This window comes from Corvus kubaryi, unplaced genomic scaffold (genome assembly GCF_017639235.1).
Source record: "Corvus kubaryi isolate FWS band 111438036 unplaced genomic scaffold, C.kubaryi_AGA036_p1.0 37322, whole genome shotgun sequence".
Taxonomy (NCBI): domain Eukaryota; kingdom Metazoa; phylum Chordata; class Aves; order Passeriformes; family Corvidae; genus Corvus; species Corvus kubaryi.
In genome coordinates, this window is record NW_024581101.1 from 1,026,465 (window position 1) to 1,090,605 (window position 64,141).

Genomic DNA, 64,141 nt, shown 5'->3' on the forward strand with positions numbered 1-64,141 from the left:
GATGGCAGGAGATTAGCACATGGTAGAAAAGCCTTTACTGTGGTTAAATTGAAGACAAGTATGTCAGCTCTGCCAGAGAGGATGATGAGGAGCCTCAAAGGCAAGCAGAGCCCCAGGCTGGTACTACTTCCCTCCTATATGTTTTACTCAGCTACTTGCAGCTATTTTGATCCCCCTTACTGATCTTACCTCCCAGTAATGAACACCAGGCCAGACAGCACTTTCACACAGAGCTGTCATAATTAAGGCAATCACTTCATGTCAGTGCTGGGCAGTCACTTTTAAATAGTCACTGACCTGGGATTTGCTGCAGCAGACTCCAGAATGGTCAGAAATAAACAAACACACACTTTAAGGATATCAATTTTTATTTGACATTGTGAGATCAATAAGAAAAAATAATTTGTACAGCTTTGTGATAGAACCGTTGCTGCTGCAGAGTGAGGCTACTCCTCATGAGAAGGGCCCTGTCACAGCCCCAGGGTGCTCCCAGCAGGACCTGGTCCGAGCAGGTGACATTCTCTACCTCCCTGTCCCACAGCAGCACCTCTCAGCTCAGACAGGTCCCTGTAGCCTTCCAGCAGCACAAATGGGGCTTCTCAGACGTTCCACGTGAGCAGCTCTGCTCTAAGACCCTCTGCAAAGGGCTCAGTGCAACCATGGCTGCAGGACCCATCTGCTACAGTAGTTACTGAGCTCCTGCTGTCCTCCCTCCCTCTGCTAATTCTGTCTCTCCTCTGTCCCAGAAGGTCACCTGGCCCATGTTCAGCCTCCCCTCTGTGCAGCAGCTGCCGCACAGCAGCCTTATTCCCCAAGGGAACAGCTCTGTCCCCAATGGAGAGATGACCCAATACTATTTCCAAGGCCTTTGGTGCTGGCAGGAGCCGATTTGTGACACCAGCAAGAGGGGAACCAGGACACTTTAGGAACTAATCCTGCAGCTCAGATGCTTTCAGTTAGCAGAGTAACCCTTTCTAATCAAACCCAGATGCTTAAGAGTGATTGTAGAGCAGCAGCCACGGATATTGCTCAAGCACTGGGGCACCCACTCCATAGGACGGGCAGAGCTAGAAAAAGAGGCTTCGGTTTACACAGTATTTTTGCCAAGCTTTTTGCCTTTGACAGTTCTTAATAGTTAAAAAAAAACCCAAACACAACTCCACAGATGCCAGGACAAAAGGCTGAGTTTCCACTGTGCCAGAAAAACATCCTCAAACCAGGCAAAATTCTTGCTGGCCCCACCAGTACCTCGACCTACCCTCCCTTTGCTGGGTCAGGGAGGTGAAATACCAGACCAAGAGAGATTTTAGCATTGATTCAGCCCCTGAGGGGAGATAAGAATTTAGACATAAGTAAGAATTAAGGACAGTATGATCAGTTCTAATACATGGAATCAAGACAGTAATCTTAAATCAATGAAGGGCTCAGCTGGAAAAAATCAAGGTGAAAGGCTCTGTTGGCAGAAAAGGGGTAGTTGTCCTGGATTAGTGCCAGCAAACAGAGCAAGCTGCTGGACCCTACCCCTGGATCACTGACAGAACGGACAGTTCTTACTGATACTTAAATATGAAGATGACTTGGAGGTTGTACCTGGTGCCAACACTACGTTTAGCACATTCACAACATTCAACATTCCCCAGTTCACAGCTGGAGAACATGGACCCAGGGGGTGAACATGGAGTGTGGCAGATTATCTACGTGAGCTGCCTCCCCCACATAAACACCAATGCACAGCCACAGCCCAGGCAACCTGGGGCAACTTACATGAAACAAAGGAGGGCAACGAGGAAAAAATGTGGTAATGAAAAACCAGGAAAAAAAAAAGAATAACCCTTCACACAACTGTTTTTCAGCACTGTAAAAAAATAAAAATGAAAGCAATCTTTTTGACTTCCCCTGCCACACTGTGCTGGTGTCCCACAGGCATTCCAGGATCAGGTGCTGCCCCTTTTCCTGCTGTTCAGTGATGCAGTGCACACAGCATTTCTGAGGGGGTCCATAGACTGTAGTGCAAGCAAACTGAGAAAATAAATACACTCAAACATTCCCTCCTGTCAAAGAACATTAATTCCAGGAAATACTAGCTTGCTTTTTGTTTTAACTGAAGTTAAGTCAGCTGCAACTCGTTTTAATATCTGAAACTTTGAAGATGTGTTTCACAGCATAACTGTAGAATTTACACTGCATTGCCAATCCACAATTTGGTCATTCTCATTAACAGTGTACAAAGAAGGTCATTAGTTTATATATATATATTTATATATATATATATATATACTTTATAAAGTCTGGAAGATCAATATAAATACTGCTCCAGAAATTAAAAAAGTGTTTACATCCCCGACTTGAATATTACATCTCAGTGTCCTGGGTTATCATCTGTAAAAGTCTTAGCGGCGCAGAGGTTCAAGTTTTCGAAATTTCAGTGCCGAGCTGGATGACAAAGCATCTTGGTTTGAAGAAGAATTCACTGTGTCTGGGGACTGGAACAATACTCTACCACGATGATTAAATACATAAAAAGATGGATGGTTCCTTAATGTGTCAAATGTCCTTCAAAATAAATGTAAAAAGCCAAGGTTAATTCTCTCAGAGCAAAAAGTTTAGAACAGTCAGTCTGGGGCATATTGACTTTAGAACACAGAAATACAAGTTTTCAATCCAAAACTCTTGCTTGCTTTTAAGTTTCCTAAACTGAAACACTGAGGAAATACACAGCCAGTTGTGAAAAAGACCACAAGATGTCCATGTCACAAACTTCCCCTTCCTTCCTTGAGCTCAGGGGCAGCCTGTGGATGCTGCCTGCAGACACACCATGTGCCAGCCTTAGTTCAGCTGTCACTTGTGTTAACACCTTGATGATGTTCAGCTTTCCAGCCCCCTGGGTGCCTCAAGCTAAAGGCTTTACGTGAACACTCTGAAATACAATTATGTCAACTTTTTCACTTTCCATACTCCCCTGTAGTTTTGGAAATGGCCAGAGAGGCAACATCTGCCCATCTGATTTCCTACTGGAATCACAGAATATTCTGATTTGGAAGGGACCCACAAGGATTATGGAGTCCAACTCTGAAGTGAACGGCTCATACAGGGGTTGAGCCTATGACCTTGGTGTGCTCTAAACAACTATCCTCTTCAAAATCTTGATCCAAAATCCCTTATTTTCTTCAGAGTCTTTCACATGTCCTGCCTTGAATATACTGTGTGAGATTCAAGTGACTCGGATTCTCATGAAGAAGCAAACACAAGCAGAGTGTGAGCCAAGCCCTGCAGTCTGAGATCATGTCACAACAACAGGTGGTGATTCCTGAGCTCTACTTCCTACGAGCACATTTCATTCCTCTAACCAACTCTGCACAGCAGGATTTCGGATGAGGAAAAGCAAGAAGTTTATTTAATTTCTGCCTGTTATCTAACTCTCCCTAAAACTCAAGACACTGTTGGCCTTCCCAAGTGTGGCTGTTCCCCTCAGGCCACTGCCTACAACATGCATTGAAGGACTGAGCTAAAGATGAGTGATTTCATGGCGCAGTTTGTACAGAGAAGCGGATACCGGTGCGTACAAAAAGAAGAAATAAAACATACTTATTTTTGAGTTCTGAAGTGGCATCCATGTCTTTAAACTCTCCTGCAATATGTGCTATCCCATAGCAGGTGACTGCGAAGGCCAGCAGAGTCTGCAGGACTATCTGCAACAGAAGGAGCACAGTGCAACACACACATCACTGAGCGTTCTGCATTTTTACCAGAAAATCTCAGCTTTCACACAGTGTCTCTTGTGTTTTTCATTCAATGACAGCAAATAGAGGTGGGCAATCCAGCAGTGGGGAAACTGAGGCACAGGAGAACTAAAAATCCCTCCTATTTGCACAGCAAAACTCTGGCAGAGCTCCAGCTGCCCCAGCACAACTCTGGGTTGCACCAACTGAATCGACAGCTCCTCAGCAAGAGCCTGAGACCAAACACTGTCTTCCTGTGCACTCCAGGATCCAAACTCCTGCCAGGAACACACCGTGGAGCCCCAGGCTAGGCGCCATGCCTGGCTCTTCTGGCACCTGATCTCCCCGCCCTTCTGATTAAGGAGAAAGGGAAACAAATAACTGAAGTGGAAATTTGAAAAGCAAGCAAATAATGTAAATAAAATCCCCCTCCCTGAAGCAAGTTGTGCTGGGATCAAACATTCACACAGTCACACTGGATAAACACATGTCTACCAACCAGAGCCAGAGGGTGCAGGATATTTATGCTGCAAAGGAGGTGATGGATGCAAAAGCTCTCTGAGCTATGTTCAGGGAATCCTGGACAAGATGCTCCAGAATAGTTCTAAAGAAGAGGGAGGTCTGGACCTGCGGTTTGATTTCACTGACAACTACAACATACTCAGGAAGTTGGGATGGAAAGTGTGGTCCTTTTTGACAGTGGGAACTCTGATGCAAGTGCAACTTAAAAACTACTTTACCCTTAATGCTTGCCTAGCACATTAAAAGGAAGCAATTGAGAGACTAAACTACCTCACAGTTACACCTTTCAAACACTGCAAAAACTTACATCTATGGGCAACGTTTCATCTTCCTTTTCTGTCAACCTCATGTAAGAACGATCTACAAAACAGAAACACATGCATGCATCAAACACTCCGTGTATGCAAATAAACAGCCTGGCAACACAGAACCCCCGGAGAAACGGCTGTAGCTCCGAGAAACGTGTCAGCTGGGCCGCCCCTGGTGCCGCTGTGAGGCTCCACCGCTCCGGAGCACGGCTGGCCCTACCCGAAGCAGCCGGGAGGTAGGCGAACCGTGGAGACGGGAGGCAGCGGGATGGCAGAAGCCAGGCTGAAGCCGCGACCTGGCGGGCGGCAGCTCCCCCTTCCCACCCTTCCTTTTTCCCTCCCTTCCCGGCTGCTACGGCGCCCGCACGGGGCGAGCCCCGCGCTCCTCCCGGAACCTCCGCTCTCCCCGCAGTCTGGCCCGCAAGGACAGGGCCGCCCCCGCCGCCGGGCTCGCGGCTGAGGACGATGATGATGCCGGCCCGGCCCGGCCCCCGCCCCGGGAGCTGCCCGGCGGCCGTGAGGGGGTGCCGGTGCCCCGGGGCGCCCTAGCCCGCAGCCCCGGCAGTGACTCACGCTGCGCCGCCGAAAAGGCCGCGTGTGCCAGGGCGAACAGGCCGAGCCCCACCAGCCCCTTCCACACCGACCCCGCCGCCATAGCCGCCAGCCGCCGCCAGGGCGCCCCAGCGCGCGATGATGATGTCACCGAGGGGGCGGGACCAGGCCGCGCCCGAGCAGTGCGGGTGTGCAAAGGAGGCGTGGCTTCAGCGACAGGGGGCGTGGCCACCCCGCCGCTTTCCCACGCGGGGCCATTGATAAAATGCGAGTGGACCCCGGGGATGGTCCTGGGGGGCGGCTGAGGGAGGAGGGGGCTGTCATCCCCCGAACCGGTCCCGTTCCTTCCACCGGGCCAGACCGGATCCCTTACAGCCGAAAACAGAGCGTAGGGCCAGTGGTGCCCGAGTTAATTCCCGCTTTCCACGTGTTTAACCTCAAAGCTTGAGAAACCAGTGCAAGAAAAAACGAGGTAAAGGGATGCACACAGCACGTGCAGGAGGGACGCCCCTGGCAGAGCCAGGCTTGGGGCAAAGCAAAGAAACACCAGGGTCCCACACAGCTAAGCGTCCTGGGTCTTCCATGACCCCAAGGCACAAAGGCAATTCTTTGAGGGCGTTTCCTACAAGTCACCTTGAAGTTGATCATTGGCATTTATTACAGCCCTTGCCCCACCGGCTCCACGCATCGCCCCTATTAACTGGTAAACAAGGTGGGAAGTTTACCCTGATCCCACTTCGGGGCTGACGGCAGCTCTTGGCACCATCCACATGCCTTGGCACGGTGTGAAGGCACGACCACCCTCCAGGTTCCCCTGGACCCCGTGTCCCCATGAGCCCGGGCCGGGGTGTGTCCTGCAGGACATCCCTCCAAAGCACCCCGCGCACAAACAACACCCGCTGCCGTGCGTGGCCGCGCTAAACTACCTTGCACCAAGTCTGTCTGGGGATTTCTTTTCCCTCTTGCAAACCCCCTTGAACTCTGATCACCTACCCCCTTCTTGCGCACTTCTTCGTCCCCCACATCCCGTTCCTTAGGACCCGTCCCAGCTTCCCCAGGGCTCATCGCAGCCCCCCTGGCAGTCCCAGGCACGCCCTTCCCTCACAAACCTCGCCTTACGAGCTCCCCAGGGCCACCCTTGTCCCCTGCCCCCGCTCCCCGTCCCCCTTTTCCCCGCTCCGTCGCTGCCAGCCCGCCCCCGCTCGCTGCCGGCCCGTCCCTATCCGGGCTCCCCGCTCTGTTCCCGCCCCCGGCGCCTGCGCCCAGAGCCGCTTCCTGGTGTCGGCGGGGCCGGGCCGGTGCCGGGGCGATGGCGGGGCCGGGGCCGGTGCTGGCGGCGGCTGCGGGGCTGTGGGCGCGGGGGGCGGCGGGCGCCGAGGTGGCAGCGGCGCATTCCGGGGCGCTGGAGGAGGAGATCGTCTCCGAGAAGGCGGCGGAGGAGAGTCACCGTCAGGACAGCGCCAACCTCCTCGTCTTCATCCTTCTGCTCACTCTCACCATCCTCACTATCTGGCTCTTCAAGCACCGCCGCGCTCGCTTCCTCCACGAGACCGGGCTGGCCATGATCTACGGTGAGCGGCGCCGCGCCCCACGCGTGCATCTGCCACCCCGCGCACCCGTTCCCTGGGAGACCCGTGCGGGAGCTGCCCCGAGCCCTGGGAGCCCCATTCCGACCAGTCCCGGCTGTGCGCTGGGCCAGCTGCGGGGCTGGGTGCTTGCCCGACCGGCCACTCCCATGGCAGCCCCAGTTGGGGACCAGTAGCGCGCCGTTCTTTCGGTCAGTGCCTGGTGGCCCCTGCCCGAGGGTCTGCTACAGGGCTTGTTTGGTGGACGAAGGGGTGCGGGGGGGCAGGACACATCCCCTCGTGGGTGCAGCTGGACACTGTTGTGTCACCGGGACAGCCCCGTCCTGGTGTGTCCTGTGCTGAGCCTTATCTGGGTGTTGCTGGAGGGAGGGTTGGTTGTTTTCCAAACCCTAGATATGGAGGGCTCTCGAGGGCAGAGTTACTCCCAAATCTCTGGCAGTGAGGAACTGGTTGGGTTTTTTCCAGATGGCCTCACAGGGTGAAGCTGGTGGGGTCATGGGTTACCACGTCACCGAGCACTGGCAAGTCCCACTTACCTGCTCCAGGGTCGAGAGTGGGACTTGGGGCAGCACATCCCAGGTTGGATGGTGCTCTGAGCAACCTGGTCTAGTGGAAGGTGTCCCTGCCCATGGCAGGGGGGTTGGAACTGGATGATCAACATGGTCCCCTTCCAATCCAAATAATTCTGTGATTCTGTGATCCCACATGCTGGGGCCAGAGGCTGTGTTTCCACCCTGTGTTTAGAGCATCCAGATTTCCAGAAGCTGTCCAAGAACAGTGGAGAGGCCATTTGGGGGATTCTCTCACCCTTTGCCACACTCAGGGACCTGCAGAGCCATCAGCCTTCCATGCTGCTGCCTGGGGACCTGTGTGCACAAGCTCCTACCTTTAGAGTTCTTCCTCCTAATGTGACAGGACCTCTTGGAGAGGAGCCCCATGTGTATTCCCACAGGAAGTGGAGCAAGGCTGTGGGTCAGTGGAATGAGGCTGTAGACATTTGGGTATTAGAGGTGGCCTGTGATTTACTGAGGTGACAAGGCCTCATGAAGTGGCCTGAACCACAGTATGGAGGGACCGTATATAGGTCTCCCTGGGTTATCTGGCATAACTTCAAATTCTACCGAAGTAGCACTGGGAGCTGTGCTGGAGAAGTGATTAACATGGCCTTGGATCCATATCTAGGGAAGATTTGTTGAATTTAGGATTGAGAAGGCATCTCCTGCTGTGCACTATAGTTAGTGTCTGTCCTCTGTGCGTCCCTTGCTGGCTGGTGGTGATGTGTGACCACACAGAGTCAGACATGGCCAAATCCCCCACCCAGCAGAAAGCTTTGATCTGAAGGCTGTGGCTTGACCTGTTTGGGCCACTGGCTTTCGTGATCCCAAGTTTCAGTTAATTGGAAGGATGCTCCTTCCAGTTAATGCTCCTTCTAAATGAAGGGGTGGAGACACTTGCGTCAGCCCAGAGGCACGAAATACTGGTCTGCTTTTTCAGGGGCACAAAATACTGCTCTGCATTTTCAGATTACTTCCAGCCACTGGTCAGGGGGGTTCAGACGTTTCTGGCCTCCTGTCCAGGGCAGGGATGGTCACCTCCTGGGACAGGATCTGTGCTGTGAGAGGACATGCTTCCAGCATGGAAGGTCTTCTCTCTCCTGCTGCCCCAGAGCTCCTGACATGCGACTTTCTGTTCTTTCCATGCTTTCACGCTTGCCTTTAACCTGGAGCTTTCTTCCTCTTGTTCCTCCTCTCTCCCTGACCTACCTGAGTGCTCGCTTTATTCTCAGAGCACAACCTGGGTCGTTTCAGTCTCCTGCCAATCCGTAAAATGCACCTTTTCTGTCTGCTCTTCTGCAGACTGTGCTTAGAGCATTGCTGGTGAAATCAGTAATGTCACTTGTCTGATCATACAGAAAATTCCAAGTTTTCCCTGGTATCAAGGCTTTTGGCATTTGCTTCTCAGGTAGTGGCAGCTGCCATAGGAAAAGGGGTGTGTAATTCCCAAGGACTGGTGAGATGCTGTTGTTTTACAGTGGCAACTTAAAATCTGCAGGGAAGAAAGCAGGTATCGCTGTCCCTGGCTCCTTGCAATGCTTTCAGTCCCAAGGAAGTTCACTGAAAACATGGAAGGGCTGCAAAACAGACTCTGAAATCTGAGCAAGAGAAGCAATTTGCGAAAGCTTGTATTTTTCTGTTCAAAAAACCCAACAACAACTAAGTCAAAACTTTTGCATATATCTCTTTTGGCAAAACACATCAGTTTCCTTGTTGTCTTTGTTTTTACTGGAAGTTACAAGCTCTTGCTCCGGGTGGGTTTCGTTTCTGTCTTGCAAATCACACTGTCAGCTCAGAGTTGATGTTCAAGAGCTGGACACTGGCTGGAGTAATTTCACAGTGATAGACAATAGTTGCTTAGTAGCCCTTAAGCTTCATTCCAGTGTTTAAAATGAGTTTCCCACATCTGAGGTACTCAGCATTTAGGATAATTAATTTAACAATTTTGTTTCAGTTCTTCTCAGAGTCTGATGTGCAGGAGCTTCTCTAGAAGTTTAGTTTCCTTGTGCTTGTTCCCACTTGGTCTCTGGATTGCATGTGTCTAAACTGCTTGTTGTCAGGATGTCTTCAGTTGCTACATTTTTCTTTCCTTTTGGTGTCCAGATTAATGCTTGCCTGGGGATCCTGTCTGCTCCTATTGTTGTTAAGTGCTGGGTTTGGTAATATATTAGTCTTCATTTAAAACATTACCTCGGAAATGTTCAACAGCACCTTAAAAAAAAGCCCATGGGCTTTTGTTCTTTTTAATGAAGTCAGGAGAAATGCAATGAAAATAATCTCTTGCACTTTGCATAAAAGAACTCAATTAATTTGCCGGCTTTGCCTTCAGCCTCTCAAGTCCTTGCAGCTTTTGGCTGGCAGCTTCTGTGGTGTTGGGTTCCCTCTGCTCAGCTCAGCTCCCTCCCAGGGCTCAGTTTTGTAAAACTTCTGGCTGCAAAAGCATGTTGATACTGGCTCACACGTTGCTGCTGGGGCAGCCCTGTGAGTGCCCAGAGAGTCTGAACCATTTCCTAAGAGCCTCTTGGAACCGGGAGCACCTACGCAGTCCCCTGGGCTTGGTCCAGGGAGCCTGAGCTCAGGACTGGACTTGGTGTCTGGAAAACCTTGTCAGGTTTGTCCCAAGTGCTTCCAGTGAGCTTTGTTGGGTGGGGAGGATCAGATCCACTGTGGAGCAGAGGGGCTGCTGGTGGGGCTGTTTAATGTTAGTGGAATAATTGGTTTCCAGCAGAGCAGCAGGATGCTTTCCCTGCAGGTAACTCTGACAGTGTCCCTGTGTTGGAAGCTGCTGGCAGGGTCACACTCAGTGCCCAGGAGCAATTTGTGCATTTGTGTATTTGCACATGGGTGTCTTTCCCCAACTGGTCTGGGGAGCTGTGGCAGCCTCCCAGGCAGCCTATTACTGAGCAATACAAAACGTCTGATTTTGGGACTTCCAAACAAGGGTCCTTGGCAGATATTGTAGGTTTATCTGTCCCTTTTCCCTTACCCCATTCCTGGCCAGAGTGGGAATTTGGCCCTGTCTGGAGCATGGCTGGCACCCAGTGCCAGGAGCAGCTGCCCAGATAAGGAGATGGCGGAGGAGCAGGGTGCTATCAGATGTAGCACTGCTTTGGGACAGGGATTAAGAGTGGAGAAGCAGGTGAGTCAGGATCCCTTTTGAATTCGCAGCAGTGACTCCTTGTGTCTGTCCCTCCTTCCTCCTGTCTCTCCTTATTTCCCAGTGCTGAGCCCGGGTGTTAAAGGGGTTGCTGAGTGGGTTTCCTTCCATCTGAGCAAGGGCAGGCAGCTGCTGGTTTCTGATTCCTGCATGAACCTCTGAAATCAATTTTGTTTTTAAGAAGAAACTTCTTAGAAGTCACCTCAGATAGTTCTGGAGGGCTGCAAAGTGTGGTGTAGCTTAATAGCCATAAGCAAATGTAAATAACCCTTTGAAACTCTTTTTATCCCAGTGAAGGATTTTGGTTGTTTCCCGTGGTGCCTCTGGGATTGTCATCTTCTGGGTGAAAGGAAACTGGGATGTTTTGTCCCACTGCTGTGGTGCCATGCAGCCACTGCCACATGCTCATGTAAATACATGCTGTGGCACCTTGATGTGCTTGACATACTTGCTTTCATTCTATAATTTTATTTCTGGACCACTGGAAGATCACAGGAACAGAGGCTGGCAGAAAAGTAAGCTGAAGAATTCCTTTTGGTGTCCCCTCTAAGTGATGGTGGTGTAAAAGCAGATCTCAGCTGCTCTGCAGGGTGTGACATGCCCTGAACTCTCTTTGCTGGAGCTGATTGTGCCTGGCTGTGCCCAGAGGGAACTGTTCTGTGACTGTTGGGGTGATTCAGGGCAGGATAAAGCCCAAAGTGGTGAACACCTGATTGATGGTGCATGGCTTGAAAGCACCAGTAGCCTTTTAGCTCACCCGTGCTACAAAGTGCTGTATTATACCGAGGTTTTGGGTCTGTCCAGTCCCTGAGCTATGGTGGGTCAGCAGCGGTGACTCTGTGTGCAGTTACCTCCTCTGCCTCTGCTCATGGCCTGGGTGTGTGTTCTGGTGGCCTTGCTGTGTGTAGCACTCCCTGGGGCAGGAGGTGGGGGCTTTTCTCCTGGCCATCGGGAAAAATAGTGAATCTTGTCCTGGAAAAACTGTGGCCAAGGGAGAGAAGTCAGAAAGTGGGTGGCAGATCAGGAACTGGCCGCAGGAGATGCTGCATGAGCTGGGGCCCCACAGTGTCCTGCCCGGGCTCTGCTCTGAGAGGTGGTGGCACAGGAAGAGTTGGCTGTTCCCTTCAGTCGGGGTTGTGCCCTGCCTGTAGGAAAGCACAGAGCAAGGTCTTAATTAAGGCAGCAGTAAGGAAGCAGGAGTGTCCTGGGAGGCAAATGGAGAAACTTTCAGAGTGTTGCGGTCTGTGTTTAGTTCCCACGTGTCTGAAAGCTTTTCATAAATATGTGGTTCAGAGATGGGGTTAAGATCCAGGATTTCTGTGGCGGCTCAGGGCCACCTTAATCAAGGAGTTTCCAAACTCTTTTGTGCTGAAGGCTACATGGAAAGGTGTCTTGTGGGACACCCCTCTTCCCCAGCCTGCAGATGTGAAAACACTCTGCCAGGAGAGCACTCAACACACTTGAATCTGGATTTGAGACCTCAGACAACAAAAGAAAAATGCCTTATAAATTGCTGACTTGCAAATTAACCCCAAAATGCCCCTACTTAGCAGCTGAGCTGGAGGCAGAGTTGCCTCACGGGGCTGCCCGGGGGCTGCTGCTTGTGGTGCGGGGCTGAAGTTTGCAGGGGCAAGGAGTAGATCTGGATGGTCAGCCTGGACTGGGAAACAGGTTTTTATGTTTATATGTTTATATTTTAAAATGTGGTTTTATAAAAATGGGGAGGCCTGGGAGGAGGCTGTATTGTGCTGCAGCACCTTAGGAAGGATGCTTGCCAGCCTCAGAGTGTTCAGGGTGGTTGCTGGATATCATCTTTAATCCCTGCCAAAATGAAGAGTTTAATGTATCAATGTCAGGTTTCAAGGTGCAAAGGGCACAGTTTGGGCATGTGTGAGCAGCACCTGGGCCAGCAGTGCGAAGTGCTCACCCTAAAAACCTAGCGTGCCCTCGATGTTGGCTGTTTGCTGCACTGGAGTGAGGGTCTGACTGATTGCTGGGTAGTTCAAATCCTTCAGAACTTGTCCATGTCTGTGTTAGAAACTCCCCATGAGCACAGAGTATTCGTCTGGCTCACAGGGGACAAAGGTGTTTCAATTCACACGGGCAATTACTGGGTTGGTGGTTGTGCTCAGCAGCTGAGCAGAGGGTCAGGATCCTGGTGCTGCATCTGTGCTCAGAGGGATCATTCTGGGAGTTTGCTGTGGTTTGTCTCACAGACCGTGTCCCTCCCCAGGTGTCCTGGTCGGTGTGGTCCTGCGCTACGGCATCCACGTCCCCAGCGATGTCAACAACGTGACCCTGAGCTGCCAAGTGCAGACCAGCCCTGCCACGCTGCTTGTGAACGTCAGTGGGAAGTACTATGAGTACACCCTGAAGGGAGAAATCAGTGCCCAGGAGCTCAACAACGTCCAGGATAATGAGATGCTGAGAAAGGTAAGGGAGGCAGTGATGGAGAGGTGAGCAGTCCTTCCCACTCCCTCCACGGGGATGGGTCCTGGATCTGCTGGATTAAGTGTTTTTGTTTTAGTTTCTTAACTTGTGATTGTGATGAGTAGTAATTTATATGTTGAACACAATGTAATGAAACTCTAGTTTTAGCTCATCTCAATTTAAGCTGTTAGACTCTGGGATTTGTCTCCAGAAGGTTCCAGACACATCCTCAGTGTTGCCCCAACAGAATTCATGTGGTGGGGGTACAGGGCTTTCTCCATATATTACTTTCTTATTTGTGTTTCATCTTGCAAAGTTTTAACAAATCATTTTACTGTTTTTTTTTTTTTCTTAACAGGTGACTTTTGATCCTGAAGTATTCTTCAACATTTTGCTTCCTCCCATTATATTTTATGCAGGCTACAGCTTGAAAAGGGTACGTGCCTTTACAGTGCCGATGTTTTTAGCTCCTCTGCCTCCAGAGAATTTTTAATACTTGCGAGTGCTTTAATGCTTGCTCAGCAGGCTGAGGCTGTGGGGGTGGGTATGGTTTTCCCCAGCAAATATGGGATTGTGGGAAGCAAAGGTGAGAGTGCCCCCGTCATTCTCGTCTGCCCCTCTGCCCTGGGAAGGGTCAGCGACTTCAACCGTTTCCAGCAGGGGTTTTTGAGGTCAGCCAGGCCATTTCAGCCATCCCAGCTTTCAAAGCACTTGGGAGTGTGGGAAGGTTTTAGAAAGCAGCAGCTCTCTGAAATGCTGACTTGGAAGGAGAGGAGAATGATGCACTTTAGCTTGCGGGAGAAGGAAGGAGGAATGCTGCTGGGTTAGGAAATCAGTTCCCAGGACTTGGAGTAGCACCTTATTAAATGCACAGGTATGAGAAAATGGTACATTCATGTTTATTAATGCTGCATTAACTGGTGGTCTGGCACTGTGCTGTGCTGGGCACCCTGTGTCTGTCCAGTTCATGGTGTCTGAGCTGGGTCCAGGTTGCTGTGGACACTGTGTGGGTGCCTGTGTGGGCTTGAAATAAATCGTTAGCAAAATATAATTCAGTTTCTGTTTTTTTTCTCCTGCTAGAGGCACTTCTTCAGAAACTTGGGATCCATCCTGGCATATGCTTTCCTTGGCACTGCCATTTCCTGCCTGGTGATTGGGTGAGTAGATGGAGCTGGTCTGGTTCTTCCACAGGGTTTTGAGCTGTGCATGGGAGAAGTGCCCTGAGCCTGGAGCTGAAGCTGCTAATCCCAGCTCTGAAAGGTCACCCAGGCTCTGCTACTGCTGCTCAGCAGCAGCAAATAATACTATTTACTGCCCAAACTTCTGCTGCATGGACAGGGTGGTTGCTGTCTAATTGCGAAGTGCTCTCAGCATCCCATGAGAATAGTTATTCATGGCAAGAAAAGATTCACACTTCTCTGAAGATTGTCTTGAAAAATCAGCAACTTCAAATTAGTGAAAGCATAAGCCCTCATAAACTTGAGACACAAGAGTAGAGGGCAGGATCATAAAGGCTAGTGAGCACAGATGTGTTTCAAATCATTTATCCCTCTGTGTAGAGGCAGTTGGATGATTCCCACTCTGGCTGGTAGCACACAGGCTGGCATAGGGTGTTTTCCAGTGGAGTCCAGTGGACTCAAGCAAACTCAGCATCTGCATTATCTGCTTCTCGCTGAAAGTTTTGGCCATTTCAGAGTCAGTTCAAGGTCACCTCACTGAACTATGTTAATGTGCAGCACTGCAAAGTGATTGTGTGACCCCATAAGCCTGACTGCTGCTTTCCTTTAGCCGTGTTGTGCTCCTGGAGGAGTTCTGCTCACAGTTCCCTGCTGGCACCATGTTTGTGTTCCAGTTCAGAGGGTGCTTTGATGTGTGTGGTTCAGTGCTCACCTCCAAGATCATGGCCCTGGGGTTTCACCAGGCTCGGCCCATCCCATGCAGTTCTTTGGTGTTCTGGCATTTGGATAGCTTTAATCTGGTAAATTCAGGGAAATCAAGCCCATATGAATGTTGTTTTGATGCATCGCAGAGATGTGTAACTGCCTTTTCTGATCCCCAGCTCTGTCGTGTACGGCTGCGTGGCGCTGATGAAAGTCACTGGGCAGCTTGGGGGAGATTTCTACTTCACTGACTGCCTCCTCTTTGGGGCCATTGTGTCAGCTACCGATCCAGGTATGTTACCCACTTTCCCTACATTTTGGCCTGGTTTGAGCTGTGGGGCAGAGGGGAAGAAAATCTGAAACCCCTGAGAGTTCCCTCCTTCTGAATTCTGGAGCTTAATTTATTTGTGACATTCTTAGAGGTCAGTTTTGTCTCTGTGCCTTTTAATTTTCTTCAGTTATGTGTAATACAGCTTCCAAACCTCTGCTTTCCTGAATCCTTGTTTGCAGTGAAGTCCTAGGCAGCCTCTCTCTTGACTTTGTTGGGGTTTGGCATTGTGTATCTGCTACCCTGTGCCAGCAGCTGTTGCAGAACAAGATGCATAATGTGGGGAGGGTTCAGTTGATAGTGTTAGTTAGTTTAGCTATTTTCTCCTGCTTCCAGTTTGGTTGGATTTTGGCAGGGACTAATCTAATTTAAATTGGATTAATGAGACACCTTAATGAGCAGTACTGAGGACAGTAGTGACATCTTGGTTTACTGATGCACTTTATAAATCAAAACTATGAAAAACATGCCATGTCCAACTAAATTGAATTTAGTTCATGATAGCTTGCATGTGGTAGCTGTTTACTTGCATACTCTCACTTCATGTGAAAACACAGGACCCAAAAAAACCTCTCTTTGCTCCTGCCCTTTGCTGAGTAGGGCTGGAAATCTTCTAATGCTTAGAAATGCTGCAGATGCGCTGTCGGTGTTACGTCCCTTCTTTGGGCTTGAAATAGGAACAAGAAGATTTTGCAGGTAGAAATGGAGTATTTCCCTGTGCATAAATGGGTTAAACCCCCTCAGTGTGCCCTGAGTGCTGTTCGAAAAGACTTTCACGGAAGTTGATTGGAATTGGCTCAGCCCTCAGCCTGAACTGTGCCCAATGCACCATGTGGTACATCTTGCTTGCCTTGGATATTGTGATGTTCCTGTGAGGCTGATATGCAAAACCTGCTGCTTTCCATTATCTTCTTGGAGCTGTTGGATCACAGAAGAGCTTGAGGGAACTCTGATTGCTGCCAAGTGGCTGTAAATCACAGAAACCCCCACATGGGGTTTGAGCCGATGCCTGGCTATTTCCAGTTAGGTCTGAAACGTTATGTGTCTGTGCTGGCACTTAGAATGTGTTGAATCCAGGGATTTCTCTCAGAGTATCAGGAATGGAAAGGAAAGACTAATCTCACCCTGGACAAGCCTGATCCTTCTGGCCTTCTGCAGGTAGAGGAGGCTCCCCCTGATGCTCCAAGCTGGGGGCATCCTAACAGCTGGGTGGCTCATGCCAGCCTGGTACTGTGGCCCAGCCCATGAGCTCAGACCCTGGGAAGCTCAGAGCAGAGTTTGTTTATGTCTGCCTGCAAAAGATTCAATAGGCCAGGATGTGTTTTAGTAAAAGGAGGAGGGAAATGATGAATCAAATTCAAATCTGAAAGAGCAGAAGGAAGAGTACCAAAGGGAGCACGAGGGGCAGCTGGCACCATCACAGCAGTGGCACAGATGTGCAGGAAGGCAGCTTTCTAAAAAGGACATTTTGTCTTTGATTACATTGAAACAGCAGCACCTTTTTGAATGTCTCTCTATTTTTCTATTTTTCAGTGACTGTCCTTGCCATATTCCATGAACTCCAGGTTGATGTTGAGCTGTATGCCCTTCTCTTTGGCGAAAGCGTCCTCAATGATGCTGTTGCCATAGTGCTGTCTTCGTAAGTGTCTTCTCTTTTTATTTAGAATTGTTATGTATGTTACATGTCAGGAGTTGGAGGGAGCCACTCGGCCTTGCCCCTGTAAAATAGGAGCATGGGTGTTTGCAAGAGCATCTTAAGTGTCCCAAAAAGCTGTAGTGACATTCTGATGCATGTCCTCATCGCTTACCACTGCTTGGGATTACGGATTGCCCTTACAACTTCCGCCTGCATGATGGATACTTTCGTTTTGCTTTTGTGGTCAGTTGACCCATCCATAGGGAAGATTTTATGTCCCTCTGAAATGGAAAAAGCACCACATCTGCTTTTCAGCCACAAGATCCCACTGAAACCCTTTGCTGATGGCTTTGCTCCTACCTGCATTGCTTCCCATTCATAAATACCTGCTTTTGTTTAGGTGGAAATAGCTGGTGAAGCAGCTGTTTCCTTTCTCTCCCCACATCAAGGAGTTAAATGTTCTTACAGCTGGAGTTAATGCCCTTGACTGAACACTTGGGAAACTTGCTGCCTTTCTAAAAAATGTTTTATATTCTTTAATATTTTATGTTGTCTGTATGCAGGACGTATTTTATCTGCATTTTCACTATGTTGTCGTCATGGGAATTTGTTTGGGAATATATAATACCTGCAGTGGTGACAGCTTAACATATAGCTAAGACTAATGGAGAAAATATTTCTGGAATACTTGCCACTCCAGCATGCTGGTTGTGTGGGTTTTACTGGAGGCAGCAAGTAACACATTGTGAGCTGTGTGTTGTATTTACTGAATTGGGTGCTTCTGTTGAGGTTTCTGGAATTCTTTGTATTGCTCACTCTGGCTTTTTTGCTGGATGTGTCACCGCTGGTGCGAGAGGAAACGCTGCACAACAAGATTGTGTTTCAGAAGTGATCATGAGTGAGGAGGGGATGGGGTCTTCCAGTCTGTGCTGGGAGATTCTGGGTGGGAGTGGGTGGATTCAGCTTCAGAGTAATGGAATTTGTGATGAACCTCGGCACGTGTGGGTGACGGCACCGCACGCAGTGATTTGCCTCTTGCTCTGCTTCAGAGCAGCTCTGTAGCTGTTGCTCTGATTTCCTGCTTTCCTCTCTCCACAAGCTGAGCTCAGTCCACCCCCTCCCTGAAACAGGATAATTTGTACCAAGGCAGCAGCTCCGAGTTCATGCAACAGTTATTTTATTTTGCCTCAGCACTGTAGGCAGGGGAGGATGAGGAGCTGGGCTCTTCGATGGCTTTTGCTGGGTCTCGGTGCCCCACAGCTCCTCTCCTGTCTGCTTTCAGCCCTGGACAAATGTCTGTTCCTGTGCTTAAGGAGCAGGATCTGTGCCTTTCCGTTCCTGTCTTGGCCTGGCGTGGCTTGGCAGCGGGAACTTGTTGCAGGATGAAGAGGAATTGAACCTAGAACCGAAAGCTGGTAGGCAGTGAGGTGCCAGGGCTGCAGTTTGGGAGCAGAGGGGGTAAATGCAGCTGCAGGGTCTCTACCTGCTTCTTCCAAAGGGAGGATTCACAGGGATTAAACACCATGGGGAGGCCCATGGGCAAGAACAGGGGAAATAAAGGGCAGCTGGTAATAATGTCTTATTGGCAATGCAAAAAACAAAACCAGGAGAACTGTAAGAGGTTAAAATGCAAAACCAACATCCAAAGAGTTGGTTACGGAGGGGAAATGAAACCAGTCTGGATTTAAAAAAAAAATGAAACCTGAAAACCCAGAATAAGAACATGTTGGTGAATGAGAAGTATAAGATGGGATTGATGAAAGGAATTAAATCATGGAGAAATCTGCAGCTTGCAGTGTAAAAGGCAATGCAGAAAAATGAGATGTATTAAAAGCAGGAAAGTTTAGCAAGGGAAATTACCTGTGATGTGTTGGAAAGGGGAGGTTTGTCATTTGTGTTGCAGAAAAATGTTGGTGTGTAGTTTGGGGAGAAAGCTGCAGGATGTGTGTGCAAGGCAGTAAGTGTCTGTTCTCAGCAGATTTAACAGCAAACGTTTAAAGTTCACATCCAGGAGTTTTAACAGAGTGAACCAAGGGATTGCTAACTAGGAAGTTAATGTTTGCGGTAAGTTTACATCAAGGAAAGTGATACAAGGAGTTGATAAATGGGGTTTAGGAGCTGGATAAGGGCCCCCCTGTATCTCAGCCTTTCCAGGTAGAACTGTGGAACGGCTGATGCAAGGCTCAGCTCATCAGGAGTTAGGAGGGAGCAGATTGGCAGATGGGATCAGCACTGCAGACCTGTTTGCCATCTCATCACAAAGGTCTGTTGAGGTCTGGTGGATGCAGAGAATGGTGTTGCTGTCGTGCATGGCACTGCCTGCCCTTGCTACCCTGTGGTGTTGCACTTTGGAACTCGGAGCAGTGCAAACTAAATGTAGTGCATGTTAACTGTGGCAGAATGGGAGAAGTTACAGCTCTCCAGGGGATGTTCACATCAGCCGCCTCAGTGGAGAAATGCAGGTTTCCCACTTGAATGCTTTGTGGCCCCACAGCACCTGGCATTACAGAGAGCTGGTGCCAAACCTCACAAATACCACCATAAATGACACATCACACGAGGCACAGGCTTTGGTCTGCTGCTCTCTAATGTCCAGGAGCAAATGCAGAGCCAGGCCTAGGTGGGGTAGCTGATCCCAAACTCCCCAGGACAGGGAGCATGTGCAGCCACTGCACACCGTGATCCCAGGGGATTGCAGTGTGCTGTGTCTCCCTGGTTCCTCAGGCTCGGTGTTTGCAGCAGTTGTAGCACTTTTAAAGGCTCATGTAGCACTGTGAGGTGCCTCTCCCTCCAGACTAAGCAGTTTTGTTCTTGTGCTTTCCCTCCTCTTCCAGCTCAATAGTTGCGTATCAGCCAGCGGGTGACAACAGCCACACATTTGATGTCACAGCGATGTTCAAGTCCATCGGGATCTTCCTGGGGATCTTCAGTGGATCTTTTGCAATGGGAACAGCTACTGGAGTTGTGACAGCTTTAATATCCTTTTCATGTTTGTTTCTTTTTCCAAGTGTTTGCATAACAGCTTCTTTTTTTTTTGCTGCACTGCATTTCACCCAGATGTTTAATTTTTTTTCCTAAATTAATGAAGGATGGTGCCATAGCCTTTTTAGGGACAGACTGTGTAGCTATGATACGCAATTGGATTTGATAGGTTGCTAGCCTGCAGTGTCTCTCCAAATTGTCCTTAACCATCTGCCACGTCACCAAGTTCACCAAACTTCGGGAGTTCCCATTGCTGGAGACCGGCTTGTTCTTCTTGATGTCCTGGAGCACATTCCTGCTGGCTGAAGCATGTGGCTTTACAGGCAAGCTCCAGCACAGCCCTGCCTCTGGGATGGAGATCTGCAGGGCTGATGGGGCCACTGAGTTTTGCTTCTCAGTATTGATGGCAGCCATGGCTCTCCCTCTGCTTGCAGATGTTTAATGATTCTGGGTTCTGGGGTTACTGCATTAAGTTCCCTACAGTCCTGGGGTGCAGCTCAGCTCCATTTTCCTGACCAGGAGTCTAATGTGATGCTCTGCTCCCCAGGTGTGGTGGCTGTGCTCTTCTGTGGGATCACACAGGCCCATTATACCTATAACAACTTATCTACAGAGTCCCAACACAGAACTAAGCAGGTGAGAACTCCTCAGACCCCTTCAGTCTCTCTGAATTTCAATATTTTTCCTTCCCTCTGGCCAGAATTACGTGCATCTGTCTTTTTACAGCTGCATTTCACTAGAGTTGCTTCTGCAGAAGTATTTATTGCATGACCGATGGGCTAACATGCTTTTCTTGTTAAATCTATATTATGTCTAACTCACTTTTGTTTTTCTCTTTCAGTTGTTTGAGCTTCTGAATTTCTTGGCAGAAAACTTCATCTTCTCCTACATGGGACTTGCACTGTTCACCTTCCAGAATCATGTCTTTAACCCTACCTTTGTGGTGGGGGCCTTCGTATCCTTTGGAGCCCAATTTGTAAGACAAAGAAAGAAAGGGAGAGGTGCCTCATTCCCAATTTGTGTTTTTCATTCAAATGAGTGGGTTTGTTTTTTTCAATCAGTCTGGCTTTATTTTTAAAAAGGGATTTCTGCCATGTAGTGGTGCCTTTGCTGGTTATTTTAAGAACACTGAGATTCTTTTTCCAGCTTTTCTGTTAATTTTTTTTTTCTTCCCCATCTTCTCTCCTCTCATGGGCATCCGAATCAGCTGCTGCAGGGACTTGTCATTCAATGTGACCATGATGCCAATGCCAGGCGTTGTCATGTGGCACCAGGAGGGGCTTTGCAAAGGGGGGGGGCTGCCTGGTTTAGCTGTTTATTTCCTCTTTTCTATGCTAGTGCACTTGGTTAACCCTGAAAAAAGCCTTTTTTTGGTCAAACAGCACAGTTACAGCTACAGTAGGTGCCTCTGAATGATGTCATGAGAAAGGATTTCCCGTTCTGCAGGCTGATGCTAACAGGAACAAGGGCCCTGGTATGTCTCAGAAAAACAAGAATTTTGAAGGAATTTTTTTCATGTCACAGGGAAGCCAGTTAAATGTGCAGAATTATTTTCACCCTTTGCCAGCACTGAAGCAAGTTTATACTGATAAACAAAACATTTTTGCCAATGCTGACCCATGGGTTTGCAGCAGGCTCAGGTGAATTTCTCTGATCAACTTTTGTGGGGTTGCAGTGGGGCAGAGGGTGTGGAGAGCAGAGAAATGCCATTTGGGCAGTTAAATTGGAATTTTGTGCTGTGCCTCTTCAGTGGGAACTGGCTAACTTGCTGATGAAATAGCTTATTCATGAGAGAGATCATGAAATATGTCTCTTATGCAAATTGTGATGTTCAGGAAAGAACATAAAATCTAGAAGCATTTTCCATATTATTCAAGGCTGTGCGGAATACTGGCTCCAAGATTATTTTTGCCATCTGGGTGCTGGTATTAAAAGACACAGCTTCAAAGATAAAAAGCAGTATGAAGGAGCTGGTGATTCTTGTATCTCACAGGCTATGAAAACAGAGAGAGTATTAAGATTTTTTTTTTCCTTCTCAACGGCTGCTGCTTTCATTTTGCTGAATAATCTTTGGGAATGGGACTTGGCTTAAAGCTTCAAACCCAGCTGTGAAGTGTGGCGTGCTGGGGAATGTCAGAGGGGTTGTCATAGCTGTGATAACTTGAGCTTCACAGAAGACAAATAATTCTTGGGGTGCCAAATGGACCTGGTAGCAGAGAGCGTACTGTGGTAAATGGTGGTTTTTCTCTCCTCTCACTTGTCTAACATGTCCTTTCATCATTTCCCTTGTTTATTTGTACTTGTCTCTGTATGATATTCCTGAATTGCAGTGTGTGCTGTGTTTCAGCGAGGCAGTAGCCTGCTCTTCCCACAGTGCTGTAGCACTCAGAGCTGGGTTATTATCTTTGCAGCCAGAGCACTGGTGTTTCTGCAGCTCTCAGTTTCTGTTGGGCAGTAGAAACTGGCTCTGTGTGCGGGTGGGATGTGATGGGAGACACAGGAAGAGCAATTTCCTTAACATGTACAAATACAGCTTGCTATCTTCCTAGGAAGAGCTGCCAATATTTACCCATTGTCATTTTTACTGAATTTGGGGAGAAGAAATAAGATTGGAACGAATTTGCAGCACATGATGATGTTTGCTGGTATGTTACTGCATCCTTCCTCTGACCGTGTGGCCCGCTGGCACTTCCTTGCCCCTGAGGACCTGGAAATATTCCTTATTCAACACTAAATCTCTTATGGGCAATGTCTGGAGGGGAGGCTGGGCAGGAAGGGGCTCAGTGGTTTGAGATGTAGGAATGAGCTCCTCCTGTCCTGCTTTGAATGCATGGCATAGGGCAGGAAGAGTGCTTGCCTTTCTGGGCTCGGAAAGAGGGGTGATAAAATCATCACTGTTCTCCCTTGGTGGTGGATGTCCCCAGCAGAGGGGCAGCAGGATGTAAACCCCAGATGGGAAGCTGGCCATGGGGGTGGCCTGTGCTTGGGCTGACACAGCTCCTCTGCTGTCCCTTCCCGCAGGGCTGCGAGGAGCCATGGCCTTCGCCCTGGCCATCCGTGACACGGCCACGTACGCCCGGCAGATGATGTTCAGCACGACCCTGCTCATCGTCTTCTTCACGGTGTGGGTGTTCGGTGGGGGCACCACGGCCATGCTGTCCTGCCTCAACATCCGGTGAGTGCAGGGCTCCCCTGACTCAGCACATCCTCCCCCTCGGCCTGCCCTCAGCTCAGGGTGCTCAGCTTTAAGAGACCAGAGGCTGATCTCATTGTTCCCCCTGGATCCCAACCTGCACTCCCTGGCACTGTGTGTGTGACACCTTTCTTGTTTTCTCCTCACAGGGTCGGTGTGGACGCGGATCAGGAGAACGTGGTGAGTGTACTCTGCTGGGCACCTCTGCAGAGGAATCTGCACTGCACCCTCAGGGCAGGGTTTACATCCTGACCCTGGGGATGCCTTTCTGTACTTTGCTTCCTTCCAGCTGTGGGAGTTTTTAGCTCCCCAAGTGAAAGAGTTTGCAGTCAGTGGGAGTCTCAGCTTTTCTGTGGTCTCTGGTTTTCATGAGCCTTGTTTTGACTCAGCTGGAAAGAAGGGCTCAGAAGTAATGCTGGACTGTTTAGTCAGTCCACGTTGCTGCTGCAATAGATTCAGTCTCTCCCTTGCTGGGTTTGAAATAAATCCCAAAGTGAGCATGACATGGAGGCTCTGCCTCATCCTGGCGTCCAGGGCAGCACAGAAACACCATTTACTGACTCATTTTGTGTAGCATCTTCTGCCCATCTTTTACCCATGGGTACCCTCAGCCCCTGCTTACGCCCTTTTCCTGTGGATAGTTACGTGGAAGCCTCAGAACCACTGACCACACTGAGACAAATGCTGGAGCCCCACAGCCTCGGGAGTTTTCCTGCCTGGTAATTCCAGCTGTCTCATTCATGTGTCTGCAGCCTGGTCATGCTGTGGCTGTGGCTCTCCTTGGTTTCAGTGTGGATTCTGCACCTTGGAGATTCATTTTATTCAGAGCCATTTATTGGGCTGTTCACGTCCTGGAGAGGAAGCATCAAATGTGACAGGCAGCCCAGGGCCATAAATCTGTAAGCCAGATTTCTATGAAATACGTAATTGTATTCATAGTCCCCTCCAAACAGTTTCATACTTTTTTTCTCTGACTAAAAGGAATCCTGGAGTTCCCATAATGCACAATTATTTGCATACAGCAATATCAGGCGAGATCTGATGGAGGTTGGACCTGTCAGTCACTGTTAAATATGACGTCTGGGTGCAGCTGGCTCTGAGGCACTTTAAACCTTGGGGCCAGACACCAGAAGGCTCTAGCAGCAAAATGGTCACTGTGCTTTGATACCACCTCCCTAAGATGGTTGAATGCTGCTCAATGCAGCCAGTTGTGAACATCCTTATACACACAGCAGCCCAAAGGCTTCTTCTGAAGAGGCGATGGGAAAGTCTGTGTCTCTTTGTGTCCCCTGGGGATAATCCAGTGTCCCATGGGGTCTCCTAGCCCTGATCCAGGTCATGGCTTGTTGTCCTGCCCTTCTTTAATGTTTTGCTCTCCCACAGGGTGTCCCAGAGAGTGAGAGGAGGAGCACGAAGGCTGAGAGCGCTTGGCTTTTCCGCATGTGGTACAACTTCGATCACAAGTATCCTTGAGCTCCAGTCGGCATGTGCCATGTCAGATCCCACTGCCCAGACACCTCTCACTTGGACCATGACTTGCTCTCTGCTTGGCAGAGGAGCCAGTGTTTGCTTTCCCATGACATTGCTGTGTTTTGGTTTGCACCTACTTGTGTCTGTGGCTGCAAGAAATGACCATTCCCACCTGCTGTCAGTGGGAATGCAGCAGGAGTTCCATTCAAAGCTGGGCTCTCCAAGGTTGCAATCATGGGGGTCCTCAATCTCAGGGGCAGGCGGGCAGGAAGGGATGGGGGTTTTCTTATTTGCAGTCCCTCTTGGTAGATCTGTGCTTCTCCTCCCTTCCAGATGCTGTGCTGTGAGTTAGTGGAGGAGTGACGTCAGGCTGAGGGGCACAGGGTGATGGGACAAGTGATGCTGCTGAGCATCTTACCAGGACTGTGGCCTGCTGTGTTTCATTGCATTCTTGTTGCACACCATTACAACTTCTGTGATTCTATGCATTTGTGTCTCTTTGCTTTCTGTGCTTTCCTTGCAGTGCCGAGTCCTTCAGTGCTGCCATCTCACTCCTTGACTCACTGGCATGGCTCCATTCCTCTTTTTTCCTTAACCCTCTCTGTAGCTATCTAAAGCCTCTCCTGACACACAGTGGTCCCCCGCTGACCACCACGCTCCCGGGGTGCTGTGGGCCTGTTGCTCGGTGCCTGACAAGCCCACAGGCGTATGAGGTAAGTCCTTTAGCGTCCTTTCTGTCACAGTGTTTTGGGTTTGACATGTTGATGTTTCTCTTTTGGATGCTGTGCTGCAGCATCAAGCTGGGAGCATGAGGGAAATGAGACCTTGGGGCTGATGGGTGAGCTAATTCCCATGAGCATTTTGCTTTTCCAGCTCACTGTTGGGTCATGAAGGGGTTTGTGGTGTATTCATGGTGGTTCCTCAGTGACTGGCTCAGTGAAGTTGTCACAGCTGTCCTTCCCCAGGCCCAGCTGGGAGGAGACACAATTCCCTATCCCCTGCTTGCTTCCAGCCTTGCAGCTGAGCCATTCCTGCAGCCCTTTCAGCTGCATCACTCGCAACCAGAAAGGTTGCCAGCATTGTCATGCCCAGGGGTCCCTCACAGTGGCAGCTGTCCATGCCAGGAGTCTTCTTGGCCTGTCTGCACAGTATCAGCATCAGGTTCCCTGACAAACCAGAAATGGCTGTGATGGGTCAGCAGTGCAGGTCCTGTGCTCATGAGTGTTTGGTCCTGTCACAGCCACTCAATACTGCATTCCCCGTGTACCTGGCTATGGCACCAGAAAGAAGAGAGCTGGGAGGGCCCTTTTAGGCAGTCTGCAGAGAAGTTCTGCGTGGTGTGAGTTACCTGGGCTCTGAGATGTGTGTGTGCCATGTCCGGTTCTGGTCATGGTCATGGCAGGAGAGTCTGTGACTCGGTGCCTGTGTCTCTGCTCAGTCACCATCACCATGCGATTGTAAATAGCTATTCCGGAAGAGTTTAACAGCACTTTCCTCCTGTTTGTTCCCCAGAATCAAGAGCAGCTGAAGGACGATGACTCCGACCTCATTCTGAACGACGGGGACATCAGCCTGACATATGGAGACTCCACGGTGAACACCGACTCGGTGGTGCCCGGCGGCGCATCCCGGCGGTTCGTGGGGAACAGCTCAGAGGATGCCCTAGACCGGGAGCTGGCTTTTGGGGACCATGAACTCGTAATCCGGGGAACACGCCTGGTCCTGCCCATGGATGATTCGGAACCCCCGTCAAACGTCCTGGATAACGCAAGACACGGTCCAGCATAAGGTTGCTCGGTTTAATTCACAGTAATATTTGCATATATGATAAAGAAGTATGTACTACCTAAAGTCTAATGCATGTCTCAAAATGTCTAAGCTGTATAAATATTATTTATATGGTGTCAGAAGAATATAAATATTCTCTGCCAAGCACTTGCAAAGAACAAGCTGCAAATTTAAGTTAAAAACTGTGTTGACTGCACTATGTAGGGTGGAACTGTTTTAGCGTAAGAGTCTTTTGCACACAGTGAGCTTCGTTAGTGTGTGATTTAATGAAGGGTTTAGTTCCCAGCGGGTAAGTAAAGGAGCTGTGACTCCCTGTTCATCCTCTGAACCTGGGAGAAGAGGGTGGGGAGTTGCTGGTGAGCAGTGGAAATTGCTTTCTAGTCAAATGAGGATTGTTGAGTTTCTTTTGGTCTCTGATCTTTGGATAGTCACGTTTGAAATATCAGCAAAAAATCTGCCCACAGACCCTCTTGCCAGGCAGTGGATGGTGATAAACTTGTTTCACTGTGGGAACCTGGAGACCTTCTGCTTTTTAGTGACCCTCTGCCCAAGCCCTGCTTTAGTGGGCTCATGGCAGACTCCAGCCAAAGCTGACAGCAGGTGGTGTCCAGCTGCTCAGATGGGAGAAGGAGAGAGGGATGGTTGGTGTCTGTAGTTGTGTTCAGGAGAAGGAGGCAATCCCACAGAAACTACACCAGGTGTGCACAGATTTTAGGTCTGAGTCCATCTTTCAGCTGTGGCTCAAGCAGCTTTCTAGAACCAGCCGTTAGATCCTCTTTTGGCAACTAAATTTCACATTTGGGAAGTAGCCATGTCTTTGCGCAGGCGAATCCCTGTCCTGCAGTCACAGTTGTAGCCAAGGTGTGCAGAGCTGCCACAGCTGCACTTGGGGCTGTGGAGCCCAGACAACCTCAAACTCGAGCTTTAGGGCTGCAGATCCACACGGTACCTCCAGAGCTCTCCAGAGGCATCCAGCTGGTACTGAAGGGGAGCCCTCCGTCCATCCTCCCACAGAGTCAAAAACCATTGCACTTTGTTTGATAACTCCTTAGCATGCTGTGTGTCTGCAGTCCCCACCCGACCTTTCTTGTCTCTTTATCATTTAATGAGAAATGTTTGCAAGTTGGTTTTTGGTTTTAATTTACGTTTTTATTTTCCAAGGAAGAGCACAGAACAATTTCCGATTTCATACTAGTGTTAAAGGATTTATTCTGTAGTTATGGGAATGGCTAAAGGTGCAGTGAAACTGTTAACCCTGACATCTTTTTTCTCCTGGAAAGGGGGAATCATGGAAATTTACTGTATGTAATTTTATTATCTATTTTATCTACAGTTTTTCTATACAAACCTTTCAGGGTTACTGGTGCACTACAGGCCCATTCTGGAGCTAACCCTCTCCAGAGGGCTTAAACAGAGGTATTTAAAATGAAAATACATGAAAGAGAGCCAGGTGAGTCTGAGCACTCACAGCTACTCATTAGCTGTCTTTGGAACAAACTCTGCATGTCTCAGGATGACCCTGAGACCTCAGAGCAGCGTCCCCACAGCTGTTTTCCCCAGCATCACCTGAGAATTGGAGGAGACAGGAAATCCTGACATTTCAAGTGTATATGTATAGTTGAGAAAATAAATCTATGCTTTTTTATTTTTTTTCATTTTCTCAGGTCTAAGTAACATTGCCTTAAATTTATGGATGTGAAACAATAATTATTTTGGCAGTTTATCCCCAAGAAAATGCTTTCTTTTTCCTTCTGAACAAAACGTGCAAGTGTTGCCATAGGACTTCCCTAGAAGCAGGGTAATGCTCTGTTTATATTTGGATATATTTGGGGCATCTTCCTTGCACCTGTAAATGGCATCCCGCTGTTAACAAAGTTGTTGGATTAGTGCTGGCCTTTGTTTCCTACTATGCAGGAATTCCATAAAGTGAGTGTGCATTTTATATGGTGTCTGTAACTTATCTTCGTGTGTTTAAAAAAAAAAAAACAAAAAAAGGAGAAAAAAAAAAAGTAGGAACCTGTTGATTTTAGGTTTACTGCATCACTTCTACATCCTGTTTTTCGTTTGTTCTGCCTTTTCGAAGAGGTATGATAAATAACTACCTCTTGTTTTTTCCTGTATAGCCTGACTATGAATTCAATTTACAGAGTTGGTGCAGCTGGAGGTGCAGGACAGTTCTGCTGCCCTGGGGCTCCCTCCCAGGCATTCCCAGCTGAGGTGCAAATTTGCTGCGAGGTGGCCTCAAGGTGATGTTTTCCCATGGCTGTGGTAGCATTCCTCTCTTTCTCTGACCCTTTGACTTCAGTAATTTGTTCACTCACTGTAAACTTGCCAAGGCATTACCCGTAAGTCTCAACTTTTTGCACCAATAACAGTTCAGTTAGTACATCAAAGGAAAAAAAAGTTAACCAATGATGATTTTATGGGTTACCTTATGATCCATATATAATATAATCAGGATGCTTTGAATAGCCTTAATCAATGAATGAAATTCAAGAGTGATTTCATAAATGAATGGGATTCATCCTCAGCTGATTGTTTTCTTTGCTGGGTTGCAGCAGAGCACACAGGAATGCCTGGTGTGTGGAGACAGAGCCCTGGTGCTTTGTGCTGCAGATGGAGTTAAGGGTACCTTGGAGAATCAGGCTGAGACGTTTTGCCAAATAGATAAAACAGCCCTGAGAAGGCAGTTTACAGCCCCCACAAAGATTTAGAGAAGGTGCCCTTCTTCTGCAAATTGAATTTTCATGGTTTTTGCACATGAAAAAGCATTGTAGGTAAAGTTATGATTTGTACTGGTACTGTCAATTTGTGTGGTAATGGCATTAACCCTGTAGCTATGATGTTTGTGCAGCTGATCTGTGATAGCTGATGATCACTATTGGACCTTCTGTTTACACTGACTAAATCCTTTACTGTTGCATTGTACTGTGAAAGAAGGATTATGGGCCTATAAAAGATTATTATTTTTTTTTTGGAATTGTGTGTACTGTTTCATTAATTCACACAGAAATAAATCTGTAGCAAAGTGACGATGTGCCACTTGACCTTCTGAGACCGGTTTGTTCATGGCCATGGCAGCAAGGACTGGAGGGCAGCTGGGCTGGGGCGCACACTCTGCCTTCACCCCAGCTCCTGGGACACACCTTCCTTGCAGGAACAGGTGCTGGGGAGCAGAGCCATGCTGGTTTCCAAAAGCTCCTCCAGGAGCAGCAAATCCAGCTGGGATAGCGCTGCTTAGTCCCAGCCCTGGAGCAGAGTGGACCTGCATAGAGGCATCACCATGGGGTGTTTGCAAAATCAGGGTTCCTGAGCTTTCCCAGGCTTTTATATCCCCTGTCTGTTGAATTTGCATTTGGGCTCCTGGCTGGTGATTCTGCCCACTGACTCCCGCCTGTACTATTTCTTTTGGTGCCCTGTGCTGAAAAGGCAAGATATTCAAATGCTTTACAATCCTTCAGTACAGAGGGCACCTCAGAAACTTTTCAGGAATCTCTTTCTGAGGCCTTTGGTTCACAAAGGACAACTTTCATCCCTTGAATGGTGTGAAACCACGTTTTTACAGCTCTGCCTCACTGCAGGAAGGTAGCCCTGACACCTATTTAAACACACTTATCTCCCACCCATAGCAGCAGGCAGCCAAGGGGCTGTCTGTGCTGTTTTCCAAAGGGACTGTGGTCTTTGTGTGGGGTGGTGAATCCTGAGCTGTCCTGCTGGGCTGTCCTAAAACTGAGATGGCAGCTCACAAAGTGAGTGAGAGGGACTTGCCCAGCATCACACTGGTTGTGGGTGGCCTGTGCTACTGGAAGTTACAGCAGTGGGACAGGAGACAAAGGTGTTATATTATTTTCTTGCTATGAAATGATGCTAATTCCATTGTACACTCACACCTCAAAATCCTGACAGTCGGAATAAACACCACTAATCCCACTGGATACGTGCCATCCAGCCCAGCTTGGGTTGGACTCGGGCATGTAACTAAAACAAGGACATCATTTAGCAATTGAACAAATGCCTTTTGGCAGCTCTTCACCTTCCCAAACCCTCAGAAGAAGTGTAGCAGACCCTTTCAAAAGGATTGTTTCCGTGAAACAAGGTATGATTCAGGCCCTGCACCATTGGTGAGGGGTATCCCCAGCACCCAAAATATAGCTGGTGTGTATCCACCTCTGGTGTGTATCCACCCTCCACAGCACAGGCAGCTGCAGGTGGGCACCCACTGGGATAAGCACACTGTGCCAGGAGCTGGCATGTTTTATCAGCCATGCAAACATATTTTGAATAGGTGCTGTTCAGAGGTGCAGCAAGCAGGGACAAGGCAGTTCCCTGCATGGTCTGGGGAAGGGGGGGCTTTCCCTGCAGGCAGGTGCACAGAGCTGCCATTTGCTGGTTAGTCCCTGTTTTATTAGCTCTGCTCAGTTTGGGCTGATGAGGGGCAGTTTTCAGTCAGTACCATCTGTCCACCCACCTTCATGTGGAGATCAGTAAAGCGCTGGGAAAGGGGCCAACACTGGGTATCTACAGCCTCAAAAAAATCACAGGGCTGCTTTTAGAGCAATCCTGTATTGCCATGCCCAAAGCCACAGACAGTTCCGCACACTTGGCTCTGCATCTCCACATCATGCTGGGGTAGCATTTATATGAGGAAAAATTTTTTAAAAAGCAAGGCTTTGATTCTTCTTCCTTATCTCATCATGGCCTGCAAGGAGCTCTGGTCCTCGCTGGGTCCTCTAGATGGCAATATTGGAAAGGACAGTAATTGTCCACCACCACGGTGTCCCTTCAGGTGCGGGCCATGCAGAGCCCACTGGCCCACCCCAGCTCCAGAGACCCTCCCCATCCCCTGCCATGTTCACCATACCTCATGCACCATCCAGCTGAGTCCTTATAGCACAAAGGAAAGGAGACCCTGTTGCAAGACCCACTGCTCTGACACCCTGAACCCCTTCACAGGAGCCACCACCTTCCAAACACCTGGGAGTCTGGAGGTGCTCACAGACATCTCCCCTGCACCTTGTTTTCCCCTTTAAGCCCAGCTGCTTGTTGGCCAATTTTTTCCCTATTAAGCTTTCAGAATGAGAAGTTTAAGGTCAGTGGCCACAAGCTCATTGCAGGATGAGTTTTGGTCAGAGATGAGCTGCAGTCCTTGCTGAACTGCTGATGCATCTCAGAGCTGGTCCAACCGTACCCCAGCACTGAGCCTGCAAGGGCACCTTCCCCCACGTGCTCCCATGCCTCACAGGTGCTTGTCTCACATCACCTGGGCACTGGGCCACTCCTAGGACTAGGCTTTGCTGACATCTGCAGCCAGTTTGTGGTCATCATGTCTGTTTGCACTGTTGCAAGAGGACTTTCTCTTGTCACAACTCCAAAACAGTGCTTCTCACCAGATGTGGGGAGTTTTGCGGAGGAAACTTCTTGGTGAGGTGAAGAGAGGAGGTGGGGGTGGAAGTGCCTCTCAGATGCCAGAGGGCCCGAATATAATCTCACAATAGTACATTGCAAAAAACATTCGGCCACGTGTCTGTGATAGGAGAATGATTGGAAGACAAGGCAAGTAATATGGAAACAGAGAAATGGTGTCCTTGCTGACAACCCTAACAAAATCTGCCAAGCTGTTGAAGGAACCCAGGAACTGGGAATGTTTGTGTACTCTGTGTCCAGTGCAGGCGTAGCAACACCGCCAGGCACAAACACTGTGTATATCCCCTGCTTTCCACCTCCCTCCTCAGCTGGGAGCCATGTGTGTGTCATTTATCCCAAAGGCATTTGCAACACACCTGGTACCTTCAGCCACATTAACATCAGAGGCTGCTTTGCACCTTGCTGGCAGGGGCAGTGCTGGGGACAGTCTGGCTCCTGGTACCCTACTCCCTGCCATGGCTAAGTGGGAACTGGCACAGCAGCACAGTGGCTCTGATGTCCCTGAAAGCTCCTGAACCTCAGATAAGAAGTACAGCAAAGTCTCAGTGTGTTGGCTGCTGCAGAGGTGAGGTGTCAGGGTGAGGCTGTGACTGGAGAGATCAAAGCCAGGGAAAGCAGGATTCCAGCCGGTCACCGCTCAGGGCTGCTGGAGGTCTGCTCTCAGAACAGTGTTTGGGGAGCAGCGACTCTGGAGCACGTTCCTTTGGGACCTGCATTCCTTACACAGCCCCTCTTGGTGCTTTTCCTTTCTCCAGCCCTCATAGTCCCTGCACTTAGAACGTGGGTCAGAGGCTGCACTCTTAATGAGTGCAGGAGTCCTGTAAGGTTCAGGACTCTGGGGTAGCAAAGCCTTGAATCTGTTGTCCAATATTTAGACATGTGTATATACAAAAGGATTTGGTCTTTATTAATTGTCCTTTCATAGGAAATTCCACCAGCTCTCCTCCTCCCAGGGGTGCCAAGGATGCTCCAGCCCCAAGGAGCCCATATATGGTTGCAATCTCCTAACCTTGCATGTTCCACAATAGTGTGGTTGTGACTACTTTTAAGGATATGTGTGAACATTGCTCCCTTTCCTGTGTGCATAAACTCCCAGGAATGTGGAAAAAGATTACAAATGTGCATAAATTAAAGCTGTCAGCTCTGTACAGTGTGTCAGCCCTTCTACCTGCAGCAGCTAGGGTAGTTATGCCAACCTACCCACACAGGTGCTGTGCTGGGCAGGTCAGGCACTGCAGGGGAAAGGATGCTTTGAGAATAGGAAAACACCAACTGGCTGAGTGTGGAAACACTTGGCAATGTAAATGTGCCTGGGCTGAGACAGCAGCAAAGATTTTCTCTTGCCCTTCCTCCACCTAGTGCTGGTCTGAACCAAAATACACCTTTTCTGGGTAGTAGCTCCAAGGGTACAAACTTAAAGACAGCTAAGGACAGCAGGTCTCCACATCCTCACAGCATCCTCATTCCCTGCAGTGCCTTGAAGTATCTCCTCTGCACCCTTTGATGATGGATGGCTCAATCTGCTCTTCTGTAATACTGTTCACTCTTAGAATTCACAGAGGTACAAGAGGAAGGAGAACAAGAGATGCAGCATTACTTACTCTTCCCTTTTCTCAGGTAGTTAATATTAATCACTGGTGCTTTGGATATGTTATGTGAATTCTCCCAGGTTCTGAAGCTTTGGAGATCTGCAAAAAGAGAGAAGTGGAAGTGTCTGTGTATCTCTGTGACAGATGGGCCAGGTTTAATACAAATTTCTTCCCTTCTCCATGTACTCTGCTGTTATTTTTTAGCTTTGAAATAGCCCTGAACATCCTAAGGCTATCTAAATGATGTCTGAGTGGTCTGAGGTCACTATTTGCATTGGTGTACATTTCTCAAAGTGCAAAATCAAGGATTCCTCTGACAAGGCAGGTCAAGTGACACAGTTCTGCAGCTGTACCAGGTATGTCTGGATTATATTTTCCACCCAGACCAGTGTCTGCTGCTCACACAAAAATGTCCAAATTCTTACAAAAGGCAAACAAATTTCCCTTTTGATTGGTTTCTGCTCTGCACGGGCTGGGGCTTTGTTGCTGAGATATTTGCTGTTGATAAAATACCTCAGCTCTGGTCAGATGCCTTAGAGGGCTCAGGGCTATTGTCCTGCTAGAGAGAAGCCAGGCCAGTGGCACTGTGACATTCCTAAACTCAGCTCCATCAGAGACTTGTTGCTTCAGCTGCAACCTGTGGTCCGATGACAGAGCTGATAATAGACCGATTGTGCTCGTGACAAGGGTGAAGGGGTTGAGTGAAAAACCTCCCTGGAAAAAACGGATCATCCTGGCTTTACAGATATTTAGTTTGAGATTCCATAACTAGCATTTGGCCTCGGCAGTGCTGGCAAGACTGAATTCCTTTGCTCTAGGGAGAAGAGCCCAGCTGGGGGCCAGGCAGTCCTGCCCAGATGGCACTGGAGCAGTTCTGTTTGCAGCAGCACAAGCTGGCTGGGCTGTCCTGGGAGCAGGGGCAAAACTTCTGCTGTGGATACACCACCATCAGAGAAGGATGCACTGGCTCCTCAGGATGGAAAAAGGAGCATCCACTGGCCTCCCCAGGAGTGGATCTGACTCAGGACACTGAGTGGAGATTATGGTCCAGCTGAAAGTCCTGGAGCATGACAAGCAGGACAGTTAATACCTGGACTCTCTGGCCGGCCATGCCTCTAATGCAGCGGAACGAGTAAAGCTGAGGCACAGCATGTAAATATTTATAGCCAGTTACCAGGTTTCATATTTGGCCAATCCCCTGTCCCTCCTGGCTCCTACCACTTGATGTTTGTGGCTCTGAGTTGCCAAGGACACTGGCAGGGGCAGGATCCTCTCTGCAGGGAGCCAGGGGCAATGCTGTGGCACTTCTCTAAGGCAGCAGCGCTGTCCAGAAGCACCCAGGGCTCTGACTGACCCTTCCTGCAGCCAGAGCTGGTTCTGGCTGCACTGCCACATCATAGCAGCACCCACTGCACCCACCAGCACCTGCGTCCCAGCCAGCAGCTTTGGGAAGGGGGACACGAGGCACTGACCAGCCCCCCAAAGTTGATCTGGCAGCATTTTTCACTGACTGGCTCAGGTTTGCCTGAGGGAAGTGGGGAAGGGAATGTGCAGAGCCCTTTTTGTCTTGGGACATGCCTCTGTCACCCCTCATGCTAGGGAGCTGCTCTCCTGAGTGGCTGCTTCGTCAAAATCTAAGCAGTCTGTGCAGAATTCTCATGTTCTTCCTCAGATCCAGAATATCTAATGCCAAATATTTTTCCCTGCTGTTGGTTCAGTTTCTTCTTCTGCTCCCAACCCTCACTTGAGCTGTTGAGAGAAAAAAAATCCCAATCTGCTTTTACTGAAGAGATTTATTTCAGTTTGGAAGTGGCAGGAAGACAGCTTCTCTGTAGCTGTGCATATGTCTGAGATCTTTCTCTTGGGTCTCTCAGTTTGACTTAAATCATCTTTAAATCACTTTTCTTCAGCAGAACTCAGCAAAGAAGTGAGTTCTGTCATTTTTACTTAAGACATGATTCCCAGAAAATTTGGTTTAAACCAAAGGCAACACACCCATGCTCCCTTTGTGTCAGCTAAACTAAGCCAGTTGAAAATCCCATCTGACTGGAAGGAGAACAAAAGTCCAGCACAGACAAATCTCCTTCACAGCTGGGTATCAAGTCTAAAATCTTTTGTTTGAGAAAGCTGCTTGACAGCTATTTACTGCAGCTCCTTCAGCACACTGAGCTCAGGAAATTGCATTCATAATTTCCTTAGTGCCAAATGGTTTGTAATTTTCCCATGACTATTTCTTTTTTTGTTTGTGAAACAAAGCCTCTGGAAATCTTACACAAATTTACTTTTCGCCCAAGTATGAAGCTAACACGAAGTATACAATTTAATGGGATACCATTCACTTGATTTTTTTGGCATAGAGAATAAAAACCCCAACCTTGTTTGTGACTAAGTTTTCCATCAACAATCTTGCAATTTTAATACAGTCTTTTTTTTAACAAAAGGAAAATTGATCTGATACATAAATTCAAAATGCTCATCTAGCCAGTGCTGTTGGACGCAAGGAGAAAGCAGAAATGGCAGAAAGGTGTGACCTGGCTTTTCCACATCACCATGAGTGCAGGTCTGAGCAGTAAGTATGATTCCCCATGCCTTTATGTGAAAGCCTTTGATTTATGCAGAGGCACTTGGGTGTGGTGAGCCAGGCTGGTGTTCGGTTCCAGCCCCTGGGACAGATCTCATCCACAGCCTTGGACAAGTGGCTGCTTTCTCCACTTTGCTGCTGGTGTAACCCTGGGCACCATATGGGTTGTTGGGGTTGGTACCTTGGAGCACACCAAATTTAAGCCTCTGCACAGATACAGATGCCATTAACTATCTCACTAAATATGACTTTCACTGGCATTAATTGTGAGTCACACAAAATCACTATGTAGGAGCCAGCAGAGCATTTAAGACTCCCAAGCTCAGGACTTTGCATCCAGAGAGACAAGGATGTGCTGGTGGCAGGTGCTGGAGGGGACTGGGGTGTGACTCTGCATCCCATCCCATGGACTGGAAGATACTGTGGCAGCAGAGGTTTGTGTGAGTCTATTGCAGTGGTTCCATGTCTCCAGCTCTGCTCTGGAGCTGGAATCTTCTCCATGGGGTGCTTTTGAGTCTGAAAGCTTGTCCTCTTACTACCTGTCTGTTGTTTCAAAGCCTGCATTTTAAACCTTCACATATCTTTGCCTCCCTAGGATGGAAGCAAAAACTACTATTATGTCTTTGTGTGCATGCAGGAACCTGAGGCACGCTGAGCAAATCCCTCCATTGTGGTCATACTGACAGGTGAAGGTGGCCACAAACGAGGGACTGCAGGCACTGAGCACCACTGCTCCTTTCTGGAGTGTGCCCACAGTGTTCCCAGCAGCCCTGGAGCCAGGCAGGCATTGCCTGAGGGGCTGATGTTATGACTCAGCCCAAGTCAAGCAAGCAGTTTGTACCATGATGAGGAATTTAATTTTGGTCCCCTGAACTGTAGCGAACACTGTGAGCCCCAGCCCATTCTGTGCCTGTTGTTTCTCATGTTCATGGAATGATCTAATCCAGTTGTACGTGTTTCTTTATGGTCCTCAGCTTTCTAATTGGTTTGATTTTAGCTGCAGACTCAAGCAAAATGAAATTTGTCATGCTTTGAAAATCTCCTCTGCTATTAAAACATGTCTTTTACTTATGTTAGCCTGTGGGTACCTTAAATGAATTTTTTCCTAGACTAAAATCTAAGCTAAAATTAATAAAGAAGCTTAATTTTGGTCTGATGCCTGGAAGCCATCTTTTCAAATCTGGAACATGAAACTCCTGGTGAGCCTCGCACCAAGGAAAAAGACCAACTTTAGGATAATTACGTATAGTAAGATAAAGATATACATGTGTCTATAATACGTATCATCACAAATCCCTTTGCTCTGCTTGAAGGAAAACCTGATACTATATTGCTACTTTACCTCGTCGCTATTAGAAACCTTTGTTAAACCTCTCTCAATAGGTATCCACCCGGGAATAGATAACTGATAAGGACCAAGAACCAAACCTTTTCTCAAATTTTATCTGTTTGGCTTATGCAAATACTCAAATATTTGATGGATTCCTGTTATTGTTTAATGTCTGGCCAAGATGTTTGCTGGAAGGGCCGAAGTCTGGAAACACTTAAGCAAACTGTGCCCCAGCAGTTGTTGAAGTCAATGGAAATTTACTTGACTTCAGCAGAGGGTGGCTCAAAAGTTCTAGTGATAGCAGTAGTTGTGAAGGAGAAAAGCTATTTTTTTGCGCAGGCCATTCCCCATGCTTCAGTTTGTGGGCTCTGCTCAGGGTTAGACAGGGTTTGCACAGACCATGAGGTCGGTGTGTGGGGATGCAGGGGCAGAGGTCTGCACTCACAGGGCTACGCTGTCCCGGGGATCTGGGCCCAGGTGAGTTGATGCCTGTGGCCACAAGCTGCCTGCTGCTCCCACATCCCTGCTTGTGATCCAGCAGGAAAAAACACCAGGACCCAGTACATGAATGTGGATGGAAATGCTGAAGTTCAAATGACCATAGAGCAGAAAACCTCAAGCCCTACCCTTGGCAGAAAACCTGGTGTGGTTGAATAGCCCCTTGCAGGCTGCAGATAAATAGCTGTGACTGTTGCCAACATTCCTTGAAAACTTAAATTGTTGCTGGAAAGACTGCTGGAAACCTTAGTTTCTCTTGCCTTTTCCAAAGGTAGCCTTGCTACAGTCAACAGATGGGTCCATTCCTGCAGGGCTCTGGTGCATCATCTTTTATAAATGGGAGTCACCTTTGTAATTTTCCATGCACAGAAGGAGCAACTTGTACTGGGAGAAGCATTTTGGACTCTGCTAAAGGACGCCAAGAGGGCTGACACGGCTGCTTCTCTTAATCTGATAGCTGAGCCATCCCTGCAGCTGCTTTTTAAAGGTGGGAACAACATTTAGCTAGATCCCTTCTCCATGTGCAGATTCTGGTGTCACTCAGGAGCATCTGAGTAGCAGTGATGTCACAAATAACACAGCCACTGTAATTACTCATTGTCTTATTCACTAGCAGGTTCTCAGCAGGTGATTGCCCAGCTTTTGGAAATCACCTTGATGCATTGATCCAGGTTTGCTGATGGTATCTTAGGGCTATGCTACAGAAATACTTCGACACTAAATTGGGGGAAGCTGAGTAGTCTTGTGGATGTCACCTAATTACAACCATAATCCTTTTTTTGTGGCTTGCTGTTTTGCCCACTAAAGTGAAAGAATCATTGAACCATAAAGACTGGAAAAAGCTTCTAAGATCGAGTACCACCATTAACCCAGCACTGCCAATCCCAGCTCTAAACCATGTCTCTGAGCACCACCATGTTTTTTGAACTCTCCCAGGGACAGCAGTTCCACCACCTTCCTGGGCAGCCTGTTCCAATGTTTGACCACCCTTTGAGTGGAGAAATATTTCTTAATATTCAATCTAAACCTCCTGTGGTTCAACTTGAGGCCAGGACAACTTGGTCCTTTTCCGGTTTGCTCAACCTGTGATGAAGCACAACCCACTGATGTCCCTCAGCAATTTCACCCTCACTCACTTGCATATGTATGATTTCCAAACCACACTGATAGGAAGAATTGCAGCAGAAGCCCAGAGAGCTGAGAGGTGTCTGTTTTTTGGCAGCCTGGCTGCTCCCACTGAGGATCACAGCCCACGGTATGTGGCCGACAGGTTGTGATGCTCTTCTTTGCATCAACTTGGACAGCTGCATGTTATGTATTTAAACTCCATGGAAAAGGCTTTGCATCACTGATGTTTTAACCACACCATTCCAAACCTTCCATAACCCCTCCCTTACTTACTTCCAGAGAGGAATGACTCTGAAGTGTTTCAGCTTTTCCATTACTTTGCCCACCTGGAGACCATGTGCTGATGGCTGTGAGGTAATTAGCTGGTGTCAGGTGAGTTCCAGCTGCCTGCAGGGCTGGGGCTCCATCTGGCCACCAGTATCCCCCAGGGTAGCAGAATGGTGGGATGGTTGAGGGTGTGGAGACTGATGGATCTCTTTCCCTATTTCTTTTCCTCTTTCCTCTCTCTCTCTCTCCTTTTCCTCTTGAAATGATTCACTGCAGGACAAGCTGTCTTCTCCTGTGCCCCTTGGGCTGAAAACAGACTTTGGAAAAGTCAGAGGACAGATCGAGGACAGAGCCGTCACTGGGGCCTCAAGGGATCAGCTTTCCAACATGATAGTTCTCCTTTCAGCTGGGAGGCCCTGTGTGGGCCACGGGTGCTTTATATTCCAGTGGGGAACCCATCCAAAACAGGGCAGGTCTGACTTCTACGCGGTTAGGGACATAGATGTCACAGGAGCATCCAGCCTGTGTGGCTGCCTCTGCTGGGAAAGCTTCCTGCTCTCAGAGGCTGGTGAAAGCAGGTGGCCGTGTGGTGAAAGGAGGATGGAGCCAGTCAATTAGGGAATTAACAGGGCAGTGACCCTGAGGAGTCAGTGTGGATAGGGAGTCAAGAGGGTTTGTGATGGTACCTTAAGCCCAAAATAGCTGCATCCCTCAGACTGCAACTTGGAAGGGGGAAGGAACCCTTCTCAGCTGTTTTGGACAAAAGGGCGAGAGGGGATAATGAGTGCTAATTACTTTAATGAGGGGATTGGTAATTATTTTCACCTGCAGCTGAGGGAAGGGCTGAGGTGTTCATTAGGAGAGGAGGGCTCTGAAGGGTTTGTGTGTGGAAATTATCTCTGCTGCTGTGGCTCTGTGTGGCCATGGTGTCTCACAGAGGGCAGGTGAGTGGAGCAGCCCCATCTCACACAGGGTGATTGTCACCACTGTCAGCCCTGACTAGGGGACACCATGGATGGGACATGTCACACCCAGCCGCAGTTTGGCATGTGGGAACCAGGACAGCCAAACCAACCCATGGGGTATGTGAATGGCATTCTGCTTGGGTTCACCCCAAGATGCAGTGGCTTCCTTCCACTGGCAAAACCAGGCCTTGTGGTGTGAAAGACTTTCCCCCTCTGTGGCTAGAGGGGGATGTAATGGAATCAGAATGGAGACCCAAAGGATGAATCAAAGCACATCTTTCTCTACCAGTGCAGATGATTCCTGCTTTGGGGTGAGCCCTTGACTTTGGGGGTGTCCTGCCCTTGGGGTTTCTTGGAGAGCACTTGGCTGTACATTAGCCTCCCCACACCCTCTGCAAGCTCTACCATTTCCAAATAAAGTTTCTTAGCAGATAGATTTGAGTGACTAATTCAACCAACTCAGTTTTAAGTGCTTCTGCTTATAGTTCATTTTGTTTGGATAACTAGTCAAGGATATATTGGATCATTGGAGTCCTTCTTTTTTAGATTTACTTACTGTGTTTGCCAAAAATCAATTTGCAGGGTAACTGATTATCTTCCTCAGCAAGCACTGGTGGTAGTAGGGGATTGACTCAGAGTTGACTCAGTCCTTTGCAATGAGTTGTGTCATTCTTGCACTTTATTCTTGTTTAATCCAATGCTTTGGCAGAGATTTTTATAGTGCTCTTTTGTATCTGTAATATGGCAGTGCCCCAGTGCCTGTTCCTTGACTCTGGTTGTGTGCTGTCCTTGCTCTCTAAATCATCCACTGCTCTTTTCCAAACAGAATAGAACTGCTGCTGTGATTAGTGCAAGCTCTGGAGTGCTTAAATTCTTCTCTGTCAGGTATACTGGTCATTTTAAGGTCTGATTTAAGGTCTGATCCTGCACACACTTTCTGGCAGGAGTAGCAATACTGAAGATTGGGTAAAGCACTTGCTCTGTGCCATGTGCCTTCGCAGACCTTTATTTTGCTTTTTTTTTCTGGATGTGGCATTGTGCGCATGGGACTCGATGGTGAATCCAACAGGGATCTAAAGGATGCAGCAACTGCAGGATGAGGCCTTGATCTGCAATCCAGTGAGAGCAATGAATTATTCAAATAACAACCTGCTCTGCTGTAATCAGTGAGAGCCACGTTATATAGATGAATTTATTATTTATCTGCTACTCTGTTAAGCTGACAGACATGCTTCCTGGCAGTTGCTTTGATGGTAGCTGAGGTTTAGGATTTGGCCATGAAATCCCTAGTTTGTGTTGTATGTGGAAGGCATCTAATACCTTAAATAAAGGGCAGAGGATCCTGATAGCAGCCTGATGACATTCCCTGCAGATATGGGATGCTTGTTATGCTGCAAGATGTCAGGCACTTATTAGAGCACTTGTGCTTCTCCAGGATGCATCATCTGGTTGGGATCTTCCAAGATGCAACTGCAGAGGTGCAGGATTAGTCCCAGGTATTCCTATGGGGCAGGGGCAGTGACTGGTCTCTAGTAAAGGGACTCCATTGGTACAAATGCTCCTGGAGCAGTGCCCTTCCTATTCCTCTCTCCTCCTCTTTCTGTTTATGGCCAGAGGCAGGAAGGCTCCTTCCTTTGAAAGTAGAAATCCCACAGGAGCTGCCTGCAGGGTAACTTTTCCCTGGTGCCGTTCTCCTACAACTGTGCAACACCTGGTTTGTCTTTGTATACTCACATTCTACAACCCTGGTTTCTCCTGGAGATCTTGGCTTGATTTATCTACCTGGGAATGTTCTGTCTGAATGTCCCATCCTTGAAGGGTCTCATCTCTGCAACTTCTTATGAATCTTGGAGCTCTGCAGCTGCAAACATGTAACACACATCACACCTTAGGGGCAGGGGGGTTTTGCTAGTGGTCTTGTAGGTCTGATGGTTGGTTACAGCCATTAGAGAAAAGCTCTCGCTAATGGTGACTAAGTTTTATGCTTGCTGGGAGAGCTGTTGAAAAAATGAGCTGGAAACGGGTATTTGGATTCCTTTGAAAATCAAATATAAACTTCAGTCCATAATGATAAATGATGTTGGTGTTTCACATCTGTGTTTCATGTATTCCTGGAGTTGTTCTTGGGAAGTTGTGGCCGTCTGAGTCTTGAACCTCAGGGCAGCCCAGTGTTCTTGTCCCTGCTAGGGATGTTAATGTGGATGATGCAGTGTTGGAGGAATCTGTGGGACTTACCTGTTGAATGAACAGACACACAGAAAAATATGAATGTTTCTGTAAAGAGAGAGTGTTTGCTCTTACACAATGTTTTTTTTTTACTAACAAAGAAAAATTCCTTGGCCCAAATATAGTGATCTGCTTTCCAGGGATACTGGTGCTGTGTCCAGCACACCTACCAGCCTCTCCTGCCATTAGTCAAGAGCTCTGTGGTGGTTCTCCAAGGCACCACAAAAGCCTGTTTGTAGAGAAAGAGCTCCAGCACAAGCACCTCTTGTTGAAAAACAAACTTAGCTACTTGCTGGACCATGTGTCCAACAGCAACAAGAATGGAAGAAAGTGGCATAACTCAGAAGAATAAAGAAAGTATAAGGGATGGAGAAAGGGAGAAAAGAAAACAATGTGAACGTTGTGAGATTTTTCTGGTGTGATGCAGCACAGGCAGGCAGATTTATTTAAAACAGGAATGAATTGCTACCTGACAGTACTATATTTCATGCCTGCTTTGAAGAAAAGGCTCCCCTTTTGGCATAATTTTTTCTGTGCTCTCTTCAGTTGGGTCCCCTCCCTCCCTGCAGACTTCTCACCTGAAATACATCCCTGCTGTTTGTTTTGTGTCCTGCAAACTCTGTCTATGAACCTGAATGTGATGTGTAACTGACCTTCCAGGAAAGGCTTTAGCATTGAGAGAGGGTTATTTGGACAGGACAGGAACCTGGCCACGCATCCTCCTGTAAAGATTCTGTGCCTCATTTTCCTTGTCTGGGAGTGCAGCTGCTGGCACTTTGGGGGTAGCAGGGCTTTTCCCAGCCTGCTGCGTCCCAGGGTTCCCATGACAGCCCGGTGCTGTTGTGGGGAGGCACGGAACAGCTCTGCAGGCAAAGTGCCATCGCTGGTTGGGGTTCCCCCTCACCATGGACGGTGCAGTGACCCTGGGAGGAGCATGCCTCCCCGGGCAGGATCGCTGCTATGGGCTGGACTTTTTTTTTTTTTTTTTTTTTGCCATTCACCTCCCTGCTATAAGTGTGGAAGCCGCGTCTCTCCAGCTGGACACCCCAGCCCAGCCCTGGACCAGAGCGCTCCCGTGTCCGTCCCTCAGCCGCTCGCAGTGCTCGGTCCATCCCTTCCCTCCTCCCGGCAGCAGCCGCCTCGCAGCATTCCCGGGATCTCCGGCAGCCAGTAAGCACATGCCTCCCTCTCTCCCTCTCGAGCATCGTCTCGCTGAGCAGGGCAGGGAGCATTTCAGCATCCCACGCTTCGCAGATCTTCGGATTTCGGGGCTGGTGCTGGTCTTTTCTCTGCCTTGTGACTGCTCTGCCGGAGAAGGGTTTGTGAGAATAGGGATGGGGAGTGGGAAGCCTGTGGGTGTGTAATGTACTTCTGAAACACTCTCTAGCAAGCAATTTCTCCGTGGTTCACTGAGTTAGCCTCAGAAACTGCCTGTTTTATGGGTTGTTTTGGAAATGGGATTTATCTACGTTCTTGCTTCTGATTTCTCTTGCATCCTCTTTTTCTGATATACATATTCCCTCCTGGAAGGTGGTTGCTTTTAAAGTGCAGGCAGACCCTGGGGTATAAATACAACTTTTCCCTTTGCTTCCAAGCTGAGCTGCTGCTTAGGGAGAATTTGCTGTGGTACCGAGTTGTGTAAGAGCTGTCAGCTCTGTGCTTTCCTGGGCAGGTGATCAGATGTGCCTCTTTGAGGCTTTTATAATGAGAGCTGGGGAGGAAATAGCTAAAGCGGAGGCTGTTTTGTGGGGTCTCAGGTGATGTGAGGAGCAATCCTGGGAGCAGGCTGGCAGTAACAGAATTGGGGAATATGGAAATGCAAGCTTTTACCTAATAATTATCACACTTTCCTCTTTCCTTCTGTATTACAGAATATCAGGCAGTTGCAGAGCTCCTGCAGCTGTACCCACGTGAATGCAAACACCTTGAGTTTTGCACAAATGCTGCACCCCTGTATCAATATAGATTTGGGAAGTCACTTGCATGAGTGAAGTTGTATTCATGTGTTTGGAAGACGGGTGTTTCTGTCATTAATCTTTTCTTTAGTAATTGGTCAAAAGATAATTTAATGCATGTGACTCTGGTCCTATTTGTGTTGTGTAAGCAGGAGCCAGTCTGTGGTTGAGAAAGGGATGTGACTATTTTTTAAACCACTGAAATCTAGCACATGGAATGGGGAAAATTAATAAAACAATCCACCTACCAATTAGTCTTTTACCCTGTTTTGAGAGGAAGAGTGTTCTTTTTACAAATAACAAAAAAAAAAACTTCCAAGAGGAAACTGATTAAATTCTTAAGCCATGATGTACAAAGCAAATAGCTGATCAAGCAACCAAATATGGCTTTGAAACTTCAGCTTTCTTTTGTAATGATAAAAGCACCCACATACTTCAGTGACAACACCCTTTTATTTTTTTCCAAATACAGCATTCTTGAATACAAACCAGTTCCTAATTTTTCCTTAAGGAGCTCAGTATATAAAAATTCCTTCTTGACTAATACCTGAGAGAAAAATGTGGATAGGTGTTTCAGAGCTGGCACCACAAGTGCAAAAAACCCCCAGTCCCTCCAGATCTCAGTACAGCAGAAAGCCAGTTTCTCAGATTTTGGACTGTGGCTCTGAGGAACGAGTTCAGGGCTGGGACTTTACAGCTGGCTTCTGATATGCACTGCTCTTTGGGAATTTTGGCTGGGGAAGGTATTTAGGATTGGGCTCTTGAACTGTTTCTAACAGAAGTTATTCCCTGCTGTGAGTGATGGCTTGTCTCCCTGTATGCTGGTATAATTCTCTGCTTGAACATAAACAATGGCAGCTGTTCAAAAGGAGGCAACATTTAGGTACTCAAACACTTGAAAATAAAAACTCTCCAGCCTATCTTGGCTGGCCTTTATTTCAGAAGCAGCTTTTCCATCGAACTGTACCATGAATGGAAAATCCAGACATATGGTACTAAGCAGCTGGTGGGAGCCTGGTCAGGTCCCTGTTCATGTCCATGGATAGGGGAGTGATGCTGTAGGATGCACTTCATCTGTAATCTAAATCCTTATCACATGAATATGACTTGCAGCCCACACCCATTGCACCAGGATGTAACAAAAAGTTTAAGGAACTGACCTCCTTGCCCCCAAGAAGTAACTTACTTCCTTTTGTATCACACAATAGTTTGGTTAGAAGGGACCTTTAGAGGTCATTTAGTCCACAGGGACATCTTCAACTAGACCAGCTTGCTCAGAGCCCTGTCCAACCTGGCCGTGAGCACTTCCAGGAATGGGGCATCTACCACCTCTCTGGGCAACCTGTGCCCGTGTTTTACTGGTTTTGCCAGTGTAAAAATCTCCTTCCTTGTATATAGTCTAAATCTAACCTGTTCCAGTTTAAAACCTTTGCCCCTTGTCCTGTTGCATCAGGCCCTGATAAAAAGTTTGTTCCCATCTTTCTTGTGAGCCCCCCTGAAGTATTGAAATACAATATTGCTGTAAGGTCTTCCTGGAGCCTTCTTTTCCTCAGGCTGAACAATCCCAGCCCTCTCAGCCTGTCTCCATAGGAGAGATACTCCATCCCTCAGAGCACATCATCATTGTCTCCTCTGGACTCGCTCCAACAGCTCCACCATGTCCTTCCTGTGCTGGGACCCCAGGGCTGGATGCAGCTCTGCAGGTGAGGTCTCACAAAGTGGAGCAGAGAGGCAGATGTGAGCCAGGAATGATACCGACCCCTCAGCAGTAGCCTGTGTGAATTATGTTAAGTTTACTCAGCATCCAGTGGATGCATTGGGGGATTTAGGTGGAAAATTCCTCTGATCTTTGCTGATGAGACAAGGATCACACAAGCCTGTGTTTGGCACTTCCCTTTTTGTGGTTTGCTTGGCCCTGAAGTCCCAGGGGCATTAAATTCAAGAAGACAAGCCTCACCATCAGTGATGTGCAAAGTTTGCTCATGCTTTTGGTTGGTTTTGATTGCTCCTAAATCAGAACAGCTCCCCGTAGAGCCGTGGGCAGGCTCTGGTGCCAGGCTTCCGCAAGGGTCAGAGATGCAGATGTGTGGAGGGCTGAGCCAAGCAGTCAATGCCTGCCTGTCACCCTCATGGTCCCCAGCCACTGTCACCTTGTGCCCTGCTGGTAGGAGAGCAAAGGTAGAAAAGCTGAGATTTCAGGTTCAATTCTATACCTTGAGCAGGGTGGACTCACTTTTGCTTGAAACGGTAGCAGAAATCATGTCTATGCAATAAACCTTCCCAGAACTGACCTGCGATTTCATAAAAACCAAAATGCATTGTAAGTCAAAATACTACAGCTTGATTCATTGGGATCTCTTTTTATTTCATTTCTCTGTTATAGAAATGCAGACAGGGAAAGTAACAAGAAAGTCTGAGATCAGTCGTTTCATGTCTGATTTTGGCAGAGGGAGTGTGGGAGGAAGAAAGAGACCTCATATTTCTTTTAGATACTCTGGAGAGGAGTTTTAAGCAGATGGCTCTTCAGACACTGGGACTCTAAAGAATTAAATGTTATTTAGATAAATCCATGCTTCCACTTCTGCAGTGTGGTTTTGGAAGGACTGTGCCATATATTCTGGCTTCAGTTCTTTTATTCTTCGGTCCAGTAAAAACCCTGTTTGCAGCCACTTGGCTGGGTGTAGGACCAAAGGACTGGGGCTTCCCTGGGGTTCAGAGACAGGATATAGCCCAGCATGTTCCTCTCCCCGATGGGCTTTAACTGGGACTTTCTGTAAATGAGCAGCCCAGAGCCAGCTCTGGGCATATCACCCCAGGTGGCTTCTGTAGGAATGAATCGGAGCCAAGAGGCCGAGGCTGGTGTGTGATGAGCTTTTCTCTCTGCAAAACCTCCCCAGGCCTGTAGGCAAAACTCTCCTACCAGAAATGGCTCATCTTGCTGCTCAGAGTATTTCCTGCAACGGCTTTGCTCTGCTCCAAGATGCTGCTGGAAAGCGACAGAAAAACCCTTGACGGGCCAATGATCACCCCTCCCTGCAACACACACTGAGGCAGGAGCTGGTCCTTGATACCTCCAGAGTGATTCAGGCACGTGTAGTGCCAAGAATGCTGCCAGAGCAACTTCCTACTCTCACAGCAAGAGAGCATGGCATTTTCTGTGGAACAAAGGGATGGATGGATGGATGCTCTTCTGCTTCTCCAGCTTTTTCATCTCCATCAGAATAGATGGGAAATGGGGTTTGTGTCCTATGTCAAGACAGGGCTAAAATTACGTTTAAGGCTTTGGAGAAAATCAAAGTAGGGCAAGGATTGCGTTATAGCTATGCTGTAATGGGATAGACAGGGTTGGAAGCACTTTTTTCAAAATAGGCTGAACTAGAGTTCCCTGGAAGGAGTTGGAGAGCTAGGGCAGGGTTCCCAGCAGTGATGGAGCTGCAATCCAGGGTGGAAGGGCAGCTATTTTGCTGTGTGCCTGACTGGAAACTGTAGGAACCCAGAGTGCCGAGAATATTTCTCTGTCTGTTTTTAAGGGCTCTTACCCCCCTGAACAACACTGTTTTAACCTCCAACCTTGGAAAAAATTACCAACGATCAGACAAGAACTAGAAAATACAGTGGTGTGAATTAGGTGATAGACTACTATGTAAGATTGTCACAGGGTGAAATATTTAGAGGTTTTGGGTTTCTCTTTGTAGTAAATAGATAAGAGTAAAAAATAGCAAAATGGAGGGTTGTTGTTCTCTAAACCTTCTTCTCCTTCTTCTACTACACCATGTTCTGCAATAAAAGTAGTTTGAAATGATTGGATAGAGAATTCCGCAGTTCCTGCCCATGTTACTGAATAATTGTTAGGAAAGTGAAAATAATGTACATTTTTAGTAAGTATTGGTTAAATTATCTTTAAAAGGCTGCGTAAATCTTGATAATTAGAGACTTCACTCCTGCTTTCTGTGCTCTATGTTGTACCTGGGTCACGCTAGTGGCTCTGTTCCTCTGATAAGACTTAATAAACAACTATCCAGCAGCATTGAAACTCCAGGAAAAGTCTTGGTTTATCTTTGAAACTCCTTGCAAGGACTTTTAGAAGATTCTCTCCCATCAAGAGGGATTTGATTTATGGCACGGTTCAGTGTCAGAAACTTTCAGGCAGAGTTACAATTTTGGTTTGGATGCTGTTACACAGTTGCATTATTTTTGTAAATAAGAAATTCAAACCCTTTTGATTTTGGACTGATGTTTTTAGAAGACCCACTTGTTCCACATATGTGCCTCATCTTTTTTCTGTTCCTTGGGGTCACCCAGTGATTGGTGTCATTTGGGATGCATCCCTCCTCCTGCTGCTCAGCAGAGCTGTCTGTGGTGTGAGCTGGCAGCCAACAGTCATGGACTGTGAGGGATTGAAAGTGGTGGGATATGGCTGCATTTGTGATCTGCTTTGACATATGAGGGAGCTTCAAATCAAATACTGGCTGGCCCCAGTGGTGTCTGTCTGCTGAAATGACGTGTTTAAGAGACCCCTGTTCACAAGAAATCACGTGTGCTCCATATGCCAAGGGACTCCTGAAGGGAGGCACAGTTGGTACAGGGATCTATAATCCACCTATTTTGCTTCAAGATCCCTTTAGCACTGCAGCAGCTGTCCCAGAGTGTGAGGATTCTTGTGTTACACCAGCTTCCAGCTGCAGAGGAGTTCAGAGCTTCTGGCAGAGCAAGAATTGCTCTTGCTGTTTTGCTTGGACAGAGCGAAAAATCCCCTCAATCCTCCAAAACTCTCTCATATGAACCAGAGTGCTGGACGTGCCTTTCTTGTGCTAAGAAAAATAGAAATGGTTCATCACACTAAAGCCATGGCTGGTCCAGCCCACACTGGTTGTTAGTTGACTTTCCTGCACGGAGTTGGCTCCCAGCTCTTCCTCAGAGCCTTCATTTGGGAATATTCAGTTTTCATGTGCTTCCAGTGGTCTCTGACCAAAGATCCCCTTAACTATGACACTACCCTAAATACAGCCCCCCCACTCCTGGGAGGATGCTGGGTGGGAGAAAATAGGATTCTTTCTTTTAAAGAAATGCCCCAAGATGTGAGAACCATCTGGACTTGGCAGGCTGCTCCCAAGGCATTTGCTGTTTGTTTACCTTGGGACTGACTGCCCCTGGCAGTTGTTACCATCAGCCTTTCTTACCTGTTCTTTTCTATAATAAACACTGGAGCAAAGGTTTGGAATTAGCCACTTCTGAGGCACTGCCTGCCTCCCTTTCCAGCTTCTGTCTTACGGTCTCGTTTTAGGACTCTTGAGCCTTTTCCACTTCATTCTGTGCCTCTTGGCACAGAATTGCCATTTTGTGCCTCTTCTCATTGCACTGAGACAGCAAAGAGCTCTTTAAAATTCCTGGTAGGTGTGTCATCCACAGGGCTGCAGCATCCCAGGAAACTGGTGCCTTGGGACAGCTGTGTGCACTCACAATGCTCTTGCTGTGTGCTACAGAGATTTTTCTAGTTTGACTTACCTCATCCAGTGGATGTTTGATGAGTTTCTGACTGATACCTATTCAGTTGAAGAGCCCGTGGAGGCAGTGTCAGGATCCTGAGAGCATTCCAGGTGCCTGGTGCAGCATTAACCACAGGGCAGTCAGTGGTTTAAGGGAATGCAAACACAGACAGCACCTCCAGAACACAGGTCCTCATCTGGATTGGGTAATTGGAGAGAGTAATCTGGAGATTGAGTGGCTTTGCTTCCACTTAGAAATTCCCTGGTGATCTCTAAGCATTGTCCTGATGTGATCTTGCTCCTGACAGTACTGTGGAGAGGCAGTAATAAACAGCCCAGGGTGCAAGGATTTGTCTCTCTCTCTCTCTGGTCTCATCTCACTTTAAAAATACACAGAGCTACATTTTTCACTCAACACATGCAAATACAGTTTCCTGTCTACCTTCGCTCTGCCCATTGAGAGCCAGTCATGCTTCCCCATGGGACAGCCTGCCAGGTGAATGCCACTTGATGTATAACATATTTCAGTGCTGCCTCTGGAAATGGCCAGGATGACAGTATGGTATCAGGGCTGGAGAGCAGCCCACGATCACTTCGCAGCAGCACAAGGGCACCTGGTGGGGATGCAAATCTGTTAAATTCTGTCTGGATTTGCTTTGGTGGATGCTAGAACACGTCATCCACCCCTTGCCATAATATTCCCCTCTCTCTTATGCCATTATCTCCATAATGATTTATAGCCAAAGGTGGAAACTTCAACTCTGGTTCTGTTCCTGTGGTGGGATGGGTTTCTTGCAGTGGGTGGGGAACACACCATTCCTGTTTGGGGAAAGATTTGCAGATTTTTGGCTGGAGAGGACTGCAAACAGCATTTCTGTGGTTACTCTGATGTGCTGGACAGGCTGTAACACTTGTTTGGGGTGGCAGGGGGCTGCCATAAAGGCTCACCTGTGGTGTGTGTGAGTGAAAGCCGTGCCTCACACCTCCTTTCCTCAGTCTCATGTCGCTGGGGTGAGCCCTAAGGCAGCTTCCCTTCGCCCTGCAGTGCTAACACTGCCCATCTCCGGAGCACTGCTGTGAGCACCTCCTGCCCTCCAGCTCTTCCTCCAGCCTGTGGTGGTGCTGTAATGCGGGGAAGTCTCTGTGTGCTCCACTAGACACTGAACCAAACAACCAATAAATCTCTTATAAACCAAGGAGTATCTTGTTTTGGTTACCAGGGAGATTGCCAAGTGCAAATTCAACCTGAAATAGCGATGAGCTCATCCTTGGAGCAGCATCGGTGCCTGAGCCGGAGCAGCCGGATGAAAAGGGAGCCAGCGCCAGGAACTCTGTCTGCTCCACCGACATTTGGATGCTGTGTGAGCTGTTTTGCCAAACGGCTTTTGCCTTGTAAATGAGATTGTGCAGGGGATGGCGGGTGAAGCTGGCTGCTGAGACAGGGCTTTTACAATTCCTGGAAGTGTGGCAATGACATTCCTCGTGGGACTGTGGGCTTGAGAGCCCAGGGGGTGGTTAAGATGCTGCAAAGGGGGCCTTCTCTGCCATCTCCCCTATCCTCGAAACTTCTCCCTGTGAAAGGATTGTAGGGAAAACTGAGATGCTTGACTTGTAAATAACGGTTGGTTCTAAGCACCTGATTAGACAGGAGTACTGAGAGGCAGAGCCTCTCTCTGCTGCTGCTCCAGGTGCTGGAGCAGGAGCTTGGAAAAACCTCACCCTCCTCTGCAACATACCCGGCTGGAGCAGGAGCTTGAAAATTTGGACTCTGGCGTTATTTTACCCTGAAGTGTCCTCAGTTTAAGTAGGTCAAGACTGGACTTTTGGAGTCACCTCCTGCCAGGGCACAGTGGGCACTGTGGGAGTGGCTGCTGCCAGCTGAGATATCTTTTCTAGGCTGATGGAGTTGGGGTTGGAGTGGGTTCTTGTGGGGTGCCAGCTGTGCCTGAGAAAGGCAGGATAAGGAGGCTGTGATGCACTCAGTCTCTTGGCAGCCTAGGCGGGGCTCCTGTAGCACCCTGCACCTTTCTCTGCTAAGACATAGATGTTTCCAGATACACTTCATTCAATGAACTCGCATTTTCTGAATTACAGCTTTTAACTGAAAAGGTCTGTCTGTAGGAGGAAGTACTGCCTGAACCTCTGCACCACAGTACTGCAGGGGAGAGGCTGACAAAGTTGTGGCAGTGGTCTCTACTTGGGTTTTGCTCCCCATTGCTGAATTACCAAATTCATGATGTTACGTAGAAATACAAGAGAACATCACCTGGCAGCTGTGTCGATGAAGCAATGCATGAGCCCCTTACCAGAGGCGCACTGATGGATTTCAGTGTATCTTTTAAGACATAGTTGCCAGTGAGTGAAAACAGGGAACAGTTATCCACAGCACAAATGCAAACGAAAGCTGAGCCCTGAAAAGTGATCTGTGAACCTACTCACGTGATGCAAACACACAATCCTTTTTTTGGATTAACTTCATAGCTTTTTGAAGCAAGGGATGAAGGTTGTGTCTATAAAAAGAGATTGGTTTCAGCAGGGGTATTTTGGAAGTCTTTTATTATAATTTTATAATCATGGAGAGATCTGTAAAATTGTGTGTTCTTGCAAGTCCCTTCCAGGACTGTGGGTGGATTTTTTCCAGCTCCTTTCTGGAGCCATGTGGGAAATGCTTTGGTGACATAACCAAGTCCCTCAGAATCACGGGCAGCTCTCGGTGCCACCTGTGCATTCAGCCATCAGCTTCAGGAAAAGGCTTCAGGAAAACCTTTCTGGTTCTTGGAGCAGTTGGCATTTGAAAGAAGGTGATTTTCATGTGAGGACATACAGCTGAGTGAGATCTGGGTGAGACAGATGTGAGTTCACCTTTTATAGCTGCAAGGTGGGCAGTGCTCTGGTACGCCTGGGCTGTTGCAGCGGCTGGGGTTGAGTCCATGTGACCCTGCTGCGTAGCACAGCCCTGTGCCCCAGCCACCGTGACCCCAAACTGCCTGTAACTGAGCTGGGCAGGGTGCTAAAAAGCTTTAAAACCTACAATTGCCATTAAAGCATTTTATCTTCTGTTTTCAGCAGCTCCTTGGAGATGAGACACTGTTGGTCTAATGTGAATTGTTTACACGTGGTGTCTGATGTTCCTTTGTGTCATCTCTTTCCTGTGGGGCGCAGCACTGGGTGTTAATGTTTGGGAGCAGGACAGGTATCCCTGCAGGTCTTCCCTGTGTCGTCCCCCAGTGTTTCACCTTCTTGGTATCAAGGTGTGTTTCCCTTAAGGCTGTCTCTGGGTGACTAAATCCACTGCTGTGCTTTGTAGATCCAGGACCAAGCCTAACCTTGCTCAGCACTGGCACAAAGCAGGCAAGGCTTCCTACCAGGCTTCCTTCTAGCACGGTTGAGAATTTTTCTCAAGGGGTATAAATTTAGCAAAGGGACAGCAGAGTCCATGCAGTTGCAGGAAAAGCCCTCAATGACTACTTAGAAACCTCACCCTTTCCCCATTGTCCTGCAGTATTCCCAGAGGGACATGGTGCTTGTGGGCTCTTATGCAATGTGGTTGCACAACCTGGTTTTAAAAGAAAGAAAATTGCTGTTTCACATCTGGTTTAGCTTTTTGACAGCTTTCTCCAGCATTTGCGTGCAATTAGCACCGCTTTCTGTCTCATGGAGCCCATCCTCTAATAGCTGGATGTGGGCAGTAGTTGCAGAGCTTGCAGTGATTGTATTGAGAAGATATTGTATTGCAAAGAGATTGTATCTCTGCAGACTGTGTTGCTCGTTGTCCCTGAATTTATTGTCTTTCTGCTACTTGAAAAAGAAAACAAAATAATTTTTTGGGCCTGAATCCAGCCCCAGAGCAGGGGATGGCTTAATCAAACACTCAAGTGCTTTTACCAACTCCAGTTGGTTTATTTCTGTGTTTAAAATCAAACACTCTTCTAAGTATCTCACTTTTCTTATTCTCAAGTTTGTGTTTAATGAATGTATCCACACACAGAACTTGCCATTGCTCCAAGAGTCAGCACTGATAGAAATGCTGTAACACACAGAGCTGCTCTGAGACCCTTGGAGGAGCATGGGAGAGGAGAGATCTTCCTTTGGCTCAGAATGCCCTGGCCTTGCGGAGGAGGGGGATGAAATTTAGCAGTGTCAGTAACCTCAACTCCCCACCCTCTTTTGGCCTGAACTGTCTCTTGCCAAATATTAGTCTACTGATCTTAACATTTCCAAGACACTAAAGGAACTCAAATTTTGCTAGGTTACAAAAAAACTAGAGTGGGAGTATGTTGGGGGTGAAGAATTCCCCTGCTTCCCTCTCCAAAACAGCCTCTGTCCTGTGGATGACACTCAGCTGGGATACCACAAACCAGGGCAGGGCTCTGAAAACCATTCTGGGCTGGGACTCTCTGGTTTTGGCTGAAATTGAAAACTAACCCTGATGAAAGGTTTAAAGATATTTGTTCCTTTTCTTTAACATTTGAAGCTGTTTTCTACCCAACTCCACTGGGAATGTTTTCCTGTGTAGTCCTTGCCCAGCTCTGATCTGACATATTTCCACAGAGACTCAGGATCCTTATCACTTTATGAAAAATGAGATTTACATTCCTGTATCACACAGGCACTTTGAAAATATTATCCCTGACTCCAGAGAAATGGCTCATACATTTTAATGTAGTTATTAGAAATTGAATTGACAACACTTATCCTCAGTGGAAATTGCTCTGCAGCTTGGGGGAAAATGTACAGAGAGCACTGTTGGAGACTTTGGAGAGCTCTTGTCATCTTGAGATGTGTGTGCTTCTGGTGCAGTGTGTCTGCTGAATGAGAAGAGCAAGGCTTGATATGCACCAGAGAAAGGAGAAAGAAAAACTCCATAGGCCAACAGCATGGGCTGAGACAGCAGCGGGGCTTAAAGCATATGAAAGAGCTTCTGGGATGAAAGGGAGAGCAAAGTGGTGGGGAAACATGGGCTGCTCTGGCTTGTGTGTCCCAGGGTGTTGTGGAGGTTTTGCACATGGGTTCTTTATTTACTGTCTTAGTAAGTGTAGAGAAAGTGAACTGAATGAGTGCTGGCTTAAACTGGCATGTGAGTGAAGTGTTGCTGAGGTGCTCATGTTGATGAAAGATGCCCTTTGGAGGAGAAGAAGCAAGGAACTGCAACAAGAAAATCCACTCAAAACAGGTTGCTTTTAGAATAAAATCTTTTCAATGGTAACTAAACTTGCAAGAACTGGCTGATCTCTGTTCCTCTCTAAGGATGTGGCCTTCAAGGAGCACTTCACACAGGGCTGCAGGACATCAAGGCTCTGGAGCCTCTGAGCTGGGAGCTCTTGCTCCCGAGAGTGGAGGGAGGAAGAGGGAGACAACTGGCAAAATACTCTATGTGGTGGCAAAGAAGCACTTGTGAATCTGAAGCCACTCCAAGGTGAAGAGTTTCCACTTCTCTTGCCCTTGTTGGTGCAATGTGGCCCAGCCTGGTCCAGCCTTCGTGGTGAGTGTTGGGGTACAAGGAAGTTGACCTCTTCTTCCATTTTTAAACTGCACTTATCTGAAGCTGGAAGTTAAATCAAACCTTCCTAAAGCAGAGGTTTATGAAAATAACTTTTGTGACTAATCCAACCCCTTAGGCCTCACTGGAGGAGACTTTGCAGCTTTGTTTTTCCTTGTAAAGAATGCTCAGCATATGTCCTGACAATTAGTCAGAGTGCCCAAAAATACCCGTTAGCCCTGCAAGCTGATCCCCTTCAGCTCTTGGAGCTGAGACTGACACAGGGTTATGCACTGTGGGGCTCTGGGAAAGGTTATTTTTAAAATGGCCACATAACAAGGGTGATTTGGTCCTTTCAGCCACCAGCTCTGTCTGACAACTGAGGATGCAGACAGCCAAATGTTAATCTTGCTCGAGGCGACTGTCCTGCCCAGGGTATTGGGCTGCTTCTCCTGCTAAAATCATGTGCCAGGGCTGGCTCTGTCAGCTCTAAATCAGTTCTGAGGGCATGGCCTTGTGGCCTGTGCCAAGTTCAGGCAGTACTTTGATGGTGTACTGGATGCCAGGGAGTCTTCCCAACTGGCATGCCAATGCTTGGAAAGGCACGTCCTCATCAAAGAGGTGGCCTGTCTTCACCCTTAGCCAGGCAGCCCTTTCTGAGAGCTTTTGCTTTGCCCTTCTCTGACCACCTGAGCTGAAGTTTTCTATCCTCAGTGTCTCTCACATGCTGAATTTCTGGAGATATTTTGCCAGGATCACAGTCCATCCACAAACAGCCCTTTCTTCTCCTCCCCTGAAAATCAAGATCTCTAAGGGGAAACACCAATGCTCCTTGGTGCCACAGAGCACTGCTGGTGTGAAGATTTGGCTTGCCCACTGTCCTGTGTGGGAAGAGGATGGAAGTCTGCAGAACCATCTGCCCAGCAGCTTCCTGGGAACATGGTATTTTGCTAGAAAACATCACATGGAAAGCATTCCCAGCCTACAGAGGAAGAGCTTGGGCAGAGCCTGCAGCACCCACCTTGTGAGTCTTCCTTGTTTCCAGGTCCTGTTAATGAACACAGGAGGGTGTCAGGAGATGCTGGAGAGAGTGTGTGTTGTAGCTGATGTCCGGGTAATTGCTAATTTCTGACTCCTAGTGGGTAGATTTCCAAGGAATGACACAGCTTTCGAGCAGAAGAGCAAACTAGTAGCTGAACTTCCTTCCATGTGCTCCACAGTGAGCTGTTTAACCTCACTGGGGCAGAGCATTGCCCAGCCAGCTGCTGTGCCCACAAGAAGGAATTGGGAGCTATTAGAAGTGCAGAGAGCCTGATGGACACTGTGGAATATTATTTCAGTGATGGCTCACTCACTGCTTGGTGAAGCCTTGACATGAGCATTTATTGTGTGGGTATGGCAGGATTATATTGCTGTGCCTGTTCCTCACACCTCATCTGTGCTGGGAAAGACTGCCATGCTGCCTGGCTGGATCACTGTGGTATTTATTTGACAGGGACTTGAGTTACTTTTCTCAGCTCTGAAGCCAGGGCTAAGCCATGAGGGGAAAGCTGTGACTGGCAAATATTTGCCTCTCATCTGGCTTCACTGGTCATTCCTCCTGCACATGAGTGCAACTAAACTTGAACAAAGAAAGACCTGAAGTTGACCAAGACGGCCCTAAGGAGCTCCACTGTCCTAAGTGTGAAGCTTTGGGGTAATAAACTGGGGAATAACTGAGTTGTGGTGCAGCTGGTTGGCCCCATGTCTCCTCCCAAGCTTCCCCATGGCTTCCACATCACCTGGTGGAAGTGACTGAGAGGCACCATAGCACTGCTAAGTGGTTCTGTGTGTTACCCAGTTATAGGGCTGCTGGGGAGGAAGAGGTAAATGCAGTAACTGAAGATTTTTAGCTGAGTTATGGGCTTGGTGCTCTTATGAGGCATCTGAATCAATCTTGGCAGCACAGGTGGATCTTTCCCCCAAGAGGAGCAGAGGAAGTCTTTGTCTCCTCTTAGGGTTATCTGATATTCATTAGTATGTTCAGACCTGTGGTTTTTATCTTGCAGTTCATGAAGGGAGCTGTGGGCAGCCTGCTGAGCCTCCCAGTCCACTGCCTGCACACTCACAGTGGAAGGACATGGGAGACAGAGGTGAGAAGAGAAACACGGCTCACATTTAAGCAAGTGCATTTAAGGACTTTGCAAGAGATTTTTTAAAAATCTTCAGTCTTTTGGGGCTGTCCTTTTTTGAGATTGCATTGAAGGTCTCACTCTAACTGCTGGGACTACAGCAGGCACTCAACATCCTTGCTGCTGGGACATACAGTCTTGGCATCTTATTTGTAATGCGTGAATGAGAAGCAGGGACAGGAGGAAATGGACTTTCTTGTGAAGTTGATTCAAAGCCAGCTCTGCCTAGCACCTGCTGCAGCCTCTCCTCTCCCCTGTCCTCTCTGGATCCTGGGGCTGCTGCCATGGGGCTGTTTGTTGCCTGCATCCCACCATACCACCATAGCCAGGACAGGGAATAGGAGCTGAACAAAGCTTTGGGACTACAAAGCAGCTCCTGATTTATGTGCAGACGCTCCCCTCAGGCCTCAGTGTCATTTGGCTCTCAGCAGCAGCGAGAGGTCTGCCATGTCAGCAACAGGTGATGGGAAGAAGTGCCAGTAGGGAGCGTGTGTGGAGGGGAGCCACAGAGCAGATGGCAGCAGGGAAATAAATTTGGAGCTGCCATGGGAATAATCCTGGAAACAGTCCAGCCTGTGGATGGAGGCAGATGGGGAAAAACTTGGTTTATATCTCTTCCTGGTTTTGTTTTTTTTCAGGTGCCTTTATTTCCAGCTCTGTTATCTCTTGACCATTCCTTCCTGTCTATTACTACAGCCTTATCCCTTAATTTTGTCTCTTCTTATCCTGCCTTCTTTTCCGCCTTTTGTTTCTACTCACCCTATATCTGAGCTCCTGAAGGTTGCCTGCCCTGCATCTGCTTCCTCATAAATCTATTCCCAGTTCCTCTACCCCTACCTCCACAGCTGATCCAGAAGCTTCCCTTGGCACTGAAAGGCTCAGTATACCTCTCTGACCCAGCTGTGAGCTGGAGTTCAGCATGGAGGAATTGTGCCTTTGCCATGTCTTGCTGCTTTCCTTCTCTACTGTCCCCTCTGAGCTGGTTCCCTGAGAACAGCAGGGGCTCCCCTGGAGCCCAGTGTGTTCATTCCCCTGTCACTGCAGTGATGTCCTTGCTGGTTTTGCTCTGGAGGTGGGTACATCCTGGCTGTCTCTGCCTTGTGTTCCTGTGAGTGTCTGTGGGATGCTTCAGGAGTGCAGAGGCACATCCTTGTACACAGAGCTGGATTTGAGACTTCTGGGGCATTTTTAGGATACTTCAAAGAGAAACTGTCCAGCTTTGAAAGGACTTAGGTGGAAAATCCCCGTTCTGGTTCAGGTGTGATCATGTTATGCAGGGTCTCTGGCTGGGGGGCACTAGGGGCCATCATCCCCTGGCAGTCTTCTCAAGATGATCTGCAAGCACTGCTCTGCAGTGCCTTCTGCCAGTGCTGGGAGCAGGAAGCATGTTGGATAGTGAGTGCTCGGAGCGCTGGATTAGCCCCCAGTGTCAGTCCTGGTGCCAGACCTGTCCAGCATTTCTGTGGCATTGGGGACTGCTGCCTCTTATGTCTCCCTGACAGATCTGCCACAACTGCAAAGAGCTTTTCCTTCAAGAGAGCTGTATCTGTGTCCTCTCTCCTCTCAAACCCAAAGCTCTTATTGGTTGTCTTCCTGCAAACTTTGTCTTCATATTAAAACAAAGAAGCATTTTTAAAAAATTGTTTTGTTTCTGCCTAGGAAGAGCCAAGGAAGTTAGTAACTGAGATCTGTTGGGCAGGAGTGGTCTGCTGTGGGAGGACGCATGCAACCTGAGACATTTAAAATAATTTTTTTTTAAAAATGGATCTGCCCTCAGGAAGGGTAGGGAGAAATGTGGGACTGTCATTTTATGGGGAGCCTGGTGAATGGCAGTGTGCTCTTCTGTGCAGGTGCACTGTGCATTGCCAACAGCATGTATGGAAGCAGGAGGCACAGCATTACTTTAAGAGGTGCACAGGTGCTCTGCTGCTGGTATTTACTGCTGCTTTCTTTGATGACGGTGACTAATAGTTCATCAATGCCTGGGTTAGAACAGGTCTCTTCAGGAGTTTCTGCCTGTTGAGTGACAGCAGGATGTGTGAGCAAGCTGAGAGACCCAGACCTTTTCTGGCAGGATTCTTAGGGCAAGAAAATACTCTGGAAATCACAACGTGAATCATTTATTTATCCGAGTGGATGACACTATGCCCCAGCCATGCTGCTCTGCAGTCAGACCTGTTGGGTGGGATCAGTGTGTCCAGGGCAGCTCCCTGGAAAACCTACAGGACAGGTTTAATGTTAAAAATATGACATCCCAAGCCTGCTATGCCCTGCTGCGCACTCACTGGTGTATTTGTAGCACTGTTCCCTCTGGGGCCTGTGGGTGCGTGGTGCACAGACAAGGGTTCAGGCAGGGCTGGCACAGCTCCATTCTGGGGCACCCTCTCCTTCCTGGAGGTGTCTGCTCCCTGACACATTTCACAGGGCATTGATGTCCCTCCTTGTCACTTGTGCTACACCTGCACCACTGCTGTGTTTGATCATCTGGGCTTTTGTGGATGAAGAGGGGCTTGGGAAGGAAATGGGAATTGGCCAAAGTCATCTGGCTAAAACCAGGCAAGAAACAAAGAGCAGCAGCAAGGTTGTTCCCCAGCCCATTTCTGCCGGGGACCAGGAGGCCACAAATTTTAAAAAATGGCCTCTTTATTATAATCTGCTGTGGTGGATCAGCAGGGGCTTTGCAGAGTGAGTTGTGCCAGGGAGCTCCATAGGCATCTGCAGGTCTGGGTCTTCCTCCTGTTTCTTGGGCAAGGTTTCTCCCTCTCCTCTCTCCTCCAGCCCGAGTCTGTTGTGGTGCTGTGAACACACGTGTACTTGTGCACATGAAATGTGACATCCAAGTGTCCATCCCTGCTCTCCACACCCCTCTGCAGCTGCCAAACCACTGCTGATTGCAGCCACCTCCGGTCGGGACGTGGCAGCCACTAGCACCGTGCAGAGACACCGCTCAGGATGGGAGCAAAGGCTTCTAATGGAAATACCAGGGCATTCTGGGGGAAGTAGGAAATGACTGCCAGGTGGGAGGGTGCCAGAGCTTTGTATAGGGAACTAGGAAGGAATGAAAATGGTTAATGGTGCAAACTCTACGTGCATTGCCAAAAATGAACTCATGTCTGTAAATATTACACTGCATACAGCAAGATTAGCACAGGAAAATACCAGTTGTTAGGGTTTCTGTTGCCATCTGAATTATGCAAACAATTTGCTAGAGTTTATAGTTGAGCTGGGGCAGAATAACATTGGGTTTTTCCTTGCCAAAGTGTTTCAGTGCATTAGTACTTTAGCACGTTTCCCAGCCTCAATCTGCTACACCAGTGGATCCTTGCTGTGCTTTTTTGGAATGGCATGCTGTCAAGAGTGGCCTTTTCCAGGCCATGTTGGAAACTTGGAGATGTCGGGATGCTGGTGAGATGCTGAGCTTGTGCATGTGCTGCCTGGGGGACTAAGATGGGTGTGAAGGCTCAGGGGTTCACCAAGCCCAGTACAGAGGCTGGAGACTGTGCATGTGTTTGTGGCTGAGGAGCTCTTGGGACCTCTGCAAGCAGGAAGCAGATATGTTCCTGGCTGTAGCAGGGTTGCTCTTCATAGGCCAGACACCACCACAATGGGCTCCCGGGAAGGAATGATAAACATTGGCTCTTCCCAGTGGCTGTCAGGGAGGTTCAGTGACTTTCCCACGGCCGTGCAGTGCGTCAGTGGGGAGGCAGAATTAGCAGCTGGGCGTCCCTGGCCCCTGGCCCTGAGCGTTGCCGGCAGAGGTTGCATAACCCAGAGTGAGTATGGGGCTGCAGAGCTGCTGCAGCCTGGGGTCCCCACAGGAGTGAATCCCAAGCCAGAGCTCCCTCCCCTCCTGCTCTGACTTGGGTGGAAACAGGTTGGCTGGAGCCATGGAGCTGGGATCTTCCTGAGAGCTTTGTGGACACCTGAATAAAGAGGACAGAGGCATGAGCCAGTACCCTCTAAAGCCACACTAGATGCTAGAGAAGCCCCATATCATGACACTCATCTTTCTAAGTGCTGCTCTTCAGGGACTAGGACCCTTTGAACAGTTAATGCTGTGAGCTTCCTTAGGGGAAAAAGCTGGGGAAGGACCAGGAATGGCAGTTTTACTGGAAGTAAAACTTCAGCATGATCTCCATGTTGAGAGCAAATCCAACCCACCCATGAATGTATGTGCTGGTACTTCTGTGGGCTGTCAACTCAGTCCCCAGGGGTACAGCCACATCCTTCCCAGGCCCTACAACCAGAAGACAGCCCCTTGCTGTCTCCTGGGACTGCAGTCCCTCCAGTCCCACAGGGCTCTGACCCACCTCTTCCCTTCAGCCATGGTGGAGCATAATTAATGTTGGGTCTGTAGTTTAGCTCAGGACTGTTATGAGACACAATCTCACTCTAACGCCAAGGCCAAATAATACCAGCATGGGGTCAAGTTCATGAGTTCATTCTGCCTTTGGGACTAATTTGGGTGCTGAGTAGCTGGGCAGGTATTTGACTGTTGCCTGCAGAGACCTAGAGGTCTCAGGATCCTATTCTTCTCCCTCCGATCACCTAAAATGGTAAGAGTTTCCAAGGGGGATTAAGGTTGTGATCTCTAGGGAGGGGAGTGGACATCTGGTAGGAGTCCTGTCCATATTAATAGCCTCCGTTTAAATGTATGTTATCAAATGGGGCACCTCCTTATCAGCCTAGAGACTGTGAACTCCATTACCTGAGGGGCAGCTGGTGACTTTGGGCTGCTGACCATGGCTTTCCACAGGCACACAGGTAAAGTGGATGTGCTGCCAGGTGTTGTGGGAGTACACCTGGTAAATGGGGAGGCAGGTTTTGCTAACAGGCTCCTGTGCCAGAGAAATAACTTAATGCAGTCTTAAACCTCAGCAATCTGCAGCTCAAACTCCTGATGGCAAATGGGCTGATAACCAGTGTGGGAGACTGGTGCTGGAGCAGAGTGGTGGTGGTGGTCTCATTTATTTTGTAAAATGCATTGGATGGTAAATGTTTTTGTATCTGCTGCTGTGGGAAGGCTAGGGCTCAGCCATTATTTGAGGAAGAATTGGTGAAAATGGGGAGCAATGCTCCTCCTTGCTGCAAGTTTATTGCAGTGAGCAGAGAAACCCACAGCAGAGGGGAGACCAGTGTGTAAACCCAGATGGTTTACAGATGGCTCTGCTCTGGTGGGAAGTTTGTGGTTACTTACTCTTCTCCGCTTGTCTTTTAGTTCAGATGGGCTGACCCTCACCAGTGACAGGAAAATGTTAATGTTTCCATTAACACTGACAGGAATCTTGAGATCATATTTTACATGTCTCCATGGCATGCAGCTCTGTTGTGTCTTCCTATCCTGCCTAATTCCTCTAGCCCTGCAGCTGAAGAAAATCAGATCTTTGGGATTTTTGAAAGCCTATCTGACTCTTAGAAGCTGTTTTTGCCCAGGGTGTATTCACAGCCCTACACCACAGTACAGCGGCAGTGGCATTGCATCTCTTGGTGAGACACAGCCCTGAGGGTGGATGTGCCTGGGGAGAGGGTGTTGGTTTGGGGCACAGCTCCTGTGGGCACCAAACTGAGCTGCTGCACACCAGGAGCCAGGGGTGCTCATGAGACTTGGGAACATAGACCCTCCTCAAAACTGGGGAGAAAAGGCACAGTTTTCTGCTCAGCTCCCTGCTCAGCTTCCCAGGATAAGGCACACACATGAGGCTGCTTGCACAGCACGTAACTGCTCAGGATTCGCTTGTACAGGGATGCACACACATGTTATGCAGGGCACCGTTGTGAGTAAAATCTGACTTTTGTGGTATCATTTGATGTAAGAAGATGTTTAACTTCAGCCCACAAGACTGATTGATGCTGTAGCATCCTTCCATTATATTCCCAGCTATATATTTTTTTTCTTTCTCTTCTTCAGGGGATGTCCCCTGGGGCAAGAACTCCCAGACTTGATGCTATGCTGTATTATAAAATGATGCAGAGTGTTCTGAGCAGATGCTGAGGTTGGAGTGCTGCCACCAAAAAGTCACAGCATGGTGTCCAATCCTGCAGACCACTGGGAATCCCAGGGTAGCTGTGGGGGTACCGTGGGGCTGAATCCTCCAGTGCAGGAGGAAATCTCATTTTGGCACCTGGGAGGACCTGGGTGTGAGAAGGGCATCCAGCTGCTGAGGTAGGGCAGACCACGGCATAGCTGGGAACATAATAGGGGAGTGTCAAAGGACAAAACTTAATGCAGCCACAGAGTTAGTTACTGAACAGGATTTGGTTAGTTTTGAAAGGTTTGGGCTTTGTTGCTTAAACTCTGCCTAAAGTGTTCAGCCTTACTCGAGGCAGTGGTGCCTTGTTAGCCTTTACTGAGCTCTGCATTGAGTGCCAAAGTAATCCCTGGAGGAAGCATTTGCATGGCTAGGCCAGTGTTTTTAATAAATAGCATGTCCCTACGTCCCTGGGGAACTGTGAAGATTTAGTTAATGACTGAGATGTGCTCAGACATAGTGGCAAAAGGACCGTAGGGAATGTTTTTGGCAACCGCCTGAGGAACTTGGAGCTGTTCTTGCTCTAAATAAAGAAGCTTCCATTTTATCAACAGACTAATTTTTGAATTATAGAGTACGAGACTCGCACGTGCCCCAGCCTGGCAATGGGGGAGCACATCTCTGGTATTTTCTGCCCTCCCAGAAAAAACGACCTACAAGAGATTTCCTTCCTTCCTTTCGAGTTCCGAGTTCCTTCCTTCCTTCCTTCCTTCCTTCCTTCCTTCCTTCCTTCCTTCCTTCCGAGTTCCTTCCTTCCTTCCGAGTTCCTTCCTTCCTTCCGAGTTCCTTCCTTCCTTCCGAGTGCCTTCCTTCCTTCCGAGTGCCTTCCTTCCTTCCGAGTGCCTTCCTTCCTTCCGAGTGCCTTCCTTCCTTCCGAGTTCCTTCCTTCCGAGTTCCTTCCTTCCGAG

At 48.3% G+C, this 64,141-nt stretch overlaps 3 protein-coding genes across 7 annotated transcripts in view; 2 read left to right on the forward strand and 1 right to left on the reverse strand.

Annotated features, from left to right (window-relative positions):
• Positions 1–350: 350 nt before the first annotated feature.
• Positions 351–5,232, reverse strand: MMGT1 (membrane magnesium transporter 1). Its single transcript, XM_042029167.1, has 4 exons — positions 5,123–5,232; positions 4,549–4,601; positions 3,586–3,689; positions 351–2,553 (listed from the first exon to the last, which is right to left on the reverse strand). Exons 1-4 carry the CDS (start codon positions 5,202–5,204, stop codon positions 2,391–2,393), a joined length of 402 nt encoding a protein of 133 aa, XP_041885101.1. The 5' UTR covers positions 5,205–5,232; the 3' UTR covers positions 351–2,390.
• Positions 5,233–6,395: 1,163 nt separating this feature from the next.
• Positions 6,396–29,137, forward strand: SLC9A6 (solute carrier family 9 member A6). Its single transcript, XM_042029165.1, has 16 exons — positions 6,396–6,672; positions 12,632–12,831; positions 13,187–13,264; positions 13,909–13,985; positions 14,888–15,000; positions 16,570–16,675; positions 19,507–19,648; positions 19,872–19,977; positions 20,202–20,290; positions 20,496–20,609; positions 22,188–22,299; positions 22,676–22,829; positions 22,997–23,027; positions 24,231–24,310; positions 24,925–25,030; positions 25,830–29,137. Exons 1-16 carry the CDS (start codon positions 6,411–6,413, stop codon positions 26,103–26,105), a joined length of 2,046 nt encoding a protein of 681 aa, XP_041885099.1. The 5' UTR covers positions 6,396–6,410; the 3' UTR covers positions 26,106–29,137.
• A 13,977-nt stretch (positions 29,138–43,114) lies between these two features.
• Positions 43,115–64,141, forward strand: part of FHL1 (four and a half LIM domains 1) — a 30,784-nt gene continuing 9,757 nt past the window's right edge. The window contains exons 1-2 of one of the 5 annotated variants that reach the window (XM_042029179.1): positions 43,116–43,283; positions 57,082–57,165. In XM_042029179.1, coding sequence (XP_041885113.1) covers positions 57,153–57,165 — 13 coding nt within the window. In that variant the 5' untranslated portion in view covers positions 43,116–43,283; positions 57,082–57,152. Of the gene's footprint in view, positions 43,284–43,319; positions 43,432–57,081; positions 57,166–61,863; positions 61,969–64,141 lie in introns of those variants that run through there. The other 4 variants (XM_042029181.1, XM_042029183.1, XM_042029180.1 and 1 more) reach the window with 4 other exon arrangements.

Excerpts from the sequence above, each read along its gene's own strand:
- MMGT1 (XM_042029167.1), bottom strand. The coding sequence starts at position 5,204 with ATGGCGGCGGGGTCGGTGTGGAAGGGGCTGGTGGGGCTCGGCCTGTTC. Across the intron at positions 3,690-4,548 it reads ATGAAACGTTGCCCATAGAT|ATAGTCCTGCAGACTCTGCT; the intron begins GTAAGTTTTTGC and ends CTTCTGTTGCAG. Across the intron at positions 2,554-3,585 it reads ACTTCAGAACTCAAAAATAA|GACATTTGACACATTAAGGA; the intron begins GTATGTTTTATT and ends TTTATTTTGAAG.
- SLC9A6 (XM_042029165.1), top strand. The coding sequence starts at position 6,411 with ATGGCGGGGCCGGGGCCGGTGCTGGCGGCGGCTGCGGGGCTGTGGGCG. Across the intron at positions 15,001-16,569 it reads TGTGTCAGCTACCGATCCAG|TGACTGTCCTTGCCATATTC; the intron begins GTATGTTACCCA and ends TCTATTTTTCAG. Across the intron at positions 20,291-20,495 it reads CCCAACACAGAACTAAGCAG|TTGTTTGAGCTTCTGAATTT; the intron begins GTGAGAACTCCT and ends TTTCTCTTTCAG.